The sequence below is a fragment of the Monomorium pharaonis genome, unplaced genomic scaffold (genome assembly GCF_013373865.1).
Source record: "Monomorium pharaonis isolate MP-MQ-018 unplaced genomic scaffold, ASM1337386v2 scaffold_136, whole genome shotgun sequence".
In the NCBI taxonomy this organism is placed as follows: domain Eukaryota; kingdom Metazoa; phylum Arthropoda; class Insecta; order Hymenoptera; family Formicidae; genus Monomorium; species Monomorium pharaonis.
This window is the reverse complement of record NW_023415402.1, coordinates 68668-140756: the sequence shown is the minus strand read 5'-3', so window position 1 is coordinate 140756 and position 72089 is coordinate 68668. Positions and strand designations below refer to the sequence as shown.

The window sequence follows — 72089 nt, the reverse complement described above, 5'->3', positions numbered from 1 at the left end:
ATCGACGCCAGTGTAAAATCTGAGCTCGTTACTCACTGATTAATTAATTTTTCATTGGTGTTGATGATTAAATAAATGAAGTGTGACGTAGAGTTGTGCATCGGTTAAATATTGATAACGTTGTAAGGATAAGAACCATCCTTTGTCACCAAGGTACCGGCAATTATGTACGTTACTACTAAAGTAAAGAATACAAATTAGTATTTAAAGTTTTATTCAAACTAATTAATAAGTTGTGAATATTGATTGACAATTACAGCAACATTTAACTGATCCACAATTCTATATCGCACGACATCTCGTCTATCTCATCGACACCAGTGTAAAATCTGAGTTATGTTACCCTCTGTTTAATTAATTTTACACTGTTGATGCTGGTGGTTAAATAGATGAGGTGTGACACGTAGAGTTGTGCATTGGTTTGCAATATTGAGAACGTTGTAAGGATAAGTTCTTTTGTCACCAAGGTACCTGTAATTATACATACATTACTAATAAAGCAAAGAATAAAAATTAGTATTATAAAAAACATTTATTTACAGTTTTATTAAAGCAGATTAAAAGCTGTACATATCGATTGTAAATTACAGCAACATTTAACTGTTGCACACATCTTATCTGTCTCATCGACGCCAGTGTAAAATTGAATCAGAGAGTAACATAGCTCAGTTAAATGTTTAATATATATGTATAATAATAAAATAACAATACGAGAATATTTACCATATAAATTTCATATATTACACATATTTGCAATCGAAATTTGTATTATAACCTCATCCTGCATGTCCTGCACGTCACTTACAATTAGAACGAGTCACTGGCTAACCCACGTGACCCAATAAGAATACACGCAGGAGCACGCCGGAGAGAGAGAAGGAAATAAATCTTAAGGTCCTCACACATGAACTGACATTATCATATGAGTAAGGTTTCGATCACTCACGTACTTGATTCAGCCGGTTACGGTTACGGTCGCCCAATTCTGCAACGCGTCGAAACCTTAATGTTATGGATATGTCAATTCATGTGTGAGGGCCTTTACGTCGTCCGTCGCTTTTCAATGTCGCTTTTCTACGTCCCACAGTGGGAGAAAACGAGACGTTAGGCGACAAAAATCTGTAACTACGTCAATTTTCAATGGGAAATAATTGAAACTTGGCATCCTACAAGCTTTTTGGTCGCTAAATCTGAATCCACTGCTAAAAATTAAAAATTTGATATAGCAAATCCACTATGACCAAACAAAAGTGCTACTGAAATGATTTCGGGGTACATTATATCGATCTAAAAATTAAAAACTCACACTAGTACGACGTAGCATATGACTCTGAACAGCGTTTAGAGACACTACCGTGTCTCCCGATAAACTCTAAATGTTCTTATGTGTAATTCTTATTGTTGATATATTTTAAATTAGCAACATACCCAACATTAATACTAAAAATAATAATTAGGCTCTTGTTCAATTCAAATTCAATTAAAACAAGAAGGATAATAAGAGTCAGCACAATTAAGATATGTGTGTGCAAATTAATTTTGTTTATTGTTAAATACGTTTAAACGAATTGCAACGCGAACGCAATTTAATACAATAATTGATTAATATAATGCGCAGACGTTTCGACTGCCGATCAGTGGTGCAAGTTTTCGGCCGCCAGCATCGACGGTGGGGGCGGGCACTCGGTGTCGCGTTCGTGCCTCGAGTCTCGGGTCTCGGGCCGGCTCGGCCGCGTCCGCCGCTACTTGGCTATTAGATTGCTTTTTCTCCAAGGCTGCCATGAAAACGAGCGTTTAGCGCGTTGACGCTTGATGAGAGGCCCCGCTCATTCACCGCCCATTACGCAAAAAAAAAGGTCACGATTCACGACGTGATGATAAACGATTTCGATAAAACTTATTATGGATAGGATAGGTTATCACGTAAGGGATAATGTGAGCATGATAAGCAAGAAAATCGTAATTAAAAATTATGAGTGTCGTATCAATCTAAAGAAGAAGACGTCAATGCGCTGAACGCTCGTCTTCGTGGCAGCCTTGGAGAAAAAGGACGGATGTCTCTCTCTCCTTCTAATAGCCGAGTAGCGGCGGACGCGGCTAATGCTATAAGCATTCGTACACAAACTTATATTATAATACAATTACTCTCTAAATTTTTTTCGAGTGAAAATCTCACTCGAAATATAGAGTGACACGCCGAGTCACTTGAATTTGAGTTACTTCTCACTCTTATAGACTGAATTTCTTCATTCTTTATCAAGAAGTGCACATTTTCAGTTTTTATTTTGGAGAGAATGTCTTCTTGAAATGAATATCTTAATTAAAGAGTCACTTTACTGCGTCGCCGCACGCTTGCTCGCCAGTTACTGCGCGGCCGAGACCCGATAGACGGCTTAACTCTCGGTTCTCTCGGGAGTAAAATGCAGTTACATAAATATCATAAGAAATAGTATATATTATAATATATACTACCCGCAACACGCGCGGATTAGGTCAAGCAAAAATTAATTTCCTTCTCTATAAGAGAGTTAACCTACCTATCGGTAGTGGCGCGCATTCATTGGCAGACGAGCGCGAGGGTGCCTCATGTAGCGAAGGATCGTCACATAATGTTTTTACAGGATTAAGACGCGGCTAGGCTAGGCTAGGTTATATATGATTACGGGTTCACACTCGTTTTAATTGAGTGAGAAATTTTACCCCCAAAAGTCGAGTACGTATAGTTATATATAATTTTATATAAGTTTGAATACTGATCGTACACATAAAATTATGTATAATTATATATAGATATACGTTTATGATTTACATTATACATAAATATATATATAAATATACATATACGGATACATACACTGACAAAAAAATTTCTTTAAATACATTTAAGAAACTCGGTTTTCTTATTACAAAGAAATGATTTATTTCAGTTTAATAATGATACTATTGATGTCATTAAATCATTACTTAGAGGAACAAAATCAAAAATGTACGAAATGATTTACTTAAAAGAATAAAATATTTATTTGCTAGCATACATTGTTTAGTTGCTGTAAAAAAATATTTGTTTGCATCAAAGAATTCTATTTCAAGAAAATGCATTTTCTTGATTGAAAGAATTTTTTTTCTCAGTGTAGATATATATATATATATATATATATATATATATATATTTGTACGTTGAGAGCGTATGTGCGTATCTGTACATAAATATATCTGCTATTTCTTTTTATTCAAAAAATTTGACATGATTGCATTAGGGCGATCAACAGTACATTTTTTTTCTTTATTAACTACTTCACTGCTATCATTCTCGCCGCGCATGCGCGAAAAACCCGGCCCGCATCTCATCACTGCCTCCACGATGTAATCCACGATGTAATATACAGGTTATCATATCATTGCCGTGAAACCCGCAACAGATTAAAATAGCCATCACACACAAAATAATATAAGCTGCATTCCAGTCCCCATTCTTTCCACTGACCGCTCTCGCTGTTCTCTTTCTCTCGAAGTTCTCTTCCATTCGATGATCACGAGTACCTCAAACAATTAATAAAGAACAATTCGCGAACTGTCTGCACACAGTCTCCACAGAGAAAAACCTCGGAGAGGTTTCTCTCTGAGGCTCGATTCTTGAATTCATTTCTAAGAGAAACGTATTCGCAAATTCTGTTCTTACAGAAAAGTTGAAAATTTATTGGCTATCATATGGCTTTTAACCAATAAACTTGCAACTTTTCTGTTAAAGCGGGTATTTGCGCATACGTTTCTCTTGCGAATAAATTCTTAAAAAGAGACACATCAGTCATTGTTTAGACATAACGGTATAATAAAAATTAAAAAATGCACTACTTCACGAAAACTGTCATAACAATAACATAACATTCATCACACTACGTACGTCACTTCACGAGTTCACGCGACCCACATGGGCAACCCACATAATCCATTACACACGCCGTAGTGACGATGCGAATGACTGCGTTCCATTTTATTACGCACATGATTAACATTAGACATTTTTATCCGTGAAACGGAACGTTACCCGAGATGCATGCGATTGTGATCGCTGCTCATGCCACTATATTTCGTCGGTGTGACAGGTTCCTAAATAACCCGAGGCGCATAGCACACAAGCGCCTCTTGCATCAAAAGTATGAAAGTGACGTTTTCTGATCTGAGAGGTCGATCAGGAGGTGACGATAACGACGTTTCTTAAATGAAAATTTTGACATTTGGACTTTGCGTCGTTTGATATCTCCTCTCATAGGGTACGTAGGGGACAAATAAAAATAGTTTTCACATACAAATCGACCCCAAGCTTTCGATTGAGCCTAGTTAGAACTCGATCGAACTCCGTTTAGCCGTTTCTCAGATATCCGATAATCTCGGGTGCTCGCAAGTCGCCTACTCGCGTAAAGAGCACGGTCGGGCTCGCGCTGCGCGTTCACTTGGCGCGAGCCACTACCGTGTCTCTCGATACTCATCTCGTTGTTTGTACACTGATAGAAAAATGTGTTGTATTTGTAACCATCACAATTGCATAGTAAAATGATTACAGTTAGGAATATCATTTTTATAGCAATTACTATTACAACATTGGTAATAATAACTATAATATATATATGGTAAATGCTTATAATAAAGATCATTTTATGGTACACAACTAACTGTATATAAAGATCTCCAATTTGGTTACAGCAACCATGTCATAGATGCTATTTGCAATTATGTTTACAAATACAACACATTTTTCTATCAGTGCACACAATTATTTAAATTATTATTAAATATTATTAAATACTATTATTTATTATTATTACATATTGAGAACTGGAAAATTTAGAGTCGGAACCGGAATTGAAAAAATTCGTAGTTTAAACGATTTTCGGTTTTCTTTATTTGTCAAAAAATAGAACCCGTTACACTAAAGTTGAAACCGTAACAGTTTTCGAATATTTTACTAAATCGTAACTGAAACCGAACCATAATAATTTTATTTCGGACCGGGTCCCTGATTAGGATAAATAAAATTCTGTCGTTGACGCTCTTTATCTACACATGTTTGTTTCATTATCCTTATTTACACGCGTTTCTTGTATCATAATACCTAATATATTTATTTTACTGAGAAACTTTTTTTAATTAATTCCTATACATTTATAAAACTGGAATAAAACGAAAGAAATATTCACTCATATTCAATCAGATATTAAGAATTGAATTTTTTTTTCTTTTGTAAAATGTAAAGTGGACACAGCTCCAGAGCGGAAGTGCCTCTGTCTGTAATCATCATTTTATCATTCTAATATAAATAATAGCATGATCCTGAAAATATTTATTACACACAGTATTATGTAATTTAAAGACCTTTTTCCCTATGTAGCAACGGATTATTTCAATTCAAGAAAATCTTGTCCTTGTGGTATACTAGAACAGGACAATTTTTATTAAATTAATAGTAATAACGCTTTTTAATAAAAAAAAGTTAACAACTTATATCAACGTTTCTATATATAAATCGTATTTATGTTTAATTGTATTATTCGTGACGACTGTTGACGACTGGTGGCTTAAGTTGCTGGTATGTTTGTATTCAACGTATTCGGATCAGGGTACGTATTGCGATCGTGTAATGTTTCCCGTAGGGCGGAAGTGTGAAAAGTGAAAAGTTTCAAGTTACTGTCCCTTTCTATTCAACACCTATAGAAAGGGATAGTTACACGAAACTTTTCACTATTCACGTTCCCTCCCTAAGGAAGAAGTTACATGATCGCTGGCCTGGTCGAGCAAACTGTCATCCGCCTGATCGCACCACGCACTTCGCGTCCGAAAGTAGAGCCGTGAACATCGCAGATACATTGTACGATCAGTCCACGCATAAGAAAGAATAAATAGTCACATATACTTTTTCTATACAGTGAACACAAAGAACGCCGATTTAATAATCAAATCCTTATCACCACCACAAGCATTGGCGTTCCAAATGCATAAAACAGTTGCTGTAGGTACACGTAATATTATGAAAATCTAATATATTATGTTTAGATATTAATGGTTTTTCTCTTAAATACCATAACCGACTAAACTAAAGAGTTAAAAATACCACTGGTTGAAAAAAAATGAGACTTGTTAAGAGAAAAAGAAAAAATACAAAATATACACATTATACAATATAATAATTTTTGATATAGTATCCTTTAATATAGTAGAAAGTTCAAGCTTAAAATGCTTTTTGAAAAATGAAAATGCGATGATTTTCCGCGGTGTTATAGTTATTTGAAATTATGCAAAACTTTCGTATGCGCTAATTTTGTTGACCAGTATAAATATAATTATACAAAATTAAATGTAATATCATCATATGTTACACATTATACGATCATATATAATAATATTTGGAGGAGGAAATGATACAATTTTATCTGTATGTAATCATATACAGTTACATATGATTGAAAGATCTGAACAAATATGATTACAAAAATATAAGACTTTATCGGCCCAAAATTCGGTTATTATTAAAAATATATATGTATATGTGCTATTAGATCAAAAATTATATATACAAATTATTCGTATTTAATTATTCATATTTATATATGATCATATTATGCACGACTTTTCTCAAAATTTTGAAATATAAAGATTTAAAACAAATTACAAACTATAATATATTTAGACAGATACATTTCCTTGTAAACAACTTCCTAGCGACCACGGACGCGCGTCTCGCTGGACGGTCTTAATCCGCATCGCGCTACCGCGTTCTTGCCGACATTTGGCGGTAGGCCCGTAACCGAGTTACGGGGGTCTGGTAGGGGCCGGTCTATGTCTACCCCAATTATCCCTCCTCACGTACATTAGCCAATCAGAGGTTAGGAGACCCGTCCGCCACTTTCCCCTTCTCTCTGCCGCCCCCCACCCAACAGGTACTAGCCGCAGTACTACTATATAAAGCCGCTGTACTACTCCGATTCTTCAGACCGTCGTTGTCTGTTCGTCGGGAGACGATAATCGTTGTCGCGATGGATATGTCTGTTATAGAAATCACGCCGGAGGAAGTCGTCGCAGTAGATGAGCCGGGTGCGGAGGATTCCTCCGCGGAGGCCATCAATGCCATTGCGATGGGCACTTACTGTTCATCGGAGTGCATTGCTTCGAGCAACCCATCGCGTCACATTAGCATCCCATTAGGTTCTTATGAGATGCCTAGAAATGTAGAATCGCAAAACGGAGGATCGTACACCGTCTCACACGATCCTCGTATACGTTTTAAAACCTTCATTTTATACGCACTGATCTTAATAATAACCGTCCTACTATGGTTCCTCCTCTTTAAAGTGTTCCTAAAGTAAAAATTATATTAACAATTTACATCTACTTTACTTTACATTTATATTTATTATATTACTTTAATTTGACATTGATTAGTGGGTATTTTTCATATTGTTTACAGCAGAGAACTCTGTAGTTTAGTCTTTACTTTAGCCCTTACAGGTCCGGAAGTCACTTTAGTAACTTTGAACTGTTTCAGTCAGTTTATAGAATCAGTAAGTTTATAGAATTTTTTGGTTTCAATTAACTTAATAATGTTACAATGAATGTTCTCTTTATGTCGGCACGTGTATCACAATTATTATGTATTTCAAACCTTTTTAAAAAGAGATAAAAGAAGGCGCCGATTGTGTGTGTGTGTGTGTGTGTGTGTGTGTGTGTGTGTGTGCGCGCGCGCGCGCATCTGAGAAAAAAACTATTATATTAGGTAAATTGTCTCATTACTATATTGCTTTATTATCTTCTCTACAAAATGATTGATATGAAGTAAATGCGCCAACTGTGCGTCAACATTGAAATAAAAAAAAGATAGACCAAGTACATAAACGCGTGCCTTCAGAAATAAATGTAAGATCAATACAATTAGCCAAGTATATTTGAAAAAAAGTAATATTTATTTATTTATGAATGATGGATTGTCCAAGTAAAGGAGCTATTGAAAAACGTAGGATTAGAGAATTTCAAAATGCTTGGCTAGATGAAAGTATTTTTAAAGGATGGTTAGCTCCCCATCCTGCTGAAAATAAAGCGCTTTGTATGTTGCTGTAACAAAACTATCAGATGTTGCAAAACAGATTTGATTAAACATTCACAAACGGTTAAACACATTGAAAAAATAAATTCTGGTAATTTTAAGGCTACTTTTAAAGATAGTTTATCACATAAAGAACAGGTTAAACGCGCAGAAATTAAAATAGCAACTTTTATCGCAGAGCATAATGTAGCCTTTCAAATCGTGGATCATTTAATTCCTTTGTTAAAAGATATTTGTATAAAACCTGAAGTTGTGCAAGACCTTTCGCTGGCTCGACATAAGTGTGCAAGTATTGTTAAAAATATTACTGCAAAACGTGAAACTGAAAAAATTGTTGAATATTTAAAAATTAGTAAATTTTCCATTTTGATAGACGAAAGTACGGATATCTCTGATACAAAATTAATGTGCGTTCTTGTCCGCTACGTATCACCATTAAATAAAAAAATTGTAACTCAATTATTAGAATTATTAACTTTAGATGCAACAGACTGTTCCGCGAATAAAATTTTTAAAATGTTTAAAGAAAGTTTAGAAAAACAAAATATTCCTATTAAAAATATTGTTGGATTAGCTTGCGATAATGCGTCAGTAATGGTCGGATCCAAAAATTCTTTTATGACTCATCTTAAAACGGAAGTGCCAGAATTAATAACAATAAATTGTATTTGCCATTCATCCGCGCTTATAGCCAGTAAGGCTTGCGAAAAATTACCTTCTTCTTGCGAAAATTTGATTAGAGGAGTTGCCACTTACATTTCGGGCAGTGCAAAGCGATGTGCGATTTTGGGAGAATTCCAAGATTTTTTTAATGGACAACGAAATAAAATATTAAAATTGTCGGAAACAAGATGGTTATCTTTAGAAAAATGCGTTGTTAGACTTTTAGATAACTGGGAAATTTTTAAAAATTATTTTATGTTAGCAACAGTAGAAGATAAATTAAAATCCGCGGAAATTATATTAGAACATTTAAATGATATTTTTATTAAAGCGTATTTGCTGTTTTTAAAATTTGCACTAAATTTTTTTAATAACTTTAATGTATTATTTCAATCTCGTAATATTTTAATTCATGAATTCAAAATTATATGAAAGCAGTCAAAAATTAATTCGTCAAATAGCCGTAAATTTGGTAAAAATTGATGTTTTAGAAAATATTTCAACTTTAGATTTACTATTGGATAATAAAGATAATATAAAACCTATAAATGACATAAATGTGGGACCGGATTGTGAATGTCTTTTAGAGACTTTATCTTTCGAATGCGCGCAACAAATTAGATTGAAATGTTTGGATTTTTATGTTACGGCAGTTCGCGCGCGCGCGAGAAATGCTAAAGCGTCTCTACCTTATAAAAATGAACTTTTTAAACAATTAATTTTTTTGGATCCTAATATAGCTTTATATAATGAAGGTAGACATAAAATTAAAAATTTAACTTATATTGCTAACCGGGTAGAGCATAATATTAATATAACAAAATTATCGTTTGAATGGACAATTTTACCATTAAGTTTTGATGAGCAACAAAAAAAAGAATTAGCTTCTTTGCCAATAGATGAAATGTGGGCTAAAATACTACAATCTGAAAATTTTGATGGGACTAAGATGTTCCCAAACTTAGAATTATTAACTCAAGTAGTCCTTTCTTATCCTCATTCTAATGCTGAGGCCGAAAGAATATTTTCTATTGTTTCAGATGTCAAATGTAAAAAAAGGAATCGACTGTCAAATGATACTGTTTCCTCAATTTGTGTTATTCGATCTAGTTTACAAGCTCAAAATATAAATTGTACAAGTTTTGAAATTGACGCGAGGCATTTAGAACTGCATAATACACAAAATATATACGGAGAACAATGCACATCTGATAATACTTAATTTTTTTTTTTTGTTGCATTTGTTTGCATTTTTACATCTAGCCTCTACTTTTTTATGTATGCTATACATAATTTTTAATATTTGCGTTTAGAATTTCAGTTTTACTTACATGACTGTGTTAATAATATATTGTAGTGACTAAAGCCAAAGATTTAATGTGCAATAATTTTTAATAAAAAACAAATTTTTGTATTTTAATATCCAGCCTCTATTTTTTAATACATGCTACATATGATTCTAAATATTATTATTTCTAAAATCAGGTTGAACACGATTGAGGCCAATCCATCACCTTCTCTGACTGTCTAATCTTAGGAATGTTAATTAGTGGCTGCGTTTAGCAGAAAAAGCAGCTTTGCAATTGTTGTGAAATTCTTCAACACGATTGGTTTTTGCTCTTAGTTCCTGTTAGATCTAAACGTATAAACCAGTCGTGTTGAAGAATTTTACAACAGTTGCAAAGCTGCTTTTTCTGCTGAACGCAGCCATTGATTTTAATCTTTTTCTTCGAATCTGTTATTACCAGTTTGCATATTCTTATTAGCTTTTCCAGTATTTCCAATTTCTGCATTGCCTTCCATATCTCCTTTCTGATAATACTGTTCTGTGTTATATAACTACGTACTGTGATAATATGTGCTACATATTGTTAAAAATTAAAGATTTAATAATTTGAATTAGTATATAGTAATTGTTATATTTGTCATTTTTAACGGATTTAATAAATTAATTAAATTTAATAAATAATATATAACAAGTAAAAATTATTTTTGTAATGTAGAAGTTGTATTATATTATAAATTATATTTATCTATAAAACATATTTATCATTAAATTGATTACAAGTATTTTTATTTTATTATATTTTATTAGTATACTACTATAATATTTTGTGTCTTTGTAACTTTGCAATTTCTTACGTTTATGATATTATTTTGTATTTTAAAGATAAATTGTTGTTTTATGAATACTGGTAAGGTTTTTGGCAGTTTTCCTTACCCTTGCAACAAATGTTGGTATTCTTTAATATTTCTGCCAAAAATAAAATGTTTTGTTTGTATTGTTAAATATTTGAAATTATTTCAACACCTATTTTCCTTTTAATATTTTTTATTATAGAATAAAATAATTTCTTATAATTATATGTGAAAGTATATCTGTGTGTAAATATATGTATATATATGTCAAACGCATAGTTTGAGACATACTTCTTTTTTAGCGTAATCGTGTGTAATACAACTATAATAGGATAATCCAAGCAATTAAATTCTATATAAAAGAATAATTATTAAGTTAATAAACTTTTTATACACAATGCATGTTTTGGGGGCAGTATTATATATATAATAAGCGAATACATCGAGGACTGTCCTTGAATCATACATTTTATATATAAAAAGAAATTTATAGAAGAATATTTATCTTGTCCTCAAAGCATGCGTTTAAATTTGAGGTGTTCCATATATTAATGGTATACTTCGAGGACAACTACATACATAATAAATGAATATTTCGAGGACAGTTCCCGAATTATGCGATTCATATATACAATGGAAGTATTTAAATTGTCCTTAAAACATGCACTTAAATTGAAGATCATTCTTAAAGTAATCACATACTTGAAAGACTAATTTATCTATTATATGTATATGTAGGGTGTGCTAAAATGATTCAAATTTTAGGTCATTTTTAATGTTTATAACACCCATATAACAATTATAATAAAATTCTAGAATAAAAATTTGTGAAAAATTAAGTAATGGTAAACCGTGACATACCGTAAAATAGTAGTCTTTTACTTAAAGTTTAGTCTGCTCTCTCTCTCTATCTCTCTCTCTTCACTTATTTAGATAATTCGGGTAATACACTAATTTTTAAACATCTACAATAGTCTTCATATTATGCGATTACTTGAAGAAATCCTTATAACGCATGCTTTGAGGTCAAATAAATATCCAGATATGTAAAATGTGATTTAACACACTGGTGAATTTTAGGGGAGGGGGATTAATACCCTACCCCTTCAAAGAGTAAAATCAGTCTTACTCTAGTAGATCTATTTTCTTAAAAAGTTTAGGTAAAATAATGAAGGCCGATTAACGCAGGTGCTCGCGAATTAAATTCTTATAGGAATCACTGTGTCCAAACTATCCGATGTTAGATGTACGATATTCAGTTAAAATTGGTATTCATCTCCCTCCTCCATTATCGACACGATTCGATAGTAATTTAACAACTGTTTTCCAAACATATGTTTACTAAACAAATGTATATATTGAATTAGTGTACATCTACGTCATTCGGCGAAAAAGATCCAATACACTTATCGTTCTAGCCGCATACAGAAGTATAGGAAGAAATGTACAAACAACGAATATATGTTGTTATTTACATAACGCTCTTGCAGTTTCTTTCGATATAGTGAAGCCCCGCGTTAATAGACTGTTTGAAACCCTGTATCTATTAACGCAGGGTGATCTCCTATTGCTTGGTTTCACTCCCACTTTGTAAAATTCAGGACGTAGCGGTATTGCCATCTAGCCAATTTAGGTTTACGCTTAAAGACTAAATGTATTGGACACATAATTTATAAAACTGAAAAATGTATTTAAATGTAGGAAACTTTAATGCTTCTGTATTTTCTTTAATGTGTCCGCGTCGCGGCAACGATCTATTCGGCGGCAGGATCAAAGCGGTGCGTTGGCGATAGCGATTTCTGGCAGGCCGTTATAAGTTCTGAACCGTGCATCTTTGTCAGCCCTTTGTTTATATTTCCGGATTTGTCGACAATAAAATTGCAAGTAAAGCGACATCTCTATATCATCTCGAATAAATTATATTTGCTGCATTTCTAATCTATTATCTTCCTAAATAAAATTTATGTATATAAAATATTATTAGACAAAATCCAGCATTCAGAGGGGCACACACACGCGTACACGGGAGGGGGGGGAGAAGCTTTCGCCTCTGGCATCCCGCAAATACTCCGTCAGTAGAGGTGCCTCATAATCCTTAAATTATGCGATTACTTAAAGAAAACCTTATAACGCATGCTTTGAAGACAAATAAAAAATATTCCCACTGTGTATGTAAAATATAATTTACCAACTCTTTCCCAAAATATTCATTCGTTGTATATGTACATGTATATATTAAAATAGTGTACATCTGCGTCATTCGATGAAAAAAAACAGTTGAACGCGTTTAGTGTTCTAGGCGCACAGAGAAGTGTTATGAAAAAAATTATAAACAACGACTATATGTTGTTATTTCAATAACAAAACTTTTATAGCTTTATTCAACGACTTGTTTCGTTTAAAGGATAAGAAAACTGCGCTCGCTTTTATAATAGTCCTCAAATTATGCGAATACTTGAGGAAAACATTATAACACATGCTTTGAGGACAAATAAAAAGTTCTCACTGTCTACGTAAAATGTATAATTTATCAACTCCTCCCACTAAAATTTGTTCATTATATACATATATATATATTGATTTGTAGTGTACATCTGCGTCATTCTGCAAGAAAGGACAGTTCAACACAATTATTGCTGTAGGCACATGGAAAACTAGTTTTAGAACAATAATTGTGTCGGACCGTTTTTTCTCGCCGAAAGATACAGATGTACACTAATTCAATATATACATGTACATAATAAACAAATTTGGAGGGCAGGAGTTGATAAATTATACATTTCACATTCACAGTGGGAATTTTTTAAGTGTCCTCAAAGCATGCGTTATACGGTTTTTCTCAAGTAATCGCATATTATGAGGACTATTATAAAAGTGAGTTTTCTTATCATTTAAATAAATCAAGTAATTAAAAAAGCCGCAAAAGCGTTGTTAAGGAACTAACATATAATGGTTTATATTGCTATTCCCATAACAACGCACTTGTGGTTTTTCTCAATTACTTGATTCATTTAAATGATATAAAAACTCACTTTTGTAAGTCCTCATAATATGCGATTACTTGAGGAAAATCTTATAACGCATGCTTTGAGGACAAATAAAAAATTCCCACTGTGTTCGTAAAATGTATAATTTATCAACTATTTCCCCAATTATTCATTCATTATATACATGTATATATTAAATTAGTGTACATCTGCGTTATTTAGCAAGAAAAAACAGTTGGACACTTTTATTGCTCTAATCGCATATAGAAGTGTTGGGAAAAAAATTATAAACAATGACAATATGTTATTTCAATAACAAAACTCTTACGGCTTTTTTCAACGACTTGATTCGTTTAAATGATAAGAAAACTGCGCTCGCTTTTGTAATATTCCTCAAATTATGAGAATATTTGAGGAAAACATTATAACGCATGCTTTGAGGACAAATAAAAAGTTCTTACTGTCTACGTAAAATGTATAATTTATCAACTCCTCTCACTAAAATTTGTTTATTATATATGTATACATATATATTGATTTAGAGTACATCTGCATCATTCGGCAAAAAAAGACAGTTCAACACAATTATTGCTGTAGGCACATGGAAAACTTGTTTTAGAACAACAATTGTGTCGAACCAACCTTTCTCGCCGAAAGACACAGATGTACACTAATTCAATATATACATGTACATAATAAGCAAATTTGGAGGGCAGAAGTTGATAAATTATAAACTTCACATTCACAGGAATTTTTTAATTGTCCTCAAAGCATGCGTTATACGGTTTTCCTTCGTTATACACACATCTCATCAACTTTTTCAGTATTAATCTTCCGTTTTTACTTCTGCCGATTTACATACAGTTTTTATATTACCTTAGAAGTAAATATGCAAATTAACAGATGTACCTTATCACGTATTTTTCAGTAATTTTTTTATAACGTTGATGACTTCTGCCAATCCATCAGCCTCCACCTACGTTTCTGCCAATTTTTTTCCTTCATTACATTTACAAAAACAATGTAAATATCAATTTTCAGCCTTGTACCTTATCACGTTTTTTTCCTTCAAAATTTGCATGTTTGGTCGCTTACTCACGCTTCCAGCCCCCAGACTGCCTTCTGCCAATCGAGCTATCTCATAATTAAGAATAATACTAACATTTTAAGCATAAATTACCCTTGTACCGAGTCACGTTGAATTTTTCTCGCCGGTTCTTGTTCTATCACGCTCCCATTCCTTTCCTTTCGCTTTTCTTACACGCTTCGAGATTATTCTTTCACTGAACAGAATATAGATGTCCAAGAGTAATCTTGACAACGCACATATACGGATACAGTATGATAAATTGTACAAAAATATTCTCTACCATAAAAATGAGAAATTAATTAATAACAATACGCGAATTATTCTGCGTTCGCACAATTTAGCTTAAAGAGTCAGTCCAATTTTTATCATCATTAAGCGCGGAACAAAACATTAGAAAGAACGATAAAAAAATATGTAAATACTAATCCATTATAGTAATTATTTATACAACTCTTCCTAAAGCCAGTAGCATTAATGCATTTGATTTTCTTACATCGTTGAATGGCGCAGATGTACTCTATAATTTGGTATACGTACATTATAATAAATAAATATTTGAAGAGAACAATAATGTATAAGATTTAGAAAGAATTCTGCAAATATTAATGAGTCATAATACATAATACATAATACATAATTTTACATTTAAAAATAAAAATTTTTAACTTGTCTCCAAAGCATACGTTTAAATTTAAAATTTTCTTCACTAATCGCATATTTTGAGAACATTTGAAAAATTTATGTACGGTATTTGATAATTAGTATATCATTCATTATGGTTAGATAAAGCGCACTAAATTAAATCAAAAAGTCCTGTTTGACATTTTTGCAATAAGTTATAAATGACTAATTACTAAAAATAAATAAATACGGATGTGTTTATCGGGCTGATCGGGAAATAAAAGCGCGCGCCAAGATAAGATTAATTACTAACAAAAATATCGTCGAAAGTAAGCATACTTGCAGCATTGTGGCTTTCGGCTCGCTTTACTTTACATACACTATTTTTACATAGCATTAACATTTATATATATTTGTCATCGTATAGGCAGTATGTGTATCCTTCTTTCATCAAAAGTAACAAGATGTGCATGATGCCAATTGCGCGCGAACGATATATTAGTACTATTATTAGTATAATATATTGTTATTCATCTATGTATGATAAGTAACAAAAATATAATTAGTACTATTAGTAATTATATTTTTGTTACTTATCATACATAGATGAAAAATAGAATAACGCTTTCAGTATAAGTAATCCAAAGCGAATGCAACCTCTATATACATGGTGTCAAAAATAAAAGAATTCAAACAAAAGCTGGAGGTAGTTTGAATTAAACCAAGAAGTCATGTAAATGTAAGAAAATAAGAATTTGGAAAGCTTTGGATACGGCAGACAAAAAGTGTAGGTATTATCTGATACAGAGAAACAATGTTAGCAAGCGATTGTAAACAATGTGTGCGGACGGAAGAGGTGGGTGACATAAAACACGCGAGAGGCGACGCGCAACATATAATGATATTATGTCGAAAAATACAATCAATATATCTTCTCTCTTTATTACATAACTGTAACTTTATCGTTTGTTCAACTCACACTTCTTTCTTTCACACATTCATTTGCTCAAATGTTTGAATTGATTATTCGATAAATAATACAAATTTTTACATAGTACATATACAGGGCGTTTGGTAAAGATTTATGCAGTTTTTATAAGCAGGTAGAGCGCATTAAGCTGAATAGAAAAGTCCTTATCGTTTTTTCATTTTGGCAATAGTTAACGAGTTATAGACTTGTAAAATTTCCTGTATTAGCCCGGCCTACCGGCAAATGCAAGCGCGCCGAGCGCCCGACCGCGGCGGCCGCCCCTCCCTAGCGCTTGAACCTTGAGATTGCTAGGCGCGCGGGGGAAGTTGTTATAACAAGCGACAATGACTACACACAAGCGACGCATAAAGCTGGATTCTCCCTTTGAGTTATGATAGTTCCTTATTTTTTTTAATAAAAATAAAATTTTCTAACGACAAAAAGTATGTGTGTACGTGTACATACATGTGTACAAAAAAATATCAGTTCTAATGCTTAAAGAAGCAATTATTAAATTTATTTTTTTTAATAAATAATGATTATTTTTAATAAAAAATATTTTTTTGATGATAGTCTTAAACGTCGTAAACTGTCATTATAAATTTTAAAAAAAGCTATTATCATGTACTCAAAAAAAATTTATACTTCTTTAAACAACATTAAAAAATTTTATCGATTAAAATGGAAATAACAACCAAATAAAATGTTTGTTTCAACTTTATATTCTTAATTAAAAATTAAATAACGAGGATATTTATATTTTTAATAAAATTAATCCTTGTGATAGACTTATAATACACGAAAAAAACTTTGTGGTAAAAATTACTATGGTAAGTAGTAAACGCGTGCTAAGGAGGAATTATGAAAATTTTTATTATGTTTTTCATCAAATTACGATAATATTTACACTACTTATATGATATAATTCTCTGAAATTTCTTCTTACAGTTCGTGATTACTATCATAAATAATAAATTATACATAATTTTACTATAAAATTTTCTCCGTGTAGATTTACGAATATATGAATTTATTAAATGTTTGAAAACTTATAAACAATATTTATTTAATTCAAGAAAATTTTAGTGTGTGTGTGTGTGTGTGCGTGTGCGTGCGTGCGTGCGTGCGTGCGTGCGTGCGTGCGTGCGTGCGTGCGTGCGTGCGTGCGTGTGTGTGTGTGTGTGTGTGTGTGTGTGTGTGTGTGTGTGTGTGTGTGTACATACACGAAAATGTTAAACTTTTTTTTTATGTAAAGTGAGATGTTTATTATCAACAGAATATTTTTTTCAACCATTAAAGATAAGATAATTATTAAAAAGAATAAAATTAAAAGTGAACAATTGATTTTCTTAAAACTAGAATCATATTTTTCTACGTGTGCGTGTATTGTATATTATAGTAATCAGCATGAATAATAACAGTGATATAAAATCACGAACTAAGGAATAATCATTTTTCTGTCACAAAGTGATTATTCCTTTCTCGGGTACGTGCACACACACACACACACGCACACACACACTAAAATTTTCTTGAATTAAATAAATATTGTTTATAAGTTTTCAAACATTTAATAAATTCATATATTCGTAAATCTACACGGAGAAAATTTTATAGTAAAATTATGTATGATTTATCATTTATGATAGTAACCACAAACTGTAAGAAGAAATTTCAGAGAATTATATCATATAAGTAATGTAAATATTATCGTAATTTGATGAAGAACATAATAAAAATTTTCATAATTTCTCCTTAGCACGCGTTTACTACTTACCATAATAATTTTTACCACAAAGTTTTTTCCATGTATTATAAGTCTATCACAAGGATTAATTTTATTAAAAATATAAATATCCTCGTTATTTAATTTTTAATTAAAAATATAAAGTTGAAACAAACATTTTATTTGGTTGTTATTTCCATTTTAATCGATAAAATTTTTTAATGTTGTTTAAAAAAGTATAAATTTTTTTTGAGCACATGATAATAGCTTCTTTTAAAATTTATAATGACAGTTTACGACGTTTAAGACTATCATCAAAAAAAATATTTTTTATTAAAAATAATCATTATTTATTAAAAAAAATAAATTTAGTAATTGCTTCTTTAAGCATTAGAACTGATATTTTTTTGTACACATGTATGTACACGTACACACATACTTTTTGTCGTTAGAAAATTTTATTTTTATTAAAAAAAAAAAGGAACTATCATAACTCAAAGGGAGAATCCAGCTTTACGCGTCGCTTGTGTGTAGTCATTGTCGCTTGTTGTAACAACTCCCCCCGCGCGCCTAGCAATCTCAAGGTTCAAGCGCTAGGGAGGGGCGGCCGCCGCGGCCGGGCGCTCGGCGCGCTTGCATTTGCCGGTAGGCTAATACAGAAAATTTTACAAGTCTATAACTCGTTAACTATTGCCAAAATGGAAAAACAATAAGGAGTTTTCTGTTTAGCTTAATGCGCTCTACCTGCTTATAAAAATTGCATAAATCTTTACCAAACACCCTGTATAGTATACGGTTTTTCTTTGGTTTGAACCTTCAGTTTTCATTTGAGTAATTTTATTTTTGATACCCTGTATGTGTGTCGCAGAATAACTTAGATGATCCTATTGTTAGAGAGGTAAAAGTAAAAGGTAAACAAAAATGTCCTATTCTATTTTACGATATTCGCAATTAACGAGTTATTAATAGTTATTAAAGTAATACGAATAAGAATACGCAGAGAAAAGTACTTTGATTCGTATGATTTTAAAACTAATATCTCGATAGTTTGCCAAACATTGAGAATTAACGCAAAAGCAGGAGAGGGAACTGACATGCAACTTCTCTTGTCTACTGTCTGTCCTAAACAGTCCGAAACCAAGCGCCTAATATTGAAATTTTGCACAATTTGAAATATACAAAATATTAAATTATATTTTATGTATGTTTTGAAGACAAAACCATTAAAAAAGTAAGATACAATACTATTATGAACGGACAAGTTTATGAAATATTATCTAAATAATTTTATTAACCTATTAAGTTCTATGGCAAAACAAGTCACGATATCAAAAAAGGGGAAATATGCACAATTAGGACGTATACGCCGATAACTTTGACCTTAAGATATGTTGTTATGGACATAGTCCTGAATAATTCCTTGCGAGCATTACGTAGCGGACGGCATTAATGTAGGAGATGTAGTAAATTAAATACATAATATCGGTGCTTTAGATAAAGCGCGTGTGTGCATATACACACACGCGGGAGGCACGGGTGTTTTGCCCTTCCTCTCCCGCACTCACCTGCCTGCCGGTAGGGATGTTCTGGGCAGAAGTGCGCAAAAATATGGTGCCTACTTTATTGAGAAATAACTATAACTATAGTCAGTTAAGTCGTAATTTATTATCAACCAAATACGCACGGTACTTTTGTGTACTTCTGCTCAGAGCATACCGGTGAGGTGCGGGAGGAGGAAAGCGAAGGCCGCCTTCTTGCATTCTGTCGGTGTGTGTGTGTGTGTGTGTGTGTGTGTGTGTGTGTGTGTGTGTGTGTGTGTGTGTGTGTGTGTGTGTGTGTGTGTGTGTGTGTGTGTGTGTGTGTGTGTGCACACTTACTGCTTCCACCAAACGCAGTTTTCGTGTGTTACATTACGAAAACAACAAGGTCAAGTATTAAATTAGGCAATTGTTATTCCAAACGGAATTGTTTCCGAATAGTTTTCTAATACGTGTCCAGGTCACATTATGTCATTGAAATCAGAGGGTACTTCATTAAACGCAACATTTACCGTTTTTTGTTATTTTTATAACGATATCTTAGAAAGTACAAGCGACCACCTAATTCTATTAACAGTTTTAAATTTAGGGAACAAAAATATCTACATAAAATCTACTACTTTCTAATTAATTTCTCGTATGGGTCCTAATTGTGTATATTTATCCAGAAAAGTGTTAACGCAATTCCTAACAGCGTTTTAGCAATAATTTTTGTAAAAAGTTGCAAAAAAATTTTTTTAAAACAATTTGTTATAAACAAATTAACAAATAATTACCCAAACTAAAATAAACCACGCCAATCAATTCTACGTGAAAAACCACGACGAAAATATGTATAACATGTCCATATCATAAATATCCATATTATGCACATAAAAACTGTTTATAAATTTTTTGTAATAAATAGCGATATTTACATAAACATATTATACATATTCTTGTTGTGGTCTCCCTAGAATCGATTAGCATGATTTATTTTAGTCTAGGATAATTATTTGTAAAATTATTTATAACAAATTGTTTAAAAAATTGTTTTGCAACTAACTTTTTTTTGCAAAAATTATTGCCAGGAATGCTGCCAGAAACTGCGTTAACACTTTTTCAATATCGTGCCTCGTTTCGCCAAGGAACTTAACCCATAGGTTAATGGGTTAATTTTTATCGTTATAAACATTCTTGTTTAATATTATACATAATAAATTATCATTATAAAATAAAATTACAAGTAATACTAAATAAATAAATTATGATTTCAAGGACTGTATAGTTTGAATCACACTCTAAAATATTTGGAAATTTTGTTCCCAAATTCATCATACTAGCGCCATCTGTTAGCGCTTATACAGAATTTAAATAGGACTCAAACTATGCATTTAATATATATATGAAATGTCCCCAAACCATGCATTCAATATATGGATACTTTGAGACATGTCTTCAAAGTATACAAATGTCTTCAAAATATGCGTTTAATAAAAATTTTGTGCCCAAAGTAAACGTTTCACATATATATATTTTTATATAATTGTATATAATAATAACCGAATTTTGGGCCGATAAAGTCTTATATTTTTGTAATCATATTTGTTCAGATCTTTCAATCATATGTAACTGTATATGATTACATACAGATAAAATTGTATCATTTCCTCCTCCAAATATTATTATATATGATCGTATAATGTGTAACATATGATGATATTACATTTAATTTTGTATAATTATATTTATACTGGTCAACAAAATTAGCGCATACGAAAGTTTTGCATAATTTCAAATAACTATAACACCGCGGAAAATCATCGCATTTTCATTTTTCAAAAAGCATTTTAAGCTTGAACTTTCTACTATATTAAAGGATACTATATCAAAAATTATTATATTGTATAATGTGTATATTTTGTATTTTTTCTTTTTCTCTTAACAAGTCTCATTTTTTTTCAACCAGTGGTATTTTTAACTCTTTAGTTTAGTCGGTTATGGTATTTAAGAGAAAAACCATTAATATCTAAACATAATATATTAGATTTTCATAATATTACGTGTACCTACAGCAACTGTTTTATGCATTTGGAACGCCAATGCTTGTGGTGGTGATAAGGATTTGATTATTAAATCGGCGTTCTTTGTGTTCACTGTATAGAAAAAGTATATGTGACTATTTATTCTTTCTTATGCGTGGACTGATCGTACAATGTATCTGCGATGTTCACGGCTCTACTTTCGGACGCGAAGTGCGTGGTGCGATCAGGCGGATGACAGTTTGCTCGACCAGGCCAGCGATCATGTAACTTCTTCCTTAGGGAGGGAACGTGAATAGTGAAAAGTTTCGTGTAACTATCCCTTTCTATAGGTGTTGAATAGAAAGGGACAGTAACTTGAAACTTTTCACTTTTCACACTTCCGCCCTACGGGAAACATTACACGATCGCAATACGTACCCTGATCCGAATACGTTGAATACAAACATACCAGCAACTTAAGCCACCAGTCGTCAACAGTCGTCACGAATAATACAATTAAACATAAATACGATTTATATATAGAAACGTTGATATAAGTTGTTAACTTTTTTTTATTAAAAAGCGTTATTACTATTAATTTAATAAAAATTGTCCTGTTCTAGTATACCACAAGGACAAGATTTTCTTGAATTGAAATATTCCGTTGCTACATAGGGAAAAAGGTCTTTAAATTACATAATACTGTGTGTAATAAATATTTTCAGGATCATGCTATTATTTATATTAGAATGATAAAAAGAAGATTACAGACAGAGGCACTTCCGCTCTGGAGTTGTGTCCACTTTACATTTTACAAAAGAAAAAAAAATTCAATTCTTAATATCTGATTGAATATGAGTGAATATTTTTTTCGTTTTATTCCAGTTTTATAAATGTACAGGAATTAATTAAAAAAAGTTTTTCAGTAAAATAAATATATTAGGTATTATGATACAAGAAACGCGTGTAAATAAGGATAATGAAACAAACATGTATAGATAAAGAGCGTCAACGACAGAATTTTATTTATCCTAATCAGGGACCCGGTCCGAAATAAAATTATTATGGTTCGGTTTCAGTTACGATTTAGTAAAATATTCGAAAACTGTTACGGTTTCAACTTTAGTGTAACGGGTTCTATTTTTTGACAAATAAAGAAAACCGAAAATCGTTTAAACTACGAATTTTTTCAATTCCGGTTCCGACTCTAAATTTTCCAGTTCTCAATATGTAATAATAATAAATAATAGTATTTAATAATATTTAATAATAATTTAAATAATTGTGTGCACTGATAGAAAAATGTGTTGTATTTGTAACCATAATTGCAAATAGCATCTATGACATGGTTGCTGTAACCAAATTGGAGATCTTTATATACAGTTAGTTGTGTACCATAAAATGATCTTTATTATAAGCATTTACCATATATATATTATAGTTATTATTACCAATGTTGTAATAGTAATTGCTATAAAAATGATATTCCTAACTGTAATCATTTTACTATGCAATTGTGATGGTTACAAATACAACACATTTTTCTATCAGTGTACAAACAACGAGATGAGTATCGAGAAACACGGTAGTGGCTCGCGCCAAGTGAACGCGCAGCGCGAGCCCGACCGTGCTCTTTACGCGAGTAGGCGACTTGCGAGCACCCGAGATTATCGGAAATCTGAGAAACGGCTAAACGGAGTTCGATCGAGTTCTAACTAGGCTCAATCGAAAGCTTGGGGTCGATTTGTATGTGAAAACTATTTTTATTTGTCTCCTACGTACCCTATGAGAGGAGATATCAAACGACGCAAAGTCCAAATGTCAAAATTTTCATTTAAGAAACGTCGTTATCGTCACCTCCTGATCGACCTCTCAGATCAGAAAACGTCACTTTCATACTTTTGATGCAAGAGGCGCTTGTGTGCTATGCGCCTCGGGTTATTTAGGAATCTGTCACACCGACGAAATATAGTGGCATGAGCAGCGATCACAATCGCATGCATCTCGGGTAACGTTCCGTTTCACGGATAATAATGTCTAATGTTAATCATGTGCGTAATAAAATGGAACGCAGTCATTCGCATCGTCACTACGGCGTGTGTAATGGATTATGTGGGTTGCCCATGTGGGTCGCGTGAACTCGTGAAGTGACGTACGTAGTGTGATGAATGTTATGTTATTGTTATGACAGTTTTCGTGAAGTAGTGCATTTTTTAATTTTTATTATACCGTTATGTCTAAACAATGACTGATGTGTCTCTTTTTAAGAATTTATTCGCAAGAGAAACGTATGCGCAAATACCCGCTTTAACAGAAAAGTTGCAAGTTTATTGGTTAAAAGCCATATGATAGCCAATAAATTTTCAACTTTTCTGTAAGAACAGAATTTGCGAATACGTTTCTCTTAGAAATGAATTCAAGAATCGAGCCTCAGAGAGAAACCTCTCCGAGGTTTTTCTCTGTGGAGACTGTGTGCAGACAGTTCGCGAATTGTTCTTTATTAATTGTTTGAGGTACTCGTGATCATCGAATAGAAGAGAACTTCGAGAGAAAGAGAACAGCGAGAGCGGTCAGTGGAAAGAATGGGGACTGGAATGCAGCTTATATTATTTTGTGTGTGATGGCTATTTTAATCTGTTGCGGGTTTCACGGCAATGATATGATAACCTGTATATTACATCGTGGATTACATCGTGGAGGCAGTGATGAGATGCGGGCCGGGTTTTTCGCGCATGCGCGGCGAGAATGATAGCAGTGAAGTAGTTAATAAAGAAAAAAAATGTACTGTTGATCGCCCTAATGCAATCATGTCAAATTTTTTGAATAAAAAGAAATAGCAGATATATTTATGTACAGATACGCACATACGCTCTCAACGTACAAATATATATATACATATATTTACACACAGATATACTTTCACATATAATTATAAGAAATTATTTTATTCTATAATAAAAAATATTAAAAGGAAAATAGGTGTTGAAATAATTTCAAATATTTAACAATACAAACAAAACATTTTATTTTTGGCAGAAATATTAAAGAATACCAACATTTGTTGCAAGGGTAAGGAAAACTGCCAAAAACCTTACCAGTATTCATAAAACAACAATTTATCTTTAAAATACAAAATAATATCATAAACGTAAAAAATTGCAAAGTTACAAAAACACAAAATATTATAGTAGTATACTAATAAAATATAATAAAATAAAAATACTTGTAATCAATTTAATGATAAACATGTTTTATAGATAAATATAATTTATAATATAATACAACTTCTACATTACAAAAATAATTTTTACTTGTTATATATTATTTATTAAATTTAATTAATTTATTAAATCCGTTAAAAATGACAAATATAACAATTACTATATACTAATTCAAATTATTAAATCTTTAATTTTTAACAATATGTAGCACATATTATCACAGTACGTAGTTATATAACACAGAACAGTATTATCAGAAAGGAAATATGGAAGGCAATGCAGAAATTGGAAATACTGGAAAAGCTAATAAGAATATGCAAACTGGTAATAACAGATTCGAAGAAAAAGATTAAAATCAATGGCTGCGTTCAGCAGAAAAAGCAGCTTTGCAACTGTTGTAAAATTCTTCAACACGACTGGTTTATACGTTTAGATCTAACAGGAACTAAGAGCAAAAACCAATCGTGTTGAAGAATTTTACAACAATTGCAAAGCTGCTTTTTCTGCTAAACGCAGCCACTAATTAACATTCCTAAGATTAGACAGTCAGAGAAGGTGATGGATTGGCCTCAATCGTGTTCAACCTGATTTTAGAAATAATAATATTTAGAATCATATGTAGCATGTATTAAAAAATAGAGGCTGGATATTAAAATACAAAAATTTGTTTTTTATTAAAAATTATTGCACATTAAATCTTTGGCTTTAGTCACTACAATATATTATTAACACAGTCATGTAAGTAAAACTGAAATTCTAAATGCAAATATTAAAAATTATGTATAGCATACATAAAAAAGTAGAGGCTAGATGTAAAAATGCAAACAAATGCAACAAAAAAAAAAATTAAGTATTATCAGATGTGCATTGTTCTCCGTATAAATTTTGTGTATTATGCAGTTCTAAATGCCTCGCGTCAATTTCAAAATTTGTACAATTTATATTTTGAGCTTGTAAACTAGATCGAATAACACAAATTGAGGAAACAGTATCATTTGACAGTCGATTCCTTTTTTTACATTTGACATCTGAAACAATAAAAAATATTCTTTCGGCCTCAGCATTAGAATGAGGATAAGAAAGGACTACTTGAGTTAATAATTCTAAGTTTGGGAACATCTTAGTCCCATCAAAATTTTCAGATTGTAGTATTTTAGCCCACATTTCATCTATTGGCAAAGAAGCTAATTCTTTTTTTTGTTGCTCATCAAAACTTAATGGTAAAATTGTCCATTCAAACGATAATTTTGTTATATTAATATTATGCTCTACCCGGTTAGCAATATAAGTTAAATTTTTAATTTTATGTCTACCTTCATTATATAAAGCTATATTAGGATCCAAAAAAATTAATTGTTTAAAAAGTTCATTTTTATAAGGTAGAGACGCTTTAGCATTTCTCGCGCGCGCGCGAACTGCCGTAACATAAAAATCCAAACATTTCAATCTAATTTGTTGCGCGCATTCGAAAGATAAAGTCTCTAAAAGACATTCACAATCCGGTCCCACATTTATGTCATTTATAGGTTTTATATTATCTTTATTATCCAATAGTAAATCTAAAGTTGAAATATTTTCTAAAACATCAATTTTTACCAAATTTACGGCTATTTGACGAATTAATTTTTGACTGCTTTCATATAATTTTGAATTCATGAATTAAAATATTACGAGATTGAAATAATACATTAAAGTTATTAAAAAAATTTAGTGCAAATTTTAAAAACAGCAAATACGCTTTAATAAAAATATCATTTAAATGTTCTAATATAATTTCCGCGGATTTTAATTTATCTTCTACTGTTGCTAACATAAAATAATTTTTAAAAATTTCCCAGTTATCTAAAAGTCTAACAACGCATTTTTCTAAAGATAACCATCTTGTTTCCGACAATTTTAATATTTTATTTCGTTGTCCATTAAAAAAATCTTGGAATTCTCCCAAAATCGCACATCGCTTTGCACTGCCCGAAATGTAAGTGGCAACTCCTCTAATCAAATTTTCGCAAGAAGAAGGTAATTTTTCGCAAGCCTTACTGGCTATAAGCGCGGATGAATGGCAAATACAATTTATTGTTATTAATTCTGGCACTTCCGTTTTAAGATGAGTCATAAAAGAATTTTTGGATCCGACCATTACTGACGCATTATCGCAAGCTAATCCAACAATATTTTTAATAGGAATATTTTGTTTTTCTAAACTTTCTTTAAACATTTTAAAAATTTTATTCGCGGAACAGTCTGTTGCATCTAAAGTTAATAATTCTAATAATTGAGTTACAATTTTTTTATTTAATGGTGATACGTAGCGGACAAGAACGCACATTAATTTTGTATCAGAGATATCCGTACTTTCGTCTATCAAAATGGAAAATTTACTAATTTTTAAATATTCAACAATTTTTTCAGTTTCACGTTTTGCAGTAATATTTTTAACAATACTTGCACACTTATGTCGAGCCAGCGAAAGGTCTTGCACAACTTCAGGTTTTATACAAATATCTTTTAACAAAGGAATTAAATGATCCACGACTTGAAAGGCTACATTATGCTCTGCGATAGAAGTTGCTATTTTAATTTCTGCGCGTTTAACCTGTTCTTTATGTGATAAACTATCTTTAAAAGTAGCCTTAAAATTACCAGAATTTATTTTTTCAATGTGTTTAACCGTTTGTGAATGTTTAATCAAATCTGTTTTGCAACATCTGATAGTTTTGTTGCATGCAATACAAAGCGCTTTATTTTCAGCAGGATGGGGAGCTAACCATCCTTTAAAAATACTTTCATCTAGCCAAGCATTTTGAAATTTTCTAATCCTACGTTTTTCAATAGCTCCTTTACTTGGACAATCCATCATTCATAAATAAATAAATATTACTTTTTTTCAAATATACTTGGCTAATTGTATTGATCTTACATTTATTTCTGAAGGCACGCGTTTATGTACTTGGTCTATCTTTTTTTTATTTCAATGTTGACGCACAGTTGGCGCATTTACTTCATATCAATCATTTTGTAGAGAAGATAATAAAGCAATATAGTAATGAGACAATTTACCTAATATAATAGTTTTTTTCTCAGATGCGCGCGCGCACACACACACACACACAAATCGGCGCCTTCTTTTATCTCTTTTTAAAAAGGTTTGAAATACATAATAATTGTGATACACGTGCCGACATAAAGAGAACATTCATTGTAACATTATTAAGTTAATTGAAACCAAAAAATTCTATAAACTTACTGATTCTATAAACTGACTGAAACAGTTCAAAGTTACTAAAGTGACTTCCGGACCTGTAAGGGCTAAAGTAAAGACTAAACTACAGAGTTCTCTGCTGTAAACAATATGAAAAATACCCACTAATCAATGTCAAATTAAAGTAATATAATAAATATAAATGTAAAGTAAAGTAGATGTAAATTGTTAATATAATTTTTACTTTAGGAACACTTTAAAGAGGAGGAACCATAGTAGGACGGTTATTATTAAGATCAGTGCGTATAAAATGAAGGTTTTAAAACGTATACGAGGATCGTGTGAGACGGTGTACGATCCTCCGTTTTGCGATTCTACATTTCTAGGCATCTCATAAGAACCTAATGGGATGCTAATGTGACGCGATGGGTTGCTCGAAGCAATGCACTCCGATGAACAGTAAGTGCCCATCGCAATGGCATTGATGGCCTCCGCGGAGGAATCCTCCGCACCCGGCTCATCTACTGCGACGACTTCCTCCGGCGTAATTTCTATAACAGACATATCCATCGCGACAACGATTATCGTCTCCCGACGAACAGACAACGACGGTCTGAAGAATCGGAGTAGTACAGCGGCTTTATATAGTAGTACTGCGGCTAGTACCTGTTGGGTGGGGGGCGGCAGAGGGAAGGGGAAAGTGGCGGACGGGTCTCCTAACCTCTGATTGGCTAATGTACGTGAGGAGGGATAATTGGGGTAGACATAGACCGGCCCCTACCAGACCCCCGTAACTCGGTTACGGGCCTACCGCCAAATGTCGGCAAGAACGCGGTAGCGCGATGCGGATTAAGACCGTCCAGCGAGACGCGCGTCCGTGGTCGCTAGGAAGTTGTTTACAAGGAAATGTATCTGTCTAAATATATTATAGTTTGTAATTTGTTTTAAATCTTTATATTTCAAAATTTTGAGAAAAGTCGTGCATAATATGATCATATATAAATATGAATAATTAAATACGAATAATTTGTATATATAATTTTTGATCTAATAGCACATATACATATATATTTTTATATAATTGTATATAATAATAACCGAATTTTGGGCCGATAAAGTCTTATATTTTTGTAATCATATTTGTTCAGATCTTTCAATCATATGTAACTGTATATGATTACATACAGATAAAATTGTATCATTTCCTCCTCCAAATATTATTATATATGATCGTATAATGTGTAACATATGATGATATTACATTTAATTTTGTATAATTATATTTATACTGGTCAACAAAATTAGCGCATACGAAAGTTTTGCATAATTTCAAATAACTATAACACCGCGGAAAATCATCGCATTTTCATTTTTCAAAAAGCATTTTAAGCTTGAACTTTCTACTATATTAAAGGATACTATATCAAAAATTATTATATTGTATAATGTGTATATTTTGTATTTTTTCTTTTTCTCTTAACAAGTCTCATTTTTTTTCAACCAGTGGTATTTTTAACTCTTTAGTTTAGTCGGTTATGGTATTTAAGAGAAAAACCATTAATATCTAAACATAATATATTAGATTTTCATAATATTACGTGTACCTACAGCAACTGTTTTATGCATTTGGAACGCCAATGCTTGTGGTGGTGATAAGGATTTGATTATTAAATCGGCGTTCTTTGTGTTCACTGTATAGAAAAAGTATATGTGACTATTTATTCTTTCTTATGCGTGGACTGATCGTACAATGTATCTGCGATGTTCACGGCTCTACTTTCGGACGCGAAGTGCGTGGTGCGATCAGGCGGATGACAGTTTGCTCGACCAGGCCAGCGATCATGTAACTTCTTCCTTAGGGAGGGAACGTGAATAGTGAAAAGTTTCGTGTAACTATCCCTTTCTATAGGTGTTGAATAGAAAGGGACAGTAACTTGAAACTTTTCACTTTTCACACTTCCGCCCTACGGGAAACATTACACGATCGCAATACGTACCCTGATCCGAATACGTTGAATACAAACATACCAGCAACTTAAGCCACCAGTCGTCAACAGTCGTCACGAATAATACAATTAAACATAAATACGATTTATATATAGAAACGTTGATATAAGTTGTTAACTTTTTTTTATTAAAAAGCGTTATTACTATTAATTTAATAAAAATTGTCCTGTTCTAGTATACCACAAGGACAAGATTTTCTTGAATTGAAATATTCCGTTGCTACATAGGGAAAAAGGTCTTTAAATTACATAATACTGTGTGTAATAAATATTTTCAGGATCATGCTATTATTTATATTAGAATGATAAAATGATGATTACAGACAGAGGCACTTCCGCTCTGGAGCTGTGTCCACTTTACATTTTACAAAAGAAAAAAAAATTCAATTCTTAATATCTGATTGAATATGAGTGAATATTTCTTTCGTTTTATTCCAGTTTTATAAATGTATAGGAATTAATTAAAAAAAGTTTCTCAGTAAAATAAATATATTAGGTATTATGATACAAGAAACGCGTGTAAATAAGGATAATGAAACAAACATGTGTAGATAAAGAGCGTCAACGACAGAATTTTATTTATCCTAATCAGGGACCCGGTCCGAAATAAAATTATTATGGTTCGGTTTCAGTTACGATTTAGTAAAATATTCGAAAACTGTTACGGTTTCAACTTTAGTGTAACGGGTTCTATTTTTTGACAAATAAAGAAAACCGAAAATCGTTTAAACTACGAATTTTTTCAATTCCGGTTCCGACTCTAAATTTTCCAGTTCTCAATATGTAATAATAATAAATAATAGTATTTAATAATATTTAATAATAATTTAAATAATTGTGTGCACTGATAGAAAAATGTGTTGTATTTGTAACCATAATTGCAAATAGCATCTATGACATGGTTGCTGTAACCAAATTGGAGATCTTTATATACAGTTAGTTGTGTACCATAAAATGATCTTTATTATAAGCATTTACCATATATATATTATAGTTATTATTACCAATGTTGTAATAGTAATTGCTATAAAAATGATATTCCTAACTGTAATCATTTTACTATGCAATTGTGATGGTTACAAATACAACACATTTTTCTATCAGTGTACAAACAACGAGATGAGTATCGAGAGACACGGTAGTGGCTCGCGCCAAGTGAACGCGCAGCGCGAGCCCGACCGTGCTCTTTACGCGAGTAGGCGACTTGCGAGCACCCGAGATTATCGGATATCTGAGAAACGGCTAAACGGAGTTCGATCGAGTTCTAACTAGGCTCAATCGAAAGCTTGGGGTCGATTTGTATGTGAAAACTATTTTTATTTGTCCCCTACGTACCCTATGAGAGGAGATATCAAACGACGCAAAGTCCAAATGTCAAAATTTTCATTTAAGAAACGTCGTTATCGTCACCTCCTGATCGACCTCTCAGATCAGAAAACGTCACTTTCATACTTTTGATGCAAGAGGCGCTTGTGTGCTATGCGCCTCGGGTTATTTAGGAACCTGTCACACCGACGAAATATAGTGGCATGAGCAGCGATCACAATCGCATGCATCTCGGGTAACGTTCCGTTTCACGGATAATAATGTCTAATGTTAATCATGTGCGTAATAAAATGGAACGCAGTCATTCGCATCGTCACTACGGCGTGTGTAATGGATTATGTGGGTTGCCCATGTGGGTCGCGTGAACTCGTGAAGTGACGTACGTAGTGTGATGAATGTTATGTTATTGTTATGACAGTTTTCGTGAAGTAGTGCATTTTTTAATTTTTATTATACCGTTATGTCTAAACAATGACTGATGTGTCTCTTTTTAAGAATTTATTCGCAAGAGAAACGTATGCGCAAATACCCGCTTTAACAGAAAAGTTGCAAGTTTATTGGTTAAAAGCCATATGATAGCCAATAAATTTTCAACTTTTCTGTAAGAACAGAATTTGCGAATACGTTTCTCTTAGAAATGAATTCAAGAATCGAGCCTCAGAGAGAAACCTCTCCGAGGTTTTTCTCTGTGGAGACTGTGTGCAGACAGTTCGCGAATTGTTCTTTATTAATTGTTTGAGGTACTCGTGATCATCGAATAGAAGAGAACTTCGAGAGAAAGAGAACAGCGAGAGCGGTCAGTGGAAAGAATGGGGACTGGAATGCAGCTTATATTATTTTGTGTGTGATGGCTATTTTAATCTGTTGCGGGTTTCACGGCAATGATATGATAACCTGTATATTACATCGTGGATTACATCGTGGAGGCAGTGATGAGATGCGGGCCGGGTTTTTCGCGCATGCGCGGCGAGAATGATAGCAGTGAAGTAGTTAATAAAGAAAAAAAATGTACTGTTGATCGCCCTAATGCAATCATGTCAAATTTTTTGAATAAAAAGAAATAGCAGATATATTTATGTACAGATACGCACATACGCTCTCAACGTACAAATATATATATACATATATTTACACACAGATATACTTTCACATATAATTATAAGAAATTATTTTATTCTATAATAAAAAATATTAAAAGGAAAATAGGTGTTGAAATAATTTCAAATATTTAACAATACAAACAAAACATTTTATTTTTGGCAGAAATATTAAAGAATACCAACATTTGTTGCAAGGGTAAGGAAAACTGCCAAAAACCTTACCAGTATTCATAAAACAACAATTTATCTTTAAAATACAAAATAATATCATAAACGTAAAAAATTGCAAAGTTACAAAAACACAAAATATTATAGTAGTATACTAATAAAATATAATAAAATAAAAATACTTGTAATCAATTTAATGATAAACATGTTTTATAGATAAATATAATTTATAATATAATACAACTTCTACATTACAAAAATAATTTTTACTTGTTATATATTATTTATTAAATTTAATTAATTTATTAAATCCGTTAAAAATGACAAATATAACAATTACTATATACTAATTCAAATTATTAAATCTTTAATTTTTAACAATATGTAGCACATATTATCACAGTACGTAGTTATATAACACAGAACAGTATTATCAGAAAGGAAATATGGAAGGCAATGCAGAAATTGGAAATACTGGAAAAGCTAATAAGAATATGCAAACTGGTAATAACAGATTCGAAGAAAAAGATTAAAATCAATGGCTGCGTTCAGCAGAAAAAGCAGCTTTGCAACTGTTGTAAAATTCTTCAACACGACTGGTTTATACGTTTAGATCTAACAGGAACTAAGAGCAAAAACCAATCGTGTTGAAGAATTTTACAACAATTGCAAAGCTGCTTTTTCTGCTAAACGCAGCCACTAATTAACATTCCTAAGATTAGACAGTCAGAGAAGGTGATGGATTGGCCTCAATCGTGTTCAACCTGATTTTAGAAATAATAATATTTAGAATCATATGTAGCATGTATTAAAAAATAGAGGCTGGATATTAAAATACAAAAATTTGTTTTTTATTAAAAATTATTGCACATTAAATCTTTGGCTTTAGTCACTACAATATATTATTAACACAGTCATGTAAGTAAAACTGAAATTCTAAATGCAAATATTAAAAATTATGTATAGCATACATAAAAAAGTAGAGGCTAGATGTAAAAATGCAAACAAATGCAACAAAAAAAAAAATTAAGTATTATCAGATGTGCATTGTTCTCCGTATAAATTTTGTGTATTATGCAGTTCTAAATGCCTCGCGTCAATTTCAAAATTTGTACAATTTATATTTTGAGCTTGTAAACTAGATCGAATAACACAAATTGAGGAAACAGTATCATTTGACAGTCGATTCCTTTTTTTACATTTGACATCTGAAACAATAAAAAATATTCTTTCGGCCTCAGCATTAGAATGAGGATAAGAAAGGACTACTTGAGTTAATAATTCTAAGTTTGGGAACATCTTAGTCCCATCAAAATTTTCAGATTGTAGTATTTTAGCCCACATTTCATCTATTGGCAAAGAAGCTAATTCTTTTTTTTGTTGCTCATCAAAACTTAATGGTAAAATTGTCCATTCAAACGATAATTTTGTTATATTAATATTATGCTCTACCCGGTTAGCAATATAAGTTAAATTTTTAATTTTATGTCTACCTTCATTATATAAAGCTATATTAGGATCCAAAAAAATTAATTGTTTAAAAAGTTCATTTTTATAAGGTAGAGACGCTTTAGCATTTCTCGCGCGCGCGCGAACTGCCGTAACATAAAAATCCAAACATTTCAATCTAATTTGTTGCGCGCATTCGAAAGATAAAGTCTCTAAAAGACATTCACAATCCGGTCCCACATTTATGTCATTTATAGGTTTTATATTATCTTTATTATCCAATAGTAAATCTAAAGTTGAAATATTTTCTAAAACATCAATTTTTACCAAATTTACGGCTATTTGACGAATTAATTTTTGACTGCTTTCATATAATTTTGAATTCATGAATTAAAATATTACGAGATTGAAATAATACATTAAAGTTATTAAAAAAATTTAGTGCAAATTTTAAAAACAGCAAATACGCTTTAATAAAAATATCATTTAAATGTTCTAATATAATTTCCGCGGATTTTAATTTATCTTCTACTGTTGCTAACATAAAATAATTTTTAAAAATTTCCCAGTTATCTAAAAGTCTAACAACGCATTTTTCTAAAGATAACCATCTTGTTTCCGACAATTTTAATATTTTATTTCGTTGTCCATTAAAAAAATCTTGGAATTCTCCCAAAATCGCACATCGCTTTGCACTGCCCGAAATGTAAGTGGCAACTCCTCTAATCAAATTTTCGCAAGAAGAAGGTAATTTTTCGCAAGCCTTACTGGCTATAAGCGCGGATGAATGGCAAATACAATTTATTGTTATTAATTCTGGCACTTCCGTTTTAAGATGAGTCATAAAAGAATTTTTGGATCCGACCATTACTGACGCATTATCGCAAGCTAATCCAACAATATTTTTAATAGGAATATTTTGTTTTTCTAAACTTTCTTTAAACATTTTAAAAATTTTATTCGCGGAACAGTCTGTTGCATCTAAAGTTAATAATTCTAATAATTGAGTTACAATTTTTTTATTTAATGGTGATACGTAGCGGACAAGAACGCACATTAATTTTGTATCAGAGATATCCGTACTTTCGTCTATCAAAATGGAAAATTTACTAATTTTTAAATATTCAACAATTTTTTCAGTTTCACGTTTTGCAGTAATATTTTTAACAATACTTGCACACTTATGTCGAGCCAGCGAAAGGTCTTGCACAACTTCAGGTTTTATACAAATATCTTTTAACAAAGGAATTAAATGATCCACGACTTGAAAGGCTACATTATGCTCTGCGATAGAAGTTGCTATTTTAATTTCTGCGCGTTTAACCTGTTCTTTATGTGATAAACTATCTTTAAAAGTAGCCTTAAAATTACCAGAATTTATTTTTTCAATGTGTTTAACCGTTTGTGAATGTTTAATCAAATCTGTTTTGCAACATCTGATAGTTTTGTTGCATGCAATACAAAGCGCTTTATTTTCAGCAGGATGGGGAGCTAACCATCCTTTAAAAATACTTTCATCTAGCCAAGCATTTTGAAATTTTCTAATCCTACGTTTTTCAATAGCTCCTTTACTTGGACAATCCATCATTCATAAATAAATAAATATTACTTTTTTTCAAATATACTTGGCTAATTGTATTGATCTTACATTTATTTCTGAAGGCACGCGTTTATGTACTTGGTCTATCTTTTTTTTATTTCAATGTTGACGCACAGTTGGCGCATTTACTTCATATCAATCATTTTGTAGAGAAGATAATAAAGCAATATAGTAATGAGACAATTTACCTAATATAATAGTTTTTTTCTCAGATGCGTGCGCGCACACACACACACACACAATCGGCGCCTTCTTTTATCTCTTTTTAAAAAGGTTTGAAATACATAATAATTGTGATACACGTGCCGACATAAAGAGAACATTCATTGTAACATTATTAAGTTAATTGAAACCAAAAAATTCTATAAACTTACTGATTCTATAAACTGACTGAAACAGTTCAAAGTTACTAAAGTGACTTCCGGACCTGTAAGGGCTAAAGTAAAGACTAAACTACAGAGTTCTCTGCTGTAAACAATATGAAAAATACCCACTAATCAATGTCAAATTAAAGTAATATAATAAATATAAATGTAAAGTAAAGTAGATGTAAATTGTTAATATAATTTTTACTTTAGGAACACTTTAAAGAGGAGGAACCATAGTAGGACGGTTATTATTAAGATCAGTGCGTATAAAATGAAGGTTTTAAAACGTATACGAGGATCGTGTGAGACGGTGTACGATCCTCCGTTTTGCGATTCTACATTTCTAGGCATCTCATAAGAACCTAATGGGATGCTAATGTGACGCGATGGGTTGCTCGAAGCAATGCACTCCGATGAACAGTAAGTGCCCATCGCAATGGCATTGATGGCCTCCGCGGAGGAATCCTCCGCACCCGGCTCATCTACTGCGACGACTTCCTCCGGCGTAATTTCTATAACAGACATATCCATCGCGACAACGATTATCGTCTCCCGACGAACAGACAACGACGGTCTGAAGAATCGGAGTAGTACAGCGGCTTTATATAGTAGTACTGCGGCTAGTACCTGTTGGGTGGGGGGCGGCAGAGGGAAGGGGAAAGTGGCGGACGGGTCTCCTAACCTCTGATTGGCTAATGTACGTGAGGAGGGATAATTGGGGTAGACATAGACCGGCCCCTACCAGACCCCCGTAACTCGGTTACGGGCCTACCGCCAAATGTCGGCAAGAACGCGGTAGCGCGATGCGGATTAAGACCGTCCAGCGAGACGCGCGTCCGTGGTCGCTAGGAAGTTGTTTACAAGGAAATGTATCTGTCTAAATATATTATAGTTTGTAATTTGTTTTAAATCTTTATATTTCAAAATTTTGAGAAAAGTTGTGCATAATATGATCATATATAAATATGAATAATTAAATACGAATAATTTGTATATATAATTTTTGATCTAATAGCACATATACATATATATATATATATATATATATATATATATATATATATATTATATATCTCTCTTCTCTCTCTCTCTCTCTCTCTCAATTCTGTAATAGCATTATGTGACGATCCGTTTCTACATGAAGCACCCTCGCGCTCGGCACGACCGCGCTATATGTAGGTTAACTCCCTTAAAGAGAAGAAAGTTATATTTTTTCTTATTACTTAATCGTGCTGCGGGTGGTAGTCTTTATATAATTGCATTTTACTCCCGAGAGAACCGAGAGGTGAGCCGCCTGTCGGCGGCGCCGCGCAGTAACTGGCAAGCAAGCGCGCGGCTACGCATATAGTATTCTCGCAAAGTCGAGAGAGCGGGTAATCTTTCTGATTGGCTGATGGTGGATCGGGGTAGCCAGCTCGGTATGGTATATAAGCGCGTCGCTTTTCACAGTCGCCACCGCTGCTACTGCATTCGTTGAAGCTGGAGCGTTTGGCTGCGTCAGAAGTCAGCAGAAGTTTTTAGTGCTGCGTTTGAGTTAGCGTTAAAGATTATATACGTTGTATATAAAGTCGTGAAGACTTAGTAGCTTTCGTTTCTCTCGTCAGAGACGCATAGCTCACGACGCGCGTGGACAAGTGACACGTGGCGAATAAGATTCAGACGCGAGCATCTTGAGATATCTTTTCCGAACTCGACGAAAAGAAGCACGAGAACAAAAATGATGCTGAGCCTACAGCGAAGAATGGTATCTCAGTGGAGAATGTTATCCACCTTGCTGTTTCTCGGATTGATCTGCAATGGCGAATTGATGCCCGTTCGTGTACCTGAAGAAACAACGACAACGTCGTCATCGACAGCCAAAAAGAATGGCATTGGCTCTCTGAATAACTACTGGCAAGCGTGGCTCCCGCTGGGCGAGCAGAACGCCTACCAACCCGATCTGAACTCCGCCACTCTTATGCGACGGACGCAAAGAGAGCCGAGTGTGTTTATCGCTCCGGAGTTAAACAACATGAACTTTATAAGTCCTAAGGCGAGCAAGAAATTTCTCCGGGATTTATTAAAAAAGAAGTTCAATAATACGCAAACCTCAGGCTTGGGTAAGTTGATATATTTTTTTAATTAATTAAGTTCAAGTTAATCAAGTTGATATTAAGTTGAATTTTTCAAAATAACTTGTCACAGTTAAAAAATTAAAATATTTAAAATTAACTATATACTATAAGTTAACAGCTATTAACTTTTTAAATTTATTGTCAATTTTTAATTTTTTTACTAGTTACTACTCGATAACCTTGGCAAACCTCGAAGAACGACCAAGTAAAGTCGACCGGTCCACTGCAGCTTAAAGTATCTATGAATTCTGAGTCCGATCGTCAGGTCGAAACCGAGATGTCCCTACTAGCAAAATACATTAACAGTATAATGACTAATACTGGCTAAATATTGGGCATCGCTACTACTACCGGAAATTTCGGGAGATATTATCTTTAACATCAGGGCTGAATAGATAGAATAGAATATAGGAAGAGGTTTTTAGTGGGTAGGCTATGGGGGCAATATCTCCCGCGATGTGCCCCCATAGAATCCCACACTATCCGGGTGTACGGGCACCCGGATGTCTTTGGCCTCTTGGTGGTTGATAACTACAAAGTTATCCTTCCAAGATGGTCAGGTTGAAGATTTTCCTCTTCCTCGTTAAAAAAAAAAAAAAAAAAAAAAACGAGACCATCATTCGGCACGTCGGACTCTACGCTTTCATTTGCGAAACAATTGACATCGACCCCGCTGTAAACCTTCCGAATAAATATATATATTAATTGTCATGATATTGATTTCCCTCGCCCCCACCCCCCCCCGCCACTGCCCCTCCCGCTCGTGCGTGTGTATTCGTCGGTTTACCAGCGTCGAGTTTTTCGAAAAAGTTTTTATTTATAATAATACATTTAGTTGTAATAGAATATTTATTTGTCTGTTTTACATTATTCTTAGTTATGAATACTGGCCAAAGAATAATAATACAGTAGATGTTTCAGTTCATATAAATATCCATTGTTATATTTGGTGCAAAATATTCTGATATCATTATTTTTGTAGAGAAGGTTAATGCGTGCGCGTGTAATTCTTCATTTAAAATAATCGTTAGTTTAATAATTAAAGTTAGATTTTGGTTGGAATAAGAAGGTCTGTGATATTACTTGGGCTAAATTAGATGATGTTTTATCTTAGGTATAAGATGTGTTTTTTTACAGTATACTATATATCACTTATATTATATGTATCATTTTGATTGAATTTGATGAAGAGTATTATCTTGGATTTATTTGATACATAAACAAATGTGATTTTTTCCAACCATAAAGATATACTATATATGTCACTCAGGTGAAATTTAATCAAAAGTCCTACCTTGGATTTGCTATTTCTTTCCTTAAAGAAAAACCATACATTTGGCGCCTTTTTTTTACCTTTTTTAAAAAGGTAATTTTCTTCGGATATAACGGATATATTTTGCAGTGTTTATAGACCACTTAAGTTGAATTTGATTAAAAGGATCATCTTGGATTGATGTAATTTTTTTCCTTAAATTTAAATTTAATCAATTATATATTGATGGTGATGATTAAATAGATAAGGTGTGACGTAGACTTGTTCATCGGTTAAATATTGATAACGTTGTAAGGATAAGAACCATCTTTTGTCACCAAGGTTTGTCACCGGAAATTATATACGTTACTAATAAAGTAAAGAATAAAAATTAGTATTATTAAAAACATTTATTGAAAATTTTATTCGAGCTAATTAACAGTTGTGAATATTGATTGACAATTACAGCAACATTTCACTGATCCACAATTCTATGTCACACAACATCTCATCTATCTCATCGACGCCAGTGTAAAATCTGAGCTCGTTACTCACTGATTAATTAATTTTTCATTGGTGTTGATGATTAAATAAATGAAGTGTGACGTAGAGTTCTGCATCGGTTAAATATTGATAACGTTGTAAGGATAAGAACCATCCTTTGTCACCAAGGTACCGGCAATTATGTACGTTACTACTAAAGTAAAGAATACAAATTAGTATTTAAAGTTTTATTCAAACTAATTAATAAGTTGTGATTATTGATTGACAATTACAGCAACATTTAACTGATCCACAATTCTATATCGCACGACATCTCGTCTATCTCATCGACACGAGTGTAAAATCTGAGTTATGTTACCCTCTGTTTAATTAATTTTACACTGTTGATGATGATGGTTAAATAGATGAGGTGTGACACGTAGAGTTGTGCCTTGGTTTGCAATATTGAGAACGTTGTAAGGATAAGTTCTTTTGTCACCAAGGTACCTGTAATTATACATACATTACTAATAAAGCAAAGAATAAAAATTAGTATTATAAAAAACATTTATTTACAGTTTTATTAAAGCAGATTAAAAGCTGTACATATCGATTGTAAATTACAGCAACATTTAACTGTTGCACACATCTTATCTGTCTCATCGACGCCAATGTAAAATTGAATCAGAGAGTAACATAGCTCAGTTAAATGTTTATTATATATGTATAATAATAAAATAACAATACGAGAATATTTACCATATAAATTTCATATATTACACATATTTGCAATCGAAATTTGTATTATAACCTCATCCTGCATGTCCTGCACGTCACTTACAATTAGAACGAGTCACTGGCTAACCCACGTGACCCAATAAGAATACACGCAGGAGCACGCCGGAGAGAGAGAAGGAAATAAATCTTAAGGTCCTCACACATGAACTGACATTACCATATGAGTAAGGTTTCGATCACTCACGTACTTGATTCAGCCGGTTACGGTTACGGTCGCCCAATTCTGCAACGCGTCGAAACCTTAATGTTATGGATATGTCAATTCATGTGTGAGGGCCTTTACGTCGTCCGTCGCTTTTCAATGTCGCTTTTCTACGTCCCACAGTGGGAGAAAACGAGACGTTAGGCGACAAAAATCTGTAACTACGTCAATTTTCAATGGGAAATAATTGAAACTTGGTATCCTACAAGCTTTTTGGTCGCTAAATCTGAATCCACTGCTAAAAATTAAAAATTTGATATAGCAAATCCACTATGACCAAACAAATGTGCTACTGAAATGATTTCGGGGTACATTATATCGATCTAAAAATCAAAAACTCACACTAGTACGACGTAGCATATGACTCTGAACAGCGTTCAGAGACACTACCGATAAACTCTAAATGTTCTTATATGTAATTCTTATTGTTGATATATTTTAAATTAGCAACATTCCCAACATTAATACTAAAAATAATAATTAGGCTCTTGTAATTCAATTAAAACAAGAAGGATAATAAGAGTCAGCACAATTAAGATATGTGTGTGCAAATTAATTTTGTTTATTGTTAAATACGTTTAAACGAATTGCAACGCGAACGCAATTTAATACATTAATTGATTAATATAATGCGCAGACGTTTCGACTGCCGATCAGTGGTGCAAGTTTTCGGCCGCCAGCATCGACGGTGGGGGCGGGCACTCGGTGTCGCGTTCGTGCCTCGAGTCTCGGGTCTCGGGCCGGCTCGGCCGCGTCCGCCGCTACTTGGCTATTAGATTGCTTTTTCTCCAAGGCTGCCATGAAGACGAGCGTTTAGCGCGTTGACGCTTGATGAGAGGCCCCGCTCATTCACCGCCCATTACGCAAAAAAAAAGGTCACGATTCACGACGTGATGATAAACGATTTCGATAAAACTTATTATGGATAGGATAGGTTATCACGTAAGGGATAATGTGAGCATGATAAGCAAGAAAATCGTAATTAAAAATTATGAGTGTCGTATCAATCTAAAGAAGAAGACGTCAATGCGCTGAACGCTCGTCTTCGTGGCAGCCTTGGAGAAAAAGGACGGATGTCTCTCTCTCCTTCTAATAGCCGAGTAGCGGCGGACGCGGCTAATGCTATAAGCATTCGTACACAAACTTATATTATAATACAATTACTCTCTAAATTTTTTTCGAGTAAAAATCTCACTCGAAATATAGAGTGACACGCCGGGTCACTTGAATTTGAGTTACTTCTCACTCTTATAGACTGAATTTCTTCATTCTTTATCAAGAAGTGCACATTTTCAGTTTTTATTTTGGAGAGAATGTCTTCTTGAAATGAATATCTTAATTAAAGAGTCACTTTACTGCGTCGCCGCACGCTTGCTCGCCAGTTACTGCGCGGCCGAGACCCGATAGACGGCTTAACTCTCGGTTCTCTCGGGAATAAAATGCAGTTACATAAATATCATAAGAAATAGTATATATTATAATATATACTACCCGCAGCACGCGCGGATTAGGTCAAGCAAAAATTAATTTCCTTCTCTATAAGAGAGTTAACCTACCTATCGGTAGTGGCGCGCATTCATTGGCAGACGAGCGCGAGGGTGCCTCATGTAGCGAAGGATCGTCACATAATGTTTTTACAGGATTAAGACGCGGCTAGGATAGGCTAGGTTATATATGATTACGGGTTCACACTCGTTTTAATTGAGTGAGAAATTTTACCCCCAAAAGTCGAGTACGTATAGTTATATATAATTTTATATAAGTTTGAATACTGATCGTACACATAAAATTATGTATAATTATATATAGATATACGTTTATGATTTACATTATACATAAATATATATATAAATATACATATACGGATACATACACTGAGAAAAAAATTTCTTTAAATACATTTAAGAAACTCGGTTTTCTTATTACAAAGAAATGATTTATTTCAGTTTAATAATGATACTATTGATGTCATGAAATCGTTACTTAGAGGAACAAAATCAAAAATGTACGAAATGATTTACTTAAAAGAATAAAATATTTATTTGCTAGCATACATTGTTTAGTTGCTGTAAAAAAATATTTGTTTGCATCAAAGAATTCTATTTCAAGAAAATGCATTTTCTTGATTGAAAGAATTTTTTTTCTCAGTGTAGATATATATATATATATATATATATATATATATATATTATATATCTCTCTTCTCTCTCTCTCTCAATTCTGTAATAGCATTATGTGACGATCCGTTTCTACATGAAGCACCCTCGCGCTCGGCACGACCGCGCTATATGTAGGTTAACTCCCTTAAAGAGAAGAAAGTTATATTTTTTCTTATTACTTAATCGTGCTGCGGGTGGTAGTCTTTATATAATTGCATTTTACTCCCGAGAGAACCGAGAGGTGAGCCGCCTGTCGGCGGCGCCGCGCAGTAACTGGCGAGCAAGCGCGCGGCGACGCATATAGTATTCTCGCAAAGTCGAGAGAGCGGGTAATCTTTCTGATTGGCTGATGGTGGATCGGGGTAGCCAGCTCGGTATGGTATATAAGCGCGTCGCTTTTCACAGTCGCCACCGCTGCTACTGCATTCGTTGAAGCTGGAGCGTTTGGCTGCGTCAGAAGTCAGCAGAAGTTTTTAGTGCTGCGTTTGAGTTAGCGTTAGAGATTATATACGTTGTATATAAAGTCGTGAAGACTTAGTAGCTTTCGTTTCTCTCGTCAGAGACGCATAGCTCACGACGCGCGTGGACAAGTGACACGTGGCGAATAAGATTCAGACGCGAGCATCTTGAGATATCTTTTCCGAACTCGACGAAAAGAAGCACGAGAACAAAAATGATGCTGAGCCTACAGCGAAGAATGGTATCTCAGTGGAGAATGTTATCCACCTTGCTGTTTCTCGGATTGATTTGCAATGGCGAATTGATGCCCGTTCGTGTACCTGAAGAAACAACGACAACGTCGTCATCGACAGCCAAAAAGAATGGCATTGGCTCTCTGAATAACTACTGGCAAGCGTGGCTCCCGCTGGGCGAGCAGAACGCCTACCAACCCGATCTGAACTCCGCTACTCTTATGCGACGGACGCAAAGAGAGCCGAGTGTGTTTATCGCTCCGGAGTTAAACAACATGAACTTTATAAGTCCTAAGGCGAGCAAGAAATTTCTCCGGGATTTATTAAAAAAGAAGTTCAATAATACGCAAACCTCAGGCTTGGGTAAGTTGATATATTTTTTTAATTAATTAAGTTCAAGTTAATCAAGTTGATATTAAGTTAAATTTTTCAAAATAACTTGTCACAGTTAAAAAATTAAAATATTTAAAATTAACTATATTACTATAAGTTAACAGCTATTAACTTTTTAAATTTATTGTCAATTTTTAATTTTTTTACTAGTTACTACTCGATAACCTTGGCAAACCTCGAAGAACGACCAAGTAAAGTCGACCGGTCCACTGCAGCTTAAAGTATCTATGAATTCCGAGTCCGATCGTCAGGTCGAAACCGAGATGTCCCTACTAGCAAAATACATTAACAGTATAATGACTAATACTGGCTAAATATTGGGCATCGCTACTACTACCGGAAATTTCGGGAGATATTATCTTTAACATCAGGGCTGAATAGATAGAACAGAATATAGGAAGAGGTTTTTAGTGGGTAGGCTATGGGGGCAGTATCTCCCGCGATGTGCCCCCATAGAATCCCACACTATCCGGGTGTACGGGCACCCGGATGTCTTTGGCCTCTTGGTGGTTGATAACTACAAAGTTATCCTTCCAAGATGGTCAGGTTGAAGATTTTCCTCTTCCTCGTTAAAAAAAAAAAAAAAAAAAAAAAAAAGAGAGAGAGAGAGAGAGAGAGAATAATACAGTAGATGTTTCAGTTCATATAAATATCCATTGTTATATTTGGTGCAAAATATTCTGATATCATTATTTTTGTAGAGAAGGTTAATGCGTGCGCGTGTAATTCTTCATTTAAAATAATCGTTAGTTTAATAATTAAAGTTAGATTTTGGTTGGAATAAGAAGGTCTGTGATATTACTTGGGCTAAATTAGATGAAGTTTTATCTTAGGTATAAGATGTGTTTCTTTACAGTATACTATATATCACTTATATTATATGTATCATTTTGATTGAATTTGATGAAGAGTATTATCTTGGATTTATTTGATACATAAACAAATGTGATTTTTTCCAACCATAAAGGTATACTATATATGTCACTCAGGTGAAATTTAATCAAAAGTCCTACCTTGGATTTGCTATTTCTTTCCTTAAAGAAAAACCATACATTTGGCGCCTTTTTTTACCTTTTTTAAAAAGGTAATTTTCTTCGGATATAACGGATATATTTTGCAGTGTTTATAGGCCACTTAAGTTGAATTTGATTAAAAGGATCATCTTGGATTGATGTAATTTTTTTCCTTAAATTTAAATTTAATCAATTATATATTGATGGTGATGATTAAATAGATAAGGTGTGACGTAGACTTGTTCATCGGTTAAATATTGATAACGTTGTAAGGATAAGAACCATCTTTTGTCACCAAGGTTTGTCACCGGAAATTATATACGTTACTAGTAAAGTAAAGAATAAAAATTAGTATTATTAAAAACATTTATTGAAAATTTTATTCGAGCTAATTAACAGTTGTGAATATTGATTGACAATTACAGCAACATTTCACTGATCCACAATTCTATGTCACACAACATCTCATCTATCTCATCGACGCCAGTGTAAAATCTGAGCTCGTTACTCACTGATTAATTAATTTTTCATTGGTGTTGATGATTAAATAAATGAAGTGTGACGTAGAGTTGTGCATCGGTTAAATATTGATAACGTTGTAAGGATAAGAACCATCCTTTGTCACCAAGGTACCGGCAATTATGTACGTTACTACTAAAGTAAAGAATACAAATTAGTATTTAAAGTTTTATTCAAACTAATTAATAAGTTGTGAATATTGATTGACAATTACAGCAACATTTAACTGATCCACAATTCTATATCGCACGACATCTCGTCTATCTCATCGACACCAGTGTAAAATCTGAGTTATGTTACCCTCTGTTTAATTAATTTTACACTGTTGATGCTGGTGGTTAAATAGATGAGGTGTGACACGTAGAGTTGTGCATTGGTTTGCAATATTGAGAACGTTGTAAGGATAAGTTCTTTTGTCACCAAGGTACCTGTAATTATACATACATTACTAATAAAGCAAAGAATAAAAATTAGTATTATAAAAAACATTTATTTACAGTTTTATTAAAGCAGATTAAAAGCTGTACATATCGATTGTAAATTACAGCAACATTTAACTGTTGCACACATCTTATCTGTCTCATCGACGCCAGTGTAAAATTGAATCAGAGAGTAACATAGCTCAGTTAAATGTTTAATATATATGTATAATAATAAAATAACAATACGAGAATATTTACCATATAAATTTCATATATTACACATATTTGCAATCGAAATTTGTATTATAACCTCATCCTGCATGTCCTGCACGTCACTTACAATTAGAACGAGTCACTGGCTAACCCACGTGACCCAATAAGAATACACGCAGGAGCACGCCGGAGAGAGAGAAGGAAATAAATCTTAAGGTCCTCACACATGAACTGACATTACCATATGAGTAAGGTTTCGATCACTCACGTACTTGATTCAGCCGGTTACGGTTACGGTCGCCCAATTCTGCAACGCGTCGAAACCTTTGTTGTATCCCTGGTCTCGGGATACAGTGCGGGACCGCTGCCGATGACTCCTCGGGATCAGGTTTCCAAGAGATAACGCCGAGAGTTAATAATAAGAGATATATATTTATTCTTCCTGTACAGTTTTCGTTAGCGAACCCGAAAGATGAGTTACTTCGTCTAGTTTGTAGTTTCGACGAGCGACATATACTCGTCGCTATTATTATTGATTATGAGCCCACTCGTTCTCTTTCCGCGGTCTTTATATACTCAGCCTTTCGGCTTGTTACCAAGGGGTGTCACTCGCGGTCACGGGCCTTTGGCCCGTGCACTAGCTTAGCCAGCAATTGCTAGCTAGGCGCATTCCACCGGAAATCAGGAGATTTCGGGTGGCAAAATGAGTAACCGGATATGTAGCTCGGTGTGATGTCCGGTGTGAAGGCCGGTGCGATGCCCGGTAGCAAGGCCGGACGGTGTCGTCGCGCGAGGTGTCACTCGACACCCTTCTCGTTATTACAAGTAGAGTTTGTGTGAGTGTCGCGCACTCACAACATCCCTCCCCCTTATTGGAAAGAAAACGAGGGGCTGAGTTTTCGCAACTAATAGTTTACGCTATCTTATCGCTTTTCCTTAGTGAAAAACTATATACTAATCGCTATTTCTTTATTGTTTTATACTAATAATTACATACCATTTGTAGCTGGTATTGCTCGTTCTCAGATTCGCGTACACACAGGTTTTAAAATCTTTCAAAACTGAACATGTTCATGTCCAGGGTCTCGTTTACGGCCTCTTCTTCGTCGAGGAATATCTCGATGCACTTCCGGCAGTTTCTGGCAGGGCACACGTTCATTAACACTTTTCCGCATTTGAAACACTCGGTGATCGTTTCCCAATGTTCGTCAGGTGAGAGCTGCGTCCGGTATCCGTGTGCCGATGGATCTCGTATGGTGCAATAAAGCCGGTATCGTTGGCGATAACAGCTTCGGCACCATCTTCTCCAAGGAAACTCTGTTTCCACTAGACATCTCTCTGTTGGTTGGAGGCAGATGCTTCGTAGAAGTCTTTCGTATCTTTCTGGGTGGTCCAATGGGCGCACTCCATCGATGGGCTGACTGAGTTCAAATTCCACAGGAATTTTCATCCTGTCCTTGGAGTTGGTGTGTGTGTTGTAAACTCTATGTCACCGGGGTAATTTGCGGGGCTGGTTCCGCCTGGCTGCTGCTGTTGTTCTTGAGCTTGAACTTTGTTTATCGTAACGACAGTATCGAGTCTTTAGGGCTTGTTCCGTCGGAACATAGCATTTTAGCGAGCGTTCTCACGCCTAATTGGACTAACTTAAAACTTGTCCGAAAACCTTTGGGCGACACGACGACGGTGTCGCCTATCGACGAATGTAACTCGAGACGCGTTCGGTTTGTGGGCGCTGCGAGCGGGAAGAAGGGAAGGGGAGGTCTCGTGGACCGGCCGGACACGTGGCTTCAGTTCCTTCCTGGACGCCTTAGCCAGCACCACGGCGAACTTCGAGCTTTAAGCAGTACGGAAACCTTTCGAGCCATTTTCTCGGCGTATCAGTGCTACGTAGCTAATCTTCGCAACCTCGACCTAGCAGGTTGGGCGATATCTTGAGTCGCTCTCAAGTTTCGCCGCGCGATCGAGTCTGCAGCCGATCCGCAGGACCACAGCGTCCTTTCGCGTCGCGATCTCGTTGATCCGACTGAACGGAAGCCTGGTCTTCCACGTGTCGCGATCCAAATCGATCCGACATCAATTTCACGGGAGCCGCGCCTCCACCACGAGTAGCGATTTTACTCGATCTAAAATCCGCTCATCACAGCCGTTCGACGCAACGATCGCACCTCATTTAATACATTTTTTGTCGTGACTGTAAGATCAGTGTAGTGCTTTAATTTTAAATAAACTTGAAAAGGGGGTTTTTGCCTTTGTCGGCAACCGCTGACGAGGATTTTCCTCCTTGGGTTCGCCCTAAACGCAGAGCTCAATTTCATTTTTTTACATCTTCACACATCCCGTCCATCTCGATAAATCATACAAACTATCCCGCTTATTCGAGAACTATCGAAAGGTGGGAATACGATCACGCGCTATCGTACATTTTGGTGCCTCCTGTGAGGTGCGATCTTGCGACGGTGGAGAAATTATTACGTTGTGTTGAAGTGAGAAATCGCGCACGCGGACGATCCGCGCATAACCGCGCCATACGCAACGGCCAGCAGCAATTGCAGATCACCATCTCAACGCCGCATCAACAACACCGTCACCGTCGCTCTCGCACTAGGTCACCCGCTCACCCGGTGGACATCGGCGCTTCCAGCATTGGGCGGATTACTACAAGATAAGTGAAATTCTCTTGACAATAAATTCATTTTCTTTATTCTCTATCCACCATTTCGCCATCTCCCTTTCGGCCTGCTCGTGTAGCTCAGTTGCCTGCTTGTGCATGTTCGGGGGGTCCCCCCCTTTTTAGGGTCGGACGCTCAGGTAGTCGCGCGATCCTAAGCAAATAGACCCGGCGACAGCAAAACGATCGATACCGGTTTGTAAGACAAAGACGGAATACGCTTTCACTTTGTTCTTTGTCTTTCCTTGCGAAGAAGATTCGAGTCTTTCTTTCGTCTCGCTTACTCTTGCACCGAGGTATACATCATGGACGCGGCGTCCAAGAAAAGAATTGCGTTTATCGCGCGGAAATTCAAATCGATGGAAGAGCATTTGATAGAGCTAGATAACGTGCTCAATGAAGGTAGATGCAGCAGAATCAACGTCAATCTGAGACTCAAGAGAGTAACCGATCTTTTTTGCGAGTATGAAAATTTGCACGAGGAATTGGTCGAATTGAACAGCGATAACGAACTCGTCGGTAAGATCACGTGGATCCGGGGTACGTACTACGATGTAGCTTCTCGTGTTCAAGGCATGTCGAATCCGGACGAAACTGTTCAGCAAGCCATGGGACAGACGACTTTCCTCGAGAAGCAAAGGCTTTTAAAGCTACCGGTAGCCGAACTCCCGAAATTCGACGGAAGCCATGACAAATGGCTCTCATTTAAAAATACATATCTCACCATGATTGACTCACGCTCGGATATAGACGATCTTGTTAAATTCTTATATTTAAAGAACACGTTGCAGGGAGAAGCATTAAACAAAATATCGGTTTACGACACGAGCGCGGCCAATTACAAATTAGCGTGGGGTTTGCTCGTTGAATCGTACGAGAAGAAACGCGTACTCGTGTTAAAACATTTAGACGCGATTCTCGACATTAGACCATTATCTAAGGCGACCTCCACCGAACTCGCCAGATTAATTGACGACGCGCGACAACACATAGGAATGCTGGAAACACTTCAGGCGCCAGTAGACGAAAGAATGGTCGTTCGAATTCTTGAGAGAGCGTTACCGCGAGAAACTCGGGATAAATGGGAGGAAACAATAACTCTCGACGAAGTACCGGGTTTAGCACCTTTTTACAAATTTATTAGCGAAGCCATCTTTCGACTTTCCACGCTCGAACAAGACAACACGCGTAGAGAGGCAACGAGCGGCAAACGACGCACGGATTCTAAGGCCCCGACGGCAAAGGCTCGGCGCGTCGGATCAGGTGCACGCGCACTCGTCCTTAACGCCACAAGCGCTTGCGTAAAATGCAAGGGAGACCATCTTTTGTACAAATGTCCCGAGTTTGAGACCTTAAACACGCAACAGCGCTGGGACCTCGTGCGGCAGAATAGGCTTTGCCGAAACTGCCTTCGCGTGCATAACGGGGCGTGTAATAGCACGCATTGCAAATTTTGCCCAAGGTTTCACCATTCGCTCCTGCATCCACCGAGGACATCATCGAGGACGGCGAACAAGGCAAAATCGGCCGCGGGTATCAGTTCCGAACCGAATCAGACGAACAACGCGTCGGGAGGCACAAAGCAAACGTGACTAGAGTGCCTCACGCTGAGCACCGCGTCGCCGGGATTCAAGGCCCAATTAATGATGAGCGCGGTAGTAAGAGTTCGAAATGCGAAGGGTCAACTAATAACAGCCCGTGCTCTGCTAGACACCTGCGCGACCGCGCACTTTATTACCGAAAAACTTGTTAGCCTTTTACAAATACCCACACAAGCGTGTTCAGTTTCGGTCGGCGCGATCAATGGAATGAACACCATTTCCAGGCATCGAGTTGAAGTTCGCTTACAATCGTTCCGTGGCAACTACGAACGAGGTTTGACTTTCTTAACCATCCCGCAAATCGCTACCGCAGTGCCGGATAGGCTATTTCCTCGCGAACTTATTCAAATTCCAGCGAATCTGCAGCTGGCCGACCCGCAGTTCCACATGCCGCGACCCGTTGACATGTTGATCGGCGCCGGGGCCACTCTGTCAATGTTGTGTGTAGGACAGATCAATTTATCTCGCGGTAAGAATGACTTGATTTTGCAAAAAACGCAGTTAGGATGGGTAATCGCGGGGGGAATCCACAGCGACAATGGTCAGCAAGTCTGTTGCACAATGGCAGAATTGTCCGCTCAGTTAGAGAGACTTTGGAAAATAGAAGATATCGATAACACGTCCAACAAAGTTTTAGACGATGAGATGTGCGAAGCACACTATGCAAGGAACACAACTCGGAACGCAGACGGACGTTACGTTGTGAGACTGCCGTTCCGTATACATGATATAGATTTCGGTAACTCGCGATCAAGGGCTCTCCGACGTTTTTACTCGCTTGAGAAACGATTTAAAGCTAATCCTCGCGTCGAAGCGGAATATCGCAAGGTCATGAACGAATACATCGAACTCAATCACATGTCGTTGGTCGAAGGCAATCCACAGGACGGATATTTCTTGCCTCATCACGCGGTTACTAAGGCTTCAAGTAATACTACCAAGGTTCGCGTTGTATTTGATGCCTCCGCGAAAACGAACCGCGGTATCTCGCTTAATAACGCGTTATTGATCGGGCCGACTATTCAAAACAAACTTCTCAATCATCTGTTGCGTTTTCGTTCGCATGTATACGTCGTAACGGCTGATATCGAGAAGATGTATCGGCAAGTGCTGATACACCCAGACGACCGGAAGTTTCAACGAATCCTTTGGAGAACGGATTCAGGCATTCGAACGTACGAGCTTAACACGGTAACATTCGGCGTCGCGTCCGCTCCGTTCCTCGCGATTCGAACCGTGCAGCAACTCGCGGACGACGAAGGGAAGGAGCTTCCGCGAACACGCGACATTTTGAAACGTGATCTATATGTCGACGACTTATTAACTGGCGCTGATTCATTAGAAGAGATTCTCGAAATTCGCGACGAGGTAATCGAGCTTCTGCAACGCGGCGGATTTAATATTCGGCGATGGGCGTCGAATCACAAACACGCACTCGACAACATAAACGAGAAGATTCTAGATTTAGATTGCGCCGTCCAACCAAACGCCGTGCTAAAGACTTTAGGTGTCGTATGGGATTCGAGCCGTGATAAGTTAATCATTACCGTCAACCCAATAGACTTGACCAGAAAGGTAACGAAGCGAAACATACTGTCAGAAACTGCTAGAATATTCGATCCCCTCGGTCTGATCGGTCCGGTAATAATGTACGCGAGAGTCATTATGCAGAAATGCTGGTTGAGCCAGGTGAAAATGGATGAGTCGGTGCCTCAGGAACTGCACTCCGCATGGTTAACATTCGCAGACCAGCTGGGAGGTATCCGAAACCTGGTCGTGGAACGACGACTATTGATGGACAATCCAACCCACGTCGAACTGCATGGTTTCTGCGACGCAAGTCAGAAGGGCTACGGGGCTTGTTTGTACATTCGCTCGAGTCACAGCCAAGTAACGACGGTTCGTTTGGCCTGCGCTAAGTTTCGAGTCGCGCCCGTAAAAGGATCAACTATTCCCCGCCTCGAACTCTGTGGGGCTTTAACGCTTGTTCAATTATACAAGGAAACATACGCGAAGTCTAACCTCAAATTCGATAGAGTCATATTTTGGACCGATTCGTCGATCGTGCTACATTGGATCAGAAAGGATCCTCGGAGTCTAAAGATATTCGAGGCAAACCGCGTAATAGAAATTCAGACGATAGGAGATGCGGTCGAGTGGAGACATGTAGGGTCAAAAGACAATCCTGCGGACGCATTGTCCAGAGGACAGCTACCACGCGACTTCTTATTGAATAAAATATGGTTTGATGGTCCTTCGTGGCTTTCGCGATCCGAAGCCGACTGGCCCGCGAATCTCGGGATTTTCGTTTCTAATTCGGAACAAAATGCCTGTTTGATTTCCAACGCGAGACCAAAGAGCGAATTTGATCATTGTTCATCTTCATATCAGACACTGATTAGCGGAGTCGCACGCTGCTTGCGATGGCTTCCGACCAAACGCAAGAGCCCGGCGAAATTAGGTAAATTGCTCACTGTCGAAGAAAGAAACGACGCTGAATCACGAATCTTACGAATTATTCAACGGGAAAACTTTTCAGTCGAGCTTAAACGACTTACGACGTCACGTAAAGCGAAACTAGGTGAGATTACGGCGCCTAATCGGAAGAGTACCAGATTCGACGAGCTAGATCCGTTCATTGACGAAAGGGGGTTGCTTCGCGTCGGGGGACGGCTACGAAAGTCCAAGGCGTCTTTCGGGACGCGCCACCCAATTATACTTCCGTCAAATAATCGCGTCACCGATCTTATTATTAGAGAGACTCACCACCGAACATATCACGCCGGAATTCAAGCCACACTATACGCGTTGCGAGCTCGATTTTGGATCCTAAACGGCAAGGATCAAGTCCGACGAATCGTGCGTAGATGTGTTGACTGCATACGACAACGCCCTAAACCGTTGCACGGACGAATGGCAGATCTCCCGGAGTCACGAGTGAACGAAGCACCCGCATTTTTGCACACTGGTGTCGATTATTTCGGGCCAATATTCATCAAGGAGAAGAAGCTGCGCAATCGAGCACGGGTTAAGGCATACGGATGTCTTTTCATATGCATGGCCACCAAGGCTGTACACATAGAGATCGCGAGCGATTTGACTACGGACGGTTTCCTGGGAGCCTTCCGTCGATTCATTAGTCGTAGAGGCATTCCCGAGCATGTATATTCCGACAACGGCACTAATTTCGTCGGCGCGAACAACCAACTTCGCGAACTTTACGTGTTGTTTGCCTCAGAATCGTTTCAAACTGACGTACACGCGTTTGCCGTGACTAAAAACATCACATGGCATTTTAATCCGCCGATGTCACCACATTTCGGAGGACTTTGGGAGGCGGCAGTAAAGTCCTTCAAACATCACTTCAAACGCGTCGTGAAGGACCAATTGCTCACTTTTGAGGCGCTAAACACTTTGGCGATTGAGATCGAAGGAATTTTAAATTCGCGTCCGCTCTGTTCCATCTCCTCCGATCCAAACGACCCGATGGCTTTGACACCTGCTCATTTGCTAATTGGTCGTCCGTTTACAATGTTACCTGATCGCGACCTTTCTTTGATTCCAGACAACCGACTCTCTACTTGGAGATTCATTACAAAGGCTAGACAACAATTCTGGCGACGATGGTATCTGGAATACCTGAATGAATTGCAAACTCGTCAAAAATGGCGTGAACCAAACGGAACACTCGGAAAGGATGCGATAGTAGTCATTATCGACAAAAATCTACCCTGCGCACGATGGCCACTGGGTGTAGTCCTCGAGGTGCATCCTGGGAGCGACGGCATCGCCCGGGTAGCGACAGTCAAGACAGCCAACGGGACTTACAAGCGCAACATCACGCAGTTGTGTCCGCTCCCTGAGAAATGATCACGACTCGCCTAAACCGAACATTTTGTAACTGACACTTTGTCATCTCAATCCCGCGACGGGTGTAAACCTTACTCGATTGCTCTCGCACTTCGCGGGGGAGTCTGTTCCGTCGGAACATAGCATTTTAGCGAGCGTTCTCACGCCTAATTGGACTAACTTAAAACTTGTCCGAAAACCTTTGGGCGACACGACGACGGTGTCGCCTATCGACGAATGTAACTCGAGACGCGTTCGGTTTGTGGGCGCTGCGAGCGGGAAGAAGGGAAGGGGAGGTCTCGTGGACCGGCCGGACACGTGGCTTCAGTTCCTTCCTGGACGCCTTAGCCAGCACCACGGCGAACTTCGAGCTTTAAGCAGTACGGAAACCTTTCGAGCCATTTTCTCGGCGTATCAGTGCTACGTAGCTAATCTTCGCAACCTCGACCTAGCAGGTTGGGCGATATCTTGAGTCGCTCTCAAGTTTCGCCGCGCGATCGAGTCTGCAGCCGATCCGCAGGACCACAGCGTCCTTTCGCGTCGCGATCTCGTTGATCCGACTGAACGGAAGCCTGGTCTTCCACGTGTCGCGATCCAAATCGATCCGACATCAATTTCACGGGAGCCGCGCCTCCACCACGAGTAGCGATTTTACTCGATCTAAAATCCGCTCATCACAGCCGTTCGACGCAACGATCGCACCTCATTTAATACATTTTTTGTCGTGACTGTAAGATCAGTGTAGTGCTTTAATTTTAAATAAACTTGAAAAGGGGGTTTTTGCCTTTGTCGGCAACCGCTGACGAGGATTTTCCTCCTTGGGTTCGCCCTAAACGCAGAGCTCAATTTCATTTTTTTACATCTTCACACATCCCGTCCATCTCGATAAATCATACAAACTATCCCGCTTATTCGAGAACTATCGAAAGGTGGGAATACGATCACGCGCTATCGTACAGGGCTCGATTGGGTCGTCAGTTTTTATAGTCTCGTAGGAATGGAAGTGGTGGGGTGTAATTCCCTAAATCGGGCCATATATGGTCATAGTCAATTCAGCTATGCACATCCGGTGTGTGAGCGAAATTTGCAGAAATAAGTTTTTTGATTCTTTGGTTCCGGTGTAACGCGATATATCGTGTGATATATGGGTCTAATTTTGTTAATCCGAGACGTAGAGCTGTGCAAACTAATGCCACGTTTTTTCCCGCAGGAAATAATAGATCAAATTGTATATGATATATATAATAATTACTATTACATATAGTTGTTAATTACTATTACATATATATACATATATATATATATATATATATGTTTTTTGTGTTAGAAACGTGTGCTGTTGCTTCGTTTTAGGATAGATCTCGGTATCGTATATTCTGTATCTATATCTAATGTCACCCGCTTATTGTTATTCCGTTTTTTCTTTTTTATTATAATAAATCCTATTACTACGGCTATTATTATTATTACAATTGTTGTTCCGCTTGTCGCCATTGGAAAAATAAAGTGTGGCGACTGAAAAATCGAACTTGAATTTTTATCTAGTTCGTTGTCTATCTCCTCTAATTTATCCTTGGAATTTTTTAATTCCGTCGGATTTGGTATAATATTTTTTAATTTTATTTCTTTGAGACCTGTATCGTTTTCTAAACCAGGCTTCTGTAGTAGTGAAATATTATACTGAGGGAGATATGATTCTACTCTTGTCTCATGTGACATCTTGGGTGATCTTATAATTGTATTTTCTGTCACTAACTTACAGTTATTTTTTAATGTAATTTTACCTACTTTTTCAATTGTTTCCTTTATTTTTCCATGGTCTTTACAATGTAGAGTAATTACTTGCTTTCGTGGTGACGAGTATAGCCACGAGTGTGAATTACTTAACGCTATCCAAAGACTGTGGTTCGACGTCGCATTTTTTATGTTACAATTTTTATAATGATCTTTCGTTTCTAGATACATTTTTATCTCGCAGATAGAGTCTGGGTTTATTCGATATACGGGGTGATTTTCCGTGCATAGGTATTCGGTATTTATCTCTATGCATTTCCGCAGGTCGTTCTTTGCGAGGGTTATGTAAGTACGCTGTTCTGTGTCTATTGCAATCAGGGGATTGTTAATTTCTACGAACGAAAAAATGTTGTTCTGACTTGGGATAGGTAGCGGAATTACACTTAGTATTTCGTATTTTGGCATCGAAATTAGAGGGAATCGTAAAATAGTATATATATTTATTTGATCGCAGTATGCGCCTACTGTCGCAAATTTCTCTATTGTCGACCATTCATTCTCTTTTATTCTGAATGGGAAGTAGAGTCCTTCGGGCAATTGCGAGCTAGCGTCTTTAAGTGATTCTATTATTATTGATATAGGTGTTAACCGAGGATGCAGAATTCCTTCTTTTAAAAACGTTAAATATTCTAGTACGTCTTCCGCGTCGCGTGTTAGATCAGACAGTACCGCGTTAATTATTATAAAATTTTCGTGTAAGTTACTTTGGCGTTCGTCTTCTAATAATTTTGTTCTTAGTTTGTCTGTCGCGTCCGCGAGAGTATTTTCGTTTTGTCGGATAGTTCTTTCACTGTTATCAATGTGAGCGATAGTGGCTTGCATTATTTTTATTTGGTTTTTTATTGCGTGTTTGTTTAATTCCTGTGAGTCGTGTAATACCGTTAGTTGTTCGTTAATTAATTTTTCATCGTTTGCGTCCATCGTACCGAACAATGATTTTGCGACTGATCCTATCCCGTCGATTAATCCTCTTTTGTGTATTCTTGTATTGTATGTTGAGTTTATGCGTTCTATTAATTTATTAGTTCTTTCACACCCTTTTTCAATAACGCTGTGTAAATTTTCGCATGTTTCTTTCCCTATGACTGCTATCATTTTGCATAGATTATCCGTTTTGCGTACGTATTTTTCTACCTGTGCGAGTCGTTTTGATAGTGTCGTCACGTCTATCTTGATGACCACTTTCCAGAAGGATTCAACCTGATGTAATCCTCCTAGCTTTTCAAAATATATCCCTGGATGGTGCGTAAATTTTTCTATTTCATACGGTGCCTTCATGTCCGGGTCTTCTGCGGAACTTAGCGTCACCCAGATTATAAATCTGTAATTATTTTGTTTTATTTAAAAAAAAAAATTTTTTTTTTTTTTTGTATATATTATTTTTACTTGCTACAAAAGTATTTTTATATGTGATCGTTGTGGGACCGTGGGAGCGGAAAAGGATTCTCAAGTTCAGATAGGAGCGGAAAAGAATTCTCCAATTTGTATCGTTTATCATTTCGCACTTCGAAATGTGTCATATTTTCGTTTCCGTTGCCTGTGTATCTCGTTGATTCCTCATTTTTTATCGTATGCTTAGCGTTGCATCCTGTTATCTATTTACACCTTTTTTCGTGTGTCTTTTCTTTTCTGGACGATCCGGTCCTTTAGTCTCTTGTCGGCTATCTGTTCGTGCGTTTGCTTGTTTTTCATAATCATGTCTCGTCGTGAGTTTTTCTTCGCGTCTTCCAGTGAAGAGAGTGCTGAGGAGAGTGAGAACAGTTTCGACGATTTCAGTGATCTTGACACTGTGGCTCTTTTGGACGAAAGTTTTTCGTCCGTTGATGAGGAGTGCACGGGTGCCGCTGAGCCATTGCTCGTTAGTGGGTTTGAACATTTATCAAACCCTGATAGTGCTCCTTATGGAGATTTAGATTTATTCATGGACCTTTCTCAGGAGTCCGAAATGTTTGTTCCCGCCGGTGCGGAGGGCGAGGTGTTCTCCGAGTGTTTTCCGACCGACGAGCTTGGGGAAATTTTGATTCCCGCCCCTTTGCTTGCTCGTTTTTTAACTAATGATTATAGTGAAGAATTCGGTGGTGACCTCGATTTGGAGTTCGAGTTTGCCGTGGATCAATATTTGCGCGAGGGAAACTTGCCTCGTCTGGATCTTTCGCCGGAGGATCCAGACATGGACGCGGTTGACTAATCCGTGTATAGATACTTTGTAGTATAGTAGTTTGTAGTGTGTAGTTTAGTTTTAGTGTTTAGTTTAGTTTTAGTGTATAGTGTATCCTCTGCTGTTATGGATTATGTTCCTGGTTGGCGGTCTTCGTTTTGGTGAGTCTAATTCTTTTTTATTTATTATATTTCTCTTTTTTCTTTTTATTGTGTATGTGCGTGCATGTGAGCATGTTTTTTATCCTCTCTTTTGACCGCGGGTTAGGCCTCAATAAACGGTTTCAGACGGTTTACGTGTACGCGCGTCGTTGTCCTCCCTCGCCTTATTGTATAGTTTATATTAGAATGTTTTTCGGTTACCGTATACGGTCCGGTCCATTGCGCGTCGAGTTTTTTCGATCTTCCGCGTCGGAGCGTTTCGTCGTAAAGTAATACTTTTTCGCCGACTTTAAATCTTATTTCTTTTGTCTTTTTATCGTACTGCGTCTTGGCCTTGGCCTTTTCGTCTTTTATATTTTCGCGTGCGACACGATTAGTGGCTCTTAACCTTTCCCGTAATTCCTGCGCGTAATCGTCGTAGTTGTAGGTAGGTTTAGGCGGTTTTGTCAGGGCCGTCGGCAGTTCTGCCTGTCGACCGTAGATTAATTCAAACGGTGTATACCCTGTCGCCGTATGAGGCGTTGTATTATACGTGTGCATCGCGTACGGGATCCATTCGTCCCAATCGGTTTGGTCCTTATTTATATAATGTCGCAGGTATTCTGCTAAGGTCCGATGTGATCGCTCGAGGATACCATTGCTTTCGGGATGATATGCGGTAGTCTGAATTTTATTTATCTTCAGTAGCTTGCACGTATTCTTGAAAATTTCGCTCAGGAAGTTAGTGCCTTGGTCTGTCAGTACGTATTCTGGCGTTCCGTATTCCAGGACGATTTTCGTGACAAATTCTTTGCTCACGGTATTTGCTTCCTGGTTCGGTATAGGTATTGCCTTACTAAATTTTGTAAGATGGTCTTGGAATGTCAGTAGGTACCGATTTTCATTTTTCGTTATTGTTAGTGGTCCCACTATATCCAGTGCACATTTTTCGAAAGGTCGGCTAGGCGTGTCTGTGACGACAAGAGGGGCTTTTATTCTCCGAGAAAGTTTATTTTTCTGACAAAGCTCACATTTTTTAATGTATCGCTCTACATCGGCCGTTAATCCGGGCCAATTATGTGTCAATCGTATTCTTTTTATTGTTCTCTCAATTCCTTGGTGCCCTCCCGTAGGTGCATCATGATATTCGTATAGAATTTGTTTTTTCTTTTCTTCTGTGTACGCTGGTTCGCATACGTTGTCTTCTTCCTTTTCATCTTCTGTAGATGCACGTGCGTATTCGCCGTCTTCGTCTAGTGTGAGGATTCTATCAGCTGCTTTGGTAACGTGAGCTTCCCGCTTCACGTTGCGACTTAGCGCGTCGGCGTTCGCGTTCGCTCGACCGGCCTTATGAATAATTTCATAGTCATATTCCTCCAGTTTTAATCGCCATCGGATCAATCTTGATCCGGGGTCATTTACGTTAAATAACCATATAAGGGGTTTGTGGTCAGTTACGATTTTGAATTTTGTCCCATAGACATATGGCCGAAAGTGTTTTACAGCCCATACTATTGCAAGTAATTCTTTCTCTGTCGTGCTGTAGTTTTGCTCGGCGCGGTTTAATATTCTGCTCGCGTAAGCAATGGGACGGTCTTTTCCTATCGGTCCCTGTGACAGTACGGCTCCTATTGCATAATCTGAGGCGTCGGTAGTCACGTTGAATTCTTTTGTAAAATCTGGGTATTGAAGTACGGGCGCCGTAGTTAATTTTTCTTTTAATGTGTTGAAAGCTATTTGCTGTTCGGCAGTCCACGCGAATGTTTCCGTCTTTTTTGTTAGTTTTGTTAATGGTTTCGCGATCTTGGAAAAATTGCTGATAAATTTTCTGTAATATCCGGCCAGGCCTATAAATGATTGGATATCTTTGACCTTTTTGGGCTCCGGAAAATCTTCTATAGCTTGCAATTTTGCCGGGTCGGGCGATATTCCATTTTCGGAAATTACGTGTCCTAGGTAATTTACTTCCTTGCGCAGGAATTCGCACTTGTCCGGTTGCAACTTTAAGTTCGCTTCTCGTAGGCGTTGCAATACTTCTGTTAGGCGTTTATTATGGTCGCTTAAACTCGATCCGTATATCACTATGTCATCGAGATATACTAGGCATCTGAGTCCTTGAATTCCCATGAGTACCGAGTTCATCAGCCTCTGGAATGTGGCTGGCGCATTTTTTAATCCAAAGGGCATCCGATTATATTCATAATGTCCGTATGGTGTCGAGAACGCTGTCTTTTGTTTATCTGGCTCAGCCATCGGTATCTGATGATACCCCGACGCTAAGTCTAGCGTCGAAAAATATTTGGCGTTTCCCAGCTGATCTAATATTTCCTCAATATTGGGTAGGGGAAAAGAATCGCCAATTGTTAGATCATTTAGTTTTCGGAAGTCGATCACGATTCGGAGCTTCGGTTTTCCAGACGAGTCGGCCTTTTTGGGTACCACTAGCAGTGGCGCATTCCATTGGCTCGTGCTGGCTTTGATAATGCCATCATGCAGCATTTGTTTTATCTGTGTATTCACCTCTTCCTTATGCCTTGCGGGGAGGCGATACGGCCGTACGTTGACCGGCGATGAGTCGGCTTGTGTACGTATCTCGTGTTTCACTGCTGCAGTGCATGTCAGTGGTTCTCCACTGAGGTGGAAGGTATCTTGGTATTCTTCGCATATCCGTGTGAGTGCCTGTCGTTCTTCCGAATTGAGATGCTGGGTACGCAATGTTTGTCAGATTCGTTTGCTTCGTGGGAGTTTATTCGCGCGTTCCGCCTCGTTGATAACCGCGTATATTTGATGATCACTTTCGTCGGGATCTTCTATTGTCACGTGCGGCGTGCGTATCTCTACCGGCTTATCTGTGGTATTTATGATGCTGATTACGCATGCAAAATTCTTCGGCTTGACCATGCATCGTCCGATATATACGCCGGGCTTAGTTTCCTTCGCCTGGATTACTCCGGGCTGATTTCGGTTAGTGGTTGCTCGGACAATAGTCTCGCTGCGCGGTTGTAGAATTATCTTACCGTAAGGTTTTATTTTGAAAGTGACGCCGGCGATGTTCAATTGTTGTTTGTCGTAATCGCAGATCACGCGGTGATTTTTCATGAAGTCCAGTCCCAGTATTCCATCGTACTCCATGGGGAAGTCATCCTTGACCACGTACATGGTATGTCTTAATACCTGTTCGCCTATATTAATGTGGGCTTGCATGCTTCCGATTGTATACATTTTGTGCCCCGTTATTCCCGCAAGGGTGATTTTTTCGGGGGAAATTCGAGTTTTCCCTTTTAAGTTTTTTACCTTGATGAGTGAAAGGGTTGCGCCCGAATCGAAAAGCATGTTTATTTCTCCTGAGCGCGTTTCTTGTATCGGAAGCGTGATTTGATCTAGGCCGCTGCTCGGCTGGGCGGCTCGAGTTACTTGCGCGACCTGATACGTCTGAGCGCGCTTATCTTTCTTTCCGGCTGTTTTCCTTTCGTCTTCGCTACTAGACTCGGATCCGGAATTCTTCTTTTTACGCGGTTCGATCGCTTTTCTAGGGTTGTTATTTTTATTCCCATTATTTTGTGGTCGAGGAGGGTGATATGGCGTTTTGTTGCGAGGCCTCCCGTTCAAGTGCCAACACTCGGCTTGTGTATGGCCACGTTTTTTGCAATGCTTGCAGAATTTCTCTACGGCATTTATACGTGTTTTATCAGGTTGTGGTAATGCGAACCGGTTCGAGTAACGACTGTTGCGACAGTCTTTTCCGTGGTGTCCTAACTTTCCGCACTTTCGACATTGTAGCTTATTTTTGTAATTATCTGCGGCCGGCATATAATATTTTGGTTTCGGGCGGGAAACTGTTGTTCCCTTTATTCGTTCTTCTGCGGTCGCGGCTGCTATCGCATCCTGCAACGTTGCATATCCTCGCGATCTGACTACGGCTTTTGTGTCGTCGTTTAGCCCTATCTGATAATTCTCAAGCGCCTGTTGTTGTAGGATATCTAATATCGCGCGTTTATTTTCCGTTGTGTAATGTTGTCGACCCTCTATCATGGACTCATACAGATCCATTGTTAATTTGTCGGCTCTAAGTCCGTAGGTCCGTGCATTTTCTCCGGTTCTTTGTTTGAGAGTATTAAATTCAATTTGCAAATGTGTGGTGCTCTTTTTACTCACGTAGCACGCTTCTAATTCCTGTCTTAGTTGTTCAAAATTGCGAATCTTTCGCGTTTGGAAATCCAACATTGCGCGCCCTTTCAACTTGGTGCATAGGATAGCTCCTAACAGAGTTACCTCATCGTTCGGATCGATGTTTTCGACCGCATATGTCATGGCGCTTAGAAACTCTTGTAGTTTACTTGCATTCCCGTCGAATTCAGGGATCATGCAGCGCGCTTCTTTTAATGGTAGGGACCCGCGACCTCGCTGGTGGCGAACATCATCGTGATCTACGTAGGTTGTGTCTCTCCTACTGAGTCGCGATGGTCGATAGTCGTGAATGCGCTGAGTGTGTACTTGCGTTTCCCGTACGGCGTCTATGTCTGTTTGTAACCGACGTAATTCTTGAATCACCGCGCGCAGAGTGTCTCGGACTTCATTGTCTCTCTCTTGTGCTACGTTTGGCGGTGCTGCTCGTGCAACTGGGTTTTCGCGGATTTCATGGTGTATTTCTTGAAGTTCCCGCTCTGCGTCGGCTATGAAATGTTGAGCCTCTGATTGTTGAGTTCCCGAGGGTTGAGCTTGTTCGTTGGTACTCATTTCGTATCTCTCGAAAATTTCTTCAGGGTTAAAGATATCGGAATCGTACGAGGTCAGCGAAAATTCATCTCGTGAAGATACGCGGCTCGGAGTGCGACTAACGTACGGTCTCGTCCGTCTGTCCACGCGGTCTCGTCTTGTCACGTCAACTGCGTCGGTGGAAAATAAACTGGCGTCGAGGGCCCCGAAAGGAAATTCTCGCTCACGTATGACGTGCTCGGGTAGCTCGCTATCGCCGTCTAGGAGACGCCCTAAGGCCCTGCGATCGTTATCTCGATCCTCACGGAGGGCCTGTGCCGCTCGCCACGCTAGTTCTAACTCGCGATAGTGTATGGATCGCGCCGCCGCTCTACTGAATAGCCACGATTCGTTTCTTATCGGTGTGCTATTGTCGTCGGACATTCGCTATCGTTAGTACGCGTTTCGGTAATAGTGTTACCGGGGGCCTAATCAATTCGGGTTCGCGTGTCGTTTTTATTACAAGGTTTTTGGTATACAAAATAATTTCGTGGACTTACATTACCGCGATGTATCGCCGCATGTTGTCCGTCGCTCAGCTGCTTGTGGCTGGTGCGTCACGTTGCGGTAGGTCGGTGTCGTCTTAGATAACACTGCTATCGCTGTTGTCCGATGCTATCTTCCTTCCTTGTCTCGGAGAATCAGCAGGTCGGCTTTGTTGCGCCTCGGGTGAATTGTCGCCCTGGCTTTAATGTTTCTCTTCGGCGGTTTTCTTCTGTGCGCTGAGTCCGTTAGGGAGCGTTTTTTCCCTTTTCGGTATTTTTCGGCAGTGAATCCCACCGCTGCCACCAATGTCGTCCGTCGCTTTTCAATGTCGCTTTTCTACGTCCCACAGTGGGAGAAAACGAGACGTTAGGCGACAAAAATCTGTAACTACGTCAATTTTCAATGGGAAATAATTGAAACTTGGTATCCTACAAGCTTTTTGGTCGCTAAATCTGAATCCACTGCTAAAAATTAAAAATTTGATATAGCAAATCCACTATGACCAAACAAAAGTGCTACTGAAATGATTTCGGGGTACATTATATCGATCTAAAAATCAAAAACTCACACTAGTACGACGTAGCATATGACTCTGAACAGCGTTCAGAGACACTACCGATAAACTCTAAATGTTCTTATATGTAATTCTTATTGTTGATATATTTTAAATTAGCAACATTCCCAACATTAATACTAAAAATAATAATTAGGCTCTTGTAATTCAATTAAAACAAGAAGGATAATAAGAGTCAGCACAATTAAGATATGTGTGTGCAAATTAATTTTGTTTATTGTTAAATACGTTTAAACGAATTGCAACGCGAACGCAATTTAATACATTAATTGATTAATATAATGCGCAGACGTTTCGACTGCCGATCAGTGGTGCAAGTTTTCGGCCGCCAGCATCGACGGTGGGGGCGGGCACTCGGTGTCGCGTTCGTGCCTCGAGTCTCGGGTCTCGGGCCGGCTCGGCCGCGTCCGCCGCTACTTGGCTATTAGATTGCTTTTTCTCCAAGGCTGCCATGAAGACGAGCGTTTAGCGCGTTGACGCTTGATGAGAGGCCCCGCTCATTCACCGCCCATTACGCAAAAAAAAAGGTCACGATTCACGACGTGATGATAAACGATTTCGATAAAACTTATTATGGATAGGATAGGTTATCACGTAAGGGATAATGTGAGCATGATAAGCAAGAAAATCGTAATTAAAAATTATGAGTGTCGTATCAATCTAAAGAAGAAGACGTCAATGCGCTGAACGCTCGTCTTCGTGGCAGCCTTGGAGAAAAAGGACGGATGTCTCTCTCCTTCTAATAGCCGAGTAGCGGCGGACGCGGCTAATGCTATAAGCATTCGTACACAAACTTATATTATAATACAATTACTCTCTAAATTTTTTTCGAGTGAAAATCTCACTCGAAATATAGAGTGACACGCCGAGTCACTTGAATTTGAGTTACTTCTCACTCTTATAGACTGAATTTCTTCATTCTTTATCAAGAAGTGCACATTTTCAGTTTTTATTTTGGAGAGAATGTCTTCTTGGAATGAATATATTAATTAAAGAGTCACTTTACTGCGTCGCCGCACGCTTGCTCGCCAGTTACTGCGCGGCCGAGACCCGATAGACGGCTTAACTCTCGGTTCTCTCGGGAGTAAAATGCAGTTACATAAATATCATAAGAAATAGTATATATTATAATATATACTACCCGCAGCACGCGCGGATTAGGTCAAGCAAAAATTAATTTCCTTCTCTATAAGAGAGTTAACCTACCTATCGGTAGTGGCGCGCATTCATTGGCAGACGAGCGCGAGGGTGCCTCATGTAGCGAAGGATCGTCACATAATGTTTTTACAGGATTAAGACGCGGCTAGGCTAGGCTAGGTTATATATGATTACGGGTTCACACTCGTTTTAATTGAGTGAGAAATTTTACCCCCAAAAGTCGAGTACGTATAGTTATATATAATTTTATATAAGTTTGAATACTGATCGTACACATAAAATTATGTATAATTATATATAGATATACGTTTATGATTTACATTATACATAAATATATATATAAATATACATATACGGATACATACACTGAGAAAAAAATTTCTTTAAATACATTTAAGAAACTCGGTTTTCTTATTACAAAGAAATGATTTATTTCAGTTTAATAATGATACTATTGATGTCATGAAATCATTACTTAGAGGAACAAAATCAAAAATGTACGAAATGATTTACTTAAAAGAACAAAATATTTATTTGCTAGCATACATTGTTTAGTTGCTGTAAAAAAATATTTGTTTGCATCAAAGAATTCTATTTCAAGAAAATGCATTTTCTTGATTGAAAGAATTTTTTTTCTCAGTGTAGATATATATATATATATATATATATATATATATATATTATATATCTCTCTTCTCTCTCTCTCTCAATTCTGTAATAGCATTATGTGACGATCCGTTTCTACATGAAGCACCCTCGCGCTCGGCACGACCGCGCTATATGTAGGTTAACTCCCTTAAAGAGAAGAAAGTTATATTTTTTCTTATTACTTAATCGTGCTGCGGGTGGTAGTCTTTATATAATTGCATTTTACTCCCGAGAGAACCGAGAGGTGAGCCGCCTGTCGGCGGCGCCGCGCAGTAACTGGCGAGCAAGCGCGCGGCGACGCATATAGTATTCTCGCAAAGTCGAGAGAGCGGGTAATCTTTCTGATTGGCTGATGGTGGATCGGGGTAGCCAGCTCGGTATGGTATATAAGCGCGTCGCTTTTCACAGTCGCCACCGCTGCTACTGCATTCGTTGAAGCTGGAGCGTTTGGCTGCGTCAGAAGTCAGCAGAAGTTTTTAGTGCTGCGTTTGAGTTAGCGTTAGAGATTATATACGTTGTATATAAAGTCGTGAAGACTTAGTAGCTTTCGTTTCTCTCGTCAGAGACGCATAGCTCACGACGCGCGTGGACAAGTAACACGTGGCGAATAAGATTCAGACGCGAGCATCTTGAGATATCTTTTCCGAACTCGACGAAAAGAAGCACGAGAACAAAAATGATGCTGAGCCTACAGCGAAGAATGGTATCTCAGTGGAGAATGTTATCCACCTTGCTGTTTCTCGGATTGATTTGCAATGGCGAATTGATGCCCGTTCGTGTACCTGAAGAAACAACGACAACGTCGTCATCGACAGCCAAAAAGAATGGCATTGGCTCTCTGAATAACTACTGGCAAGCGTGGCTCCCGCTGGGCGAGCAGAACGCCTACCAACCCGATCTGAACTCCGCTACTCTTATGCGACGGACGCAAAGAGAGCCGAGTGTGTTTATCGCTCCGGAGTTAAACAACATGAACTTTATAAGTCCTAAGGCGAGCAAGAAATTTCTCCGGGATTTATTAAAAAAGAAGTTCAATAATACGCAAACCTCAGGCTTGGGTAAGTTGATATATTTTTTTAATTAATTAAGTTCAAGTTAATCAAGTTGATATTAAGTTAAATTTTTCAAAATAACTTGTCACAGTTAAAAAATTAAAATATTTAAAATTAACTATATACTATAAGTTAACAGCTATTAACTTTTTAAATTTATTGTCAATTTTTAATTTTTTTACTAGTTACTACTCGATAACCTTGGCAAACCTCGAAGAACGACCAAGTAAAGTCGACCGGTCCACTGCAGCTTAAAGTATCTATGAATTCCGAGTCCGATCGTCAGGTCGAAACCGAGATGTCCCTACTAGCAAAATACATTAACAGTATAATGACTAATACTGGCTAAATATTGGGCATCGCTACTACTACCGGAAATTTCGGGAGATATTATCTTTAACATCAGGGCTGAATAGATAGAACAGAATATAGGAAGAGGTTTTTAGTGGGTAGGCTATGGGGGCAGTATCTCCCGCGATGTGCCCCCATAGAATCCCACACTATCCGGGTGTACGGGCACCCGGATGTCTTTGGCCTCTTGGTGGTTGATAACTACAAAGTTATCCTTCCAAGATGGTCAGGTTGAAGATTTTCCTCTTCCTCGTTAAAAAAAAAAAAAAAAAAAAAGAGAGAGAGAGAGAGAGAGAGAGAATAATACAGTAGATGTTTCAGTTCATATAAATATCCATTGTTATATTTGGTGCAAAATATTCTGATATCATTATTTTTGTAGAGAAGGTTAATGCGTGCGCGTGTAATTCTTCATTTAAAATAATCGTTAGTTTAATAATTAAAGTTAGATTTTGGTTGGAATAAGAAGGTCTGTGATATTACTTGGGCTAAATTAGATGAAGTTTTATCTTAGGTATAAGATGTGTTTCTTTACAGTATACTATATCACTTATATTATATGTATCATTTTGATTGAATTTGATGAAGAGTATTATCTTGGATTTATTTGATACATAAACAAATGTGATTTTTTCCAACCATAAAGGTATACTATATATGTCACTCAGGTGAAATTTAATCAAAAGTCCTACCTTGGATTTGCTATTTCTTTCCTTAAAGAAAAACCATACATTTGGCGCCTTTTTTTACCTTTTTTAAAAAGGTAATTTTCTTCGGATATAACGGATATATTTTGCAGTGTTTATAGGCCACTTAAGTTGAATTTGATTAAAAGGATCATCTTGGATTGATGTAATTTTTTTCCTTAAATTTAAATTTAATCAATTATATATTGATGGTGATGATTAAATAGATAAGGTGTGACGTAGACTTGTTCATCGGTTAAATATTGATAACGTTGTAAGGATAAGAACCATCTTTTGTCACCAAGGTTTGTCACCGGAAATTATATACGTTACTAGTAAAGTAAAGAATAAAAATTAGTATTATTAAAAACATTTATTGAAAATTTTATTCGAGCTAATTAACAGTTGTGAATATTGATTGACAATTACAGCAACATTTCACTGATCCACAATTCTATGTCACACAACATCTCATCTATCTCATCGACGCCAGTGTAAAATCTGAGCTCGTTACTCACTGATTAATTAATTTTTCATTGGTGTTGATGATTAAATAAATGAAGTGTGACGTAGAGTTGTGCATCGGTTAAATATTGATAACGTTGTAAGGATAAGAACCATCCTTTGTCACCAAGGTACCGGCAATTATGTACGTTACTACTAAAGTAAAGAATACAAATTAGTATTTAAAGTTTTATTCAAACTAATTAATAAGTTGTGAATATTGATTGACAATTACAGCAACATTTAACTGATCCACAATTCTATATCGCACGACATCTCGTCTATCTCATCGACACCAGTGTAAAATCTGAGTTATGTTACCCTCTGTTTAATTAATTTTACACTGTTGATGCTGGTGGTTAAATAGATGAGGTGTGACACGTAGAGTTGTGCATTGGTTTGCAATATTGAGAACGTTGTAAGGATAAGTTCTTTTGTCACCAAGGTACCTGTAATTATACATACATTACTAATAAAGCAAAGAATAAAAATTAGTATTATAAAAAACATTTATTTACAGTTTTATTAAAGCAGATTAAAAGCTGTACATATCGATTGTAAATTACAGCAACATTTAACTGTTGCACACATCTTATCTGTCTCATCGACGCCAGTGTAAAATTGAATCAGAGAGTAACATAGCTCAGTTAAATGTTTAATATATATGTATAATAATAAAATAACAATACGAGAATATTTACCATATAAATTTCATATATTACACATATTTGCAATCGAAATTTGTATTATAACCTCATCCTGCATGTCCTGCACGTCACTTACAATTAGAACGAGTCACTGGCTAACCCACGTGACCCAATAAGAATACACGCAGGAGCACGCCGGAGAGAGAGAAGGAAATAAATCTTAAGGTCCTCACACATGAACTGACATTACCATATGAGTAAGGTTTCGATCACTCACGTACTTGATTCAGCCGGTTACGGTTACGGTCGCCCAATTCTGCAACGCGTCGAAACCTTAATGTTATGGATATGTCAATTCATGTGTGAGGGCCTTTACGTCGTCCGTCGCTTTTCAATGTCGCTTTTCTACGTCCCACAGTGGGAGAAAACGAGACGTTAGGCGACAAAAATCTGTAACTACGTCAATTTTCAATGGGAAATAATTGAAACTTGGTATCCTACAAGCTTTTTGGTCGCTAAATCTGAATCCACTGTGTTATATATGTTCCTATTAATATTAAGAGTATACGCGCATGACCCGTTCTCATGCGCGATCGAAGCCGATTGGTGGCTCATGCGAACCTGCCTTGCGTATCTAGCCATGTGACTCAATCCTACTGCAAGGTTTCTTCTCAAGACTCTCTCCTCGTATGACCAGCGTCTCGTGCACACGTTATAGTAATATAAGTTTATACGACGCAATAAACTGTGTTCACCAATTATCTAACCTTGTTCCACTCTGCTAATGCTGTAAACCCACTACCTACCAGTACGGCAGCGATTAAGCATACACAATAGTGGCGACGAGGATCGAGAATAGCAAAAGCAGAACTTACATGCAAGGGGAATTCTTTATGCGTGGGAAAGGCGCGAGAACATTCTGCAGTGCGTGCGGGGTCCAGGCAAGCACGTGCCGGGTGCCAGTTGCAAGTGCCGTTGAGAACATTCGATTGCATCATCCTTGCATTATTGACACCGACTGTACATGCATATACATGTGCTAAACGGGAACATTCAAATTCTTTTTACATATACGTGAAGAAAATCAAGATAAAGTTTCACGTTCGTGAAATAAATTAAATTTACAATGGCACAGCAAATACCAATTGCATTTAATATTGATCCTTTCGATCCAAACGAAATCACGTGGACACAATGGCTGAAACGGTTCAAAGGTGCACTTGGAATCTTCGAGATAGCAGAAAATAAAAAAGTCCCGTACCTGTTGCATTTTGTTGGTACAGCAGCATTCAAAATGCTATCTAACCGTCTTGCACCGGAAGATCCATATGCAAAAACGTTCAATGACATCACAAAACTGCTACAAGAATTTTATGAACCGGAAACGTTAGAAGTAGCTGAAAACTTTAAATTGATGCAGCGCAAACAACAAGAAGGAGAATCAGTACAAGACTTTTTGGCGGCGTTGCAAAGGCTTTCCATTAATTGCAAGATGGGAGACTACACTAACACAGGAATACGCAACTATTTTATTCTTGGATTAAGGAATAAACGCATCCAAAATCGACTGCTGGAAACAAAGGACCTCACCCTGGAAAAAGCAATACAAACAGCGACAGCAATGGAACTCTCAGAGAAAGGAACCAAGCAATGTCGAGGGGAGGAAGCCATCGTCAAAATAGGACATTCTACGAAGAAGCCAGTACCTAGAGATAAGTCTAAGAAACCTTTTTATCCAAGCAAAAATAAAGACAGTAAAATGCATGCGAAACCAAATAATTCACAAAATGTCGTTTGTTACCGTTGTGGCAAGGACCATTATGCAAATGATTGTACAATGGATCGTTCGATTACGTGTTCTAAGTGCGGGAAAGCAGGACACATTAAAAAAGTATGTAAATCAAAATCATTCGCGACAAATTCAATTAATACCAATTCGTCAAATACCGCACACAGTGTATTACGCGTGAATGAACATACAAATTACAGAGATAAAATCTACACAACGTTAAATGTAAACGATAAGAAAGTCCGTTTCGAAATCGATAGCGGCGCAGTGGTTACGTTAATGTCTAGAAATAAAGCACGAAGATTGTTCGCGAATTCAACAATTTATCCTACTGACATAAATTTAGTATCATATTGCAAAACTCAAATAGACGTTATTGGTTACATTACTGTAAATGTTAAGAGCGGTAAGTTTCTGCGTAAATTAAATTTATACATTACAAAAGAAAATCGGGAATCGCTTCTCGGTCGAGAATGGATACGACAATTAAAAGAACACTCAGGCATACAGAAATTACTTGGCGAATTACAATCCATACATACGATTAAACTTTCGAACAATAACACACAATTAAAATTTTTACTTAATGAGTTCAAAGATCTAACAGATCAATCAATTGCTAAAATTTCTAATATTCAAGCTCGTATTAATTTAAAGAAGAATATTACACCAATTTTTCATAAACCAAGAGTGGTTCCATTTC

The 72089-nt window shown here is 36.5% G+C and overlaps 4 protein-coding genes across 4 annotated transcripts; 3 read left to right on the top strand and 1 right to left on the bottom strand.

The window, feature by feature from the left end:
* The first annotated feature begins 49499 nt into the window (after positions 1-49499).
* On the top strand, positions 49500-50786 carry LOC118648036. Its single transcript, XM_036294233.1, has one exon. The coding sequence runs from the start codon at positions 49500-49502 to the stop codon at positions 50784-50786; it is 1287 nt and encodes a 428-aa protein (XP_036150126.1).
* A 54-nt stretch (positions 50787-50840) lies between these two features.
* On the top strand, positions 50841-54665 carry LOC105841045. The gene has a single exon (XM_012688157.2). It carries the CDS (start codon positions 50841-50843, stop codon positions 54663-54665), a length of 3825 nt encoding a protein of 1274 aa, XP_012543611.2.
* Positions 54666-55924: 1259 nt separating this feature from the next.
* LOC118648034 lies at positions 55925-64278 on the bottom strand. The gene is made up of 2 exons (XM_036294230.1): positions 63992-64278; positions 55925-57759 (listed from the first exon to the last, which is right to left on the bottom strand). The coding sequence occupies exons 1-2, from the start codon at positions 64012-64014 to the stop codon at positions 55968-55970; spliced, it is 1815 nt and encodes a 604-aa protein (XP_036150123.1). The 5' UTR covers positions 64015-64278; the 3' UTR covers positions 55925-55967.
* On the top strand, positions 58104-59400 carry LOC118648035. The gene is made up of 3 exons (XM_036294232.1): positions 58104-58644; positions 59276-59280; positions 59388-59400. Exon 1 carries the CDS (start codon positions 58135-58137, stop codon positions 58624-58626), a length of 492 nt encoding a protein of 163 aa, XP_036150125.1. The 5' UTR covers positions 58104-58134; the 3' UTR covers positions 58627-58644; positions 59276-59280; positions 59388-59400.
* Positions 64279-72089: the final 7811 nt, after the last annotated feature.

Bases quoted from the DNA above. Each gene is read 5' to 3' on its own strand.
- LOC118648036 (XM_036294233.1), top strand. From the start codon at position 49,500: ATGGACGCGGCGTCCAAGAAAAGAATTGCGTTTATCGCGCGGAAATTC.
- LOC105841045 (XM_012688157.2), top strand. From the start codon at position 50,841: ATGAGCGCGGTAGTAAGAGTTCGAAATGCGAAGGGTCAACTAATAACA.
- LOC118648035 (XM_036294232.1), top strand. From the start codon at position 58,135: ATGTCTCGTCGTGAGTTTTTCTTCGCGTCTTCCAGTGAAGAGAGTGCT.
- LOC118648034 (XM_036294230.1), bottom strand. From the start codon at position 64,014: ATGCGGCGATACATCGCGGTAAT. The intron at 57,760-63,991 runs GTAAGTCCACGA...AAATAATTACAG, and splicing joins CGGCGATACATCGCGGTAAT to ATTTATAATCTGGGTGACGC.